At 38.2% G+C, this 72089-nt stretch overlaps 1 protein-coding gene across 1 annotated transcript; it reads left to right on the top strand.

Moving 5' to 3' along the window:
* The first annotated feature begins 6520 nt into the window (after nt 1-6520).
* Nucleotides 6521-58508, top strand: LOC126101275 (uncharacterized). The gene is made up of 13 exons (XM_049911958.1): nt 6521-6603; nt 13278-13412; nt 15511-15667; nt 26578-26830; nt 27092-27202; nt 27337-27442; nt 39461-39612; nt 43329-43434; nt 45884-46040; nt 49688-49940; nt 50218-50328; nt 50455-50560; nt 58051-58508. The coding sequence occupies exons 2-13, from the start codon at nt 13334-13336 to the stop codon at nt 58203-58205; spliced, it is 1746 nt and encodes a 581-aa protein (XP_049767915.1). The 5' UTR covers nt 6521-6603; nt 13278-13333; the 3' UTR covers nt 58206-58508.
* Nucleotides 58509-72089: the final 13581 nt, after the last annotated feature.

The raw sequence follows: 72089 nt of genomic DNA on the forward strand, positions 1-72089 counted from the left end.
GAGCATGCTGGTGAGGCAAGATTCAAGGTTAAGAAATTCTGGAAAGTTAACAGGGAGTGGTTTGGGGGCTGTGGTGGTGATCGTGGTTGGATGGAGGAGTGAACTGAGTTAGGCAAGGTTCAGTATTGGTCTTTGGTTGAGTCTGATTGGTAGGGTTGGTGGCAAAAAAGTGTTCCCACTGTAGGAACCAGGAGAAGGGGAGGTCTTTAACAAATCCTGCATGATTGAATTTGGGAGTGGGGTAGAGGGTGAGGCCTTTGGAAAGGACTGATATTTCTGTGGGACTAAGGCTTCTGGAGGAAAGGTTCATGACTGTGTTGCGGGTCTGTTTAGGCTCTGGATTCTGTGTGGTGGTAGGATGAAGTTTTGGAGGGTGGAGTAGGTGTAATAGGTCTGCGAGATAGGGTTTGTCAGCAGTGAAGGGTTGTGGGGGAGGTTTGGAGGTTGTTGTGGAGGTGGTACTCCAAGGTAGGAGTGGGAAGTGAGCAGGATGGAGAGCTTTTTGAAGTGATGTTGTGCATGTTGCTCAGTTTCCTGCAGGGCAAGAGTTTCAATATGCGTTATGGGTGCCTGGGATCTGGGATTGCACAGCAGGGGAATTTTGCAGATGGAGAGAAGGTAGTGCAAGGAGGTTTGGGCTCAGTTGATGTGGTTTTGCAGGACTATGTTGGTGAGGGCGAAGGATTGGCGGACTCTGAACAGGTGGAGGTCATTGTTGAAGGAGGGGTGGCAGCCAGAGATTGGTAATTTGATGGTAAGGTCATTAGGGGGGGATTCCATGAGGCAAGTAACAGCGCAGGGACAGTATGTGAGACTGGGGTCTGGCTAGGAATAGGGAAACTTTTCTGTATTGATGCAGATGGAAGGAACAAGGACCCATGGTGGTGGAAAAATTTAGAATTACTTACAAAAAATTATGCAAGAATACACCAAAATTGATGAAGCAATTGTTCTATATGCTGCATGAAAAGAACACAATCCAAGACTAAAGATATTTTTGCCATTGTAGGCCATGAGATGTGACATAATTTTTGTTGTTAAGGGGGTAGCAATTGCTCATAAGTATTTCAATTAATCAGTGTGACTGAAGCACCTGTATCTAACTGAAATGATGCAGAATGATCACAATTCTACAAGGGGGGGGGGGGGGGCAATGAGTTTGGTTTTTCCCCTGAATCTGACTATCTGTTCTGACTTGTGTAAGACAATCATTGCCAGATTTATATTTGACAAAGTAGTTAGCTTACATCTGTTAGAGGAGAGCTGGTTAGAATGAGGGAAGTTTTGCACTGAGCATTTTGATGTGTGTTTCTGTCACTTACATCTGTGGTTCCTGTGTGGATCACCAGAAGGAGTCAACAAGAATCAGAATGGGAGATCATATGTACTTCCATTATCTCAGTTTGAGATTTGTGTGGAACAGAATTTACTTTATGGTTCCTTTGCATTCACACTTGATGTGTGTGTCATGATTATGGCAGTTTGGCATTCTGTATGGTGGAGAAAGCAGTTTTTTCAGTCATGCATTACACAACATTTCACACAAGACTTCATAAGGTTCGAATTAGCCAAGGAAGTGGTTGGTGGTTGAGCACCTCATGTTGTGTTTATGTCATTGTTTGTGGCAGCAGTTGTTGTGTGCCCTGCAAAATTGGGGCTGCTGTGAGCTGTCTGAGGTTATCATTGCAACAACAGGCACACTTAAGTCCAGTTCTATAAAGTCTTTAACTTTCTGAGTTTCAGTTACCTTAAGCATGTCATTGAGACCAGGACTGTGGTGCATCAGAGTTTCAGCCTATATCCTGCTGTCAGCAAGGTTTGGAATAATAGCAATGTGAAGCATTTCATCATGAAATGTGGTTCCAGAAGAGCAGATAAATGTACAAATCCTAGTCGTGCTCTTGAGTTCAGTAACCTATTTCTTGTGCAACTGCTTATTGTGATGATGGGTACAAAAAACTTGTAACAAGCAGTAGTTACATGAATCTGATCTTTCAAGAGCTTGTCTAATCTAACAATAAAGGAATTTAGTGCCTAATTTTGCAAAATACATTACACTTTCTTATGAAGAGTTTATTGCAAATCTATCAGAATTGCAGCACATATATTTTGACAACTAGTTTCAAACAAAGTGGTTCATTCTCAAATCTGACCTACTGAAGCTACAATACAAAAATAGATGTAAGCAAACAGTAAAATACAAATATGGAAAGTAATTAACTATTTTATTAAGAAACACCTGCACTGAAAGTGCCTGAACTTAATTGCAACCATTTAAAATTTTCAATACATGCGCCTCACAGAGATGGCAAATAAATGTCACAGTATAGATATGCTCACTATACAATCACTGAAGGCAAGCATAGCCAACAACAGTACTGGGAAATGTTCAATGGCATTAGTGTCGTGTCTCGTATTCAAGTGCAACTCTGTGGCCAGAGAGTGCATTGCCTTTTAAATTACAATGTATCAAAGCATCTTTTTTAATTATTACAGCCAGTATAACAAATGACAATAACAATCATACAATTGTTACACAAATGGCAAGGGTTATGTCATGTAGATTAATGGCTATCATCTAAACATTTACATATTTAGTCATATGAAAAACAATAAATATTGTTCATCTCACCATTAAATTAAAACAAGTGACAGTAACACAATATTAATAAAAATAGCATCCTACAGCTCTGAATTAGTACAAATATTTTGCCATGTGCAACCAAATTAGGCTCACCATGTCTGATATTTATTTTAGGTGCACATCCATTCTGGTCAAACAACTTATGATTTATTACAAAGGACAAAACACAGGAATATGTGTACCTGGGGATTTCATGTAATTATAACAATTTTGCAGTACTGGTCAAATATACTGTGTGATCAAGAAACTTTTCACCATACTGCCTATCAATAAATTATGGCACCTCTCTATATTTTAACACTGTGATCTGACTTAATTTCTAGCTGCGTGTGCTCATCTATTGTAGATCACATTCAAATGATATTATATCCCCTAAAATGCACTCTCATACATCAGGCAATATGCCTGGTTTTGGCATTTGACTTTAAAAAGCATTGGACAAAACTAGCCATTACATCAGGCTTGCGTGTCAGAGCCTTCTACATGCCATCAATATTCTGTTTTTCAAAACTATTTAAATCATAAACATCAGAGCATGCTCTCTCTCTCTCTCTCTCTCTCTCTCTCTCTCTCTCTCTCTCTCTCTCTCTCTCTTCTCTCTCTCTCTCTCATATAATGTTCCATAGACCTCAGTATGTAGGAGACTCATCAGAGATGTGGGAAATACATTTTAAATGTTTCATACAATAGCTGTAGTACACTGTGCTGTCTTGTGGACAGACACTTCAGAAAACATTTATTCAGTAACTCTCTTGCAATTGTATTTCAATAGCAACAGTAGAATAATAACCTTTGATACAGATGAAGATAATGTGGTATTATCATGTAATCTCTGTGACAGAAAAATATAACACTCAAGCACACTTATCTGTAATCAACCAAAGAAATTTAGATAAACAGTTTGTTTCTCAGATAAGATATATTCATGTATAATATATTACACAAACATTACAGCACTGAGTGAAAACCTTTGCTGGGGAAAAACAAAACATGTTCCTGCAATGAGATAATTCAGGAAACAGGAACTCAAAAATAGAGCAGTGACTGCAATTTAATAAAGTATTTTTATTCTAAGTATACTTGTATATATGAAATTTTGAAAAATTATTATTTGAATATTTAGAAATTTTGTGTTAGTTATTTACAAAAACATTCACATTTCTTTGGAATCTTTTTTACTGGTTTTCATCTCAGAAGCTAATACAGAGAAACATATAGTAATGGCCACGGGGTGCAATGTCTCATTGTTTAATATTGGCCAGAGTTTGCAGACTACAGTTCACAAGCAATTTGTGTGTACTGCAAACAGTATTTTTTTATTACTTGTGTATCTATGTAATTTTTATATTCACAGTTGAATAGTTAACCATTAGTTTTATGGACTGCTATAATGGAAAAATATTTCTGAAATTGAGAAACTAAATACAAGATTATCATTTTAAGCAACTACAGAGTGAACACTTTTAGTAGTTCCATATTAATTAAATCTGTAAGCTACCCAAAACTTATAATTTTAAATGTATTTATTTCTAAGGTTAACAGTTCATGGGACATAAAATATTATTATTTAATGCCAGAAAGCAACCTCTTCCTGCTGATACTTCACCCTTTGTTTTGTTGCCTACCCTTGTTTCAGTTTACTTCCCCTAGTAGTCCTTTGTCTATTGCATTCCCCCTTCCCCCACCTCACCCCCTAAGATTTTTCTGCATTTCATTGGGAGGAAGTTTCACAATAAATCTTTAGCCTGGCTCTGAGATGAGTGATATAAAGTTTTCAATGTCTGCTAGGTTGCCTGACATTGAAATACCCCTAATTTGCACCAAGCACGTACACTGTAACACTACTTTTCAACAGAACTTGTGGAATTGGTAACACATGTCTCATATTGGAGCACTAGTTTCCTATAGCAGCTACACACAAAGAGACAATCTGTTGGTTCATCCAGTTCCTCATAGTGCTCTGCAGCAACTCATTTGTTAAGAAATACTGCACTCATAGATGCTACTTCATGTTATAAAACACACAGAAGTCACTCAGTTCAGAGTTCTGTCTGTAAAATCAATTTTCCAGAATCCCATATTCAAAACCGCATATAACGCTTTATATTTACTAAGATGGTATCTGTTCTTTTGGACATGTCCAAAAGAACAGATACCATTGGTGACCATGCAGCTCGTTAGACTGAAATTACAATGAAATGAACACCCTTGGCTGCTTACAGGCATTGACATACGTCAACGGGGACAGATGAAAATGTGCGCCCCGACCAGTGCCCCGACCAATCGAGGCACACATTTTCATCTGTCCCCGTCAAAATATGTCAACACCTGTAAGCAGCTAAGGGTGTTCATTTCATTGTAATTTTATAATGCTTTTCTTTTCTTTTTTAATTTGGTCACTTCTACAAAGCAAGAGCATGTCCCACAGTTCACAAAAGAATATTACATGTAAGAACTTGTTGTGGAATTATTTTTATAACGAAAGAAATCTTTCACAATATGAGACTGCAGTTATGTGCACTGTAGGGTTTGTGACCTCAAATAGTAAATTCATTTTTCTGTCTGAAGACACAGTAGGCATACATTTTCTGCTGATGTGTTTCAACATTTTGGATTGTTTAACTAGTGACAATGTGTCACCTGTTTTGATTGTTCTATACTTTCCTCAATGTTGAAAAACATCCACACCTCATTTAGAATTACAGTGTTGTTCAGGAATTTTTCTCATTCCTTATGCTAGCACCTGAAAAACACCAATGCTTTACATATGCACTATATTTTCTAATGATGACACTACATCTTGTGAACCCACCACACTAATTTTTCAAATTCAAAGTTCTCAGATGGAGTGTGCCATTCGTTTAATCACAGGAAAACTGCTGAATAGCTCAGTAATTGTGATTTGACATAATTCACAAACTATATAGTTTAAACTTATACTGAATTGATATGTCTGCAATTTTAGTGAGGCAGGATGTGAGTCTGATATGTGAACATATTTTTTAAGAAAAGGGGGAAGGTGGTACAGATGCCCTCCCCTGCCCCTTGCTAGCTGAGCCCTTCCTTCTAATAGCACAAGATCCAGTGGCACAACAGATTTGTTCCTGTGGTAAACTAGAAAACAGTTGTTGTTACATTGTACTGAAAATTCCTGCACCATTGCTATTCTTTAATTTTACTCATACTCAACACTGCATGGTCTGCATTTCTTCAAACTGATACCGAACTGATATATCTGTCTTTTTGGTGAGGCAGTATATGAGTTTGATGTGTGAAGATTTTTTCCAAGGGGCAAGAGGGGGGGGTGGGGGGGGGTGACACATGCCCTCGCCTGCTTCTTGCTAGGTAATTGCTAGGTAAGCCCTTCTTCCTGATAGTTTTGTCATGCACTTTACTTGTTTGATGCTGAATTTCAGCTGGATTGTGACACACAACTTGAACAAACTTCACAATGGCACACAACTGACACTTCTTTGAAGATTCAGTTAATTTGGGCAACTCAGACTGAAGGGTGCTGCACATTCTAAGAACAAATTGTGGTGGTGGATGAATTAGTTGTACAAAAGCCTGTCTTTGTGTTAAATCTAGTTTTCTTATTGCACAATTCAAATATAACTGTCTTTTTTACTGAGTGATCAATTTAAATACTGCTTTATTAACCTTTAAGTAGTCTCTCTCTCTCTCTCTCTCTCTCTCTCTCTCTCTCTCTCTCTCTCTCTCTCACACACACACACACACAGATGTATATCTACGTGCAGACTATCAAAGAAAAGGGTACCCTTTAAGTAATGGTTTTATGTAATGACTAGAGGGCAAACTACTAAAGACAAGTTACTGCAGATAATCTAGAGTGGTGGGAGTGTTATCTCCGAGACCCACCAAGGAGTGGACACTGCTTAAGAAGTGTGTCTGTGACTGCAGTTCTGTGTTGTCTGTGCACAAGGAGAAAGCTCTGACAGGTGAGACAAATGTCTGAAGCTGCGACTTTTTCTGTCAAACACAGTCTGGTATACATGTGTCCATCTCTTTACTCTTACTCATAGTTGAATGTAGCTTTTATATAAATTTGTTCTGAAATAATACTAGAACAGTTTTTATAACATGCTAGCAAATCATTGACACAGAGTGACACAGAGAGATAGATGCCACAATGAGGTAGAGCCTTTGACAGTATAGAAGAACACACTTTGATTATGCATTTTGTTATTCACTCACTGTGTTTCAAGGAGCACATTATGAAGGAGAACAGAGTGTGCTGTAGAATTAGTAAAAATATGCATTACCATTTAGGTAGAGCAGTAGTGAACTGCTTTGTACACTATAAAACAGTTAACTCTTTTAATGATGAACTGCTGCTTGTTTTATTTGTCAATGACAATGTCATATTCAATTTGCACTTGGAATGGCAGCAAATTAATATCTTATATAATCACCAGTAAACAAATCACTGCCATAAAACCCTCACATTTAAAATTTACTGTTCAGCTGCATGGTCATATGCTACAAACATACCTAACTATCATATTAGTGAATTGGTCATTCCACAAAAAAACATGCTCACAGACACCCACATCCATGCATGCATGCATGTGCACACACACACATACACACACAGACACACACACACACACACACACACACACACACACACACACACACACACACACACAGAGAGAGAGAGAGAGAGAGAGAGAGAGAGAGAGAGAGAGAGATGAATAGATAAGAACATACACCAACTTCAATCAACATTTCAAAACCTTTTCTTTGGTTAGATTATCAACCTACTATCTGTTTAAGAATATACTCAGCAAAAGCCATAATGAGTTAGTATTAGTTGGAATCAACATATCCAATACAAGCGTACTCATATAAATGTTTCTTGAGTAGAAATGTTTTTAATCCTGCTGTAAATTTCTTTTTCTCTTCCAGGCTTTTCAGGTAAGGCAGCAATGCACTACAAAACAAGTTTACAATGTGGCTCGCATGTCTCTGAGTGCTTTTATTGCCATATTTCTCAGATAAAATTAGTCTGAATTGAATCTTTTGTCAAACCTTAGTTCACAGTCAACTTAGGCTAATGAGAGTCCTTAACCACAGATTGTACTTATTTTTACAGCAAACATAGCATAAATTGTTGGTGGGAATGAGTAATGTTGTATGGACAAGACACTGTTCATTTATGCTGTGCTGTTTCCATGTGGTTTAAATCTTCCCCTCTCCTCAGGACCACATATCAATATCAGTTCTTCAACTTTTGTTGTTTTCTCTCATTTTCCCTCAAGTATTCCTTCATCCTAACACTATGTTTCCTTTTATTTCCCCTCTATCCCTTTTGAGTCTATTTTTTTTCCTCCTGTTTGGCATTTTCCCATTTGTAACACTTTTGATCCAAAATCTCTGTGTTGTCCCTTCTTCTCTAGTGTTGTTCCTTCATAAATCTTTCTTGATCTCTTGAATCCAGCTTGACATTAACTTTTGATGACAAAATTATTTTTAGATCAGTTTGGTTAAACTTTTTCCTTATAACATTTCTTTCCAATATTATGTCGTTGTTGTTGTGGTCTTCAGTCCTGAGACTGGTTTGATGCAGCTCTCCATGCTACTCTATCCTGTGCAAACTTCTTCATCTCCCAGTACCTACTGCAACCTACATCCTTCTGAATCTGCTTAGTGTATTCATCTCTTGGTCTCCCCCTACGATTTTTACCCTCCACGCTGCCCTCAAATACTAAATTGGTGATCCCTTGATGCCTTAGAACATGTCCTACCAACCGATCCCTTCTTCTGGTCAAGTTGTGCCACAAACTTCTCTTCTCCCCAATCCTATTCAATACTTCCTCATTAGTTATGTGATCTACCCATCTAATCTTCAGCATTCTTCTGTAGCACCACATTTCGAAACTTCTATTCTCTTCTTGTCCAAACTATTTACCATCCATGTTTCACTTCCATACATGGCTACACTCCATACAAATACTTTCAGAAATGACTTCCTGACACTTAAATCTATACTTGATGTTAACAAATTTCTCTTCTTCAGAAACGCTTTCCTTGCCATTGCCAGTCTACATTTTATATCCTCTCTACTTCGACCATCATCAGTTATTTTGCTCCCCAAATAGCAAAACTCCTATACTACTTTAAGTGTCTCATTTCCTAATCTAATACCCTCAACATCACCCAACTTAATTCGATTACATTCCATTATCCTCATTTTGCTTTTGTTGATGTTCATCTTATATCCTCCCTTCAAGACACCATCCATTCCGTTCAACTGCTCTTCCAAGTCCTTTGCTGTCTCTGACAGAATTACAATGTCATCGGCGAACCTCAACATTTTTATTTCTTCTCCATGGATTTTAATACCTACTCTGAATTTTTCTTTTGTTTCCTTTACTGCTTGCTCAATATACAGATTGAATAACATCGGGGAGAGGCTACAACCCTGTCTTACTCCCTTCCCAACCACTGCTTCCCTTTCATGTCCCTCGACTCTTATAACTGCCATCTGGTTTCTGTTCAAATTGTAAATAGCCTTTCGCTCCATATATTTTACCCCTGCCACCTTTAGAATTTGAAAGAGAGTATTCCAGTCAACATTGTCAAAAGCTTTCTCTAAGTCTACAAATGCTAGAAACGTAGGTTTGCCTTTCCTTAATCTTTCTTCTAAGATAAGTCGTAAGGTCAGTATTGCCTCACGTGTTCCAGTATTTCTACAGAATCCAAATTGATCTTCCTCGAGGTTGGCTTCTACTAGTTTTTCCATTCGTCTGTGAAGAATTCGTGTTAGTATTTTGCAGCTGTGGCTTATTAAACTGATTGTTCGGTAATTTTCACATCTGTCAACACCTGCTTTCTTTGGGATTGGAATTATTATATTCTTCTTGAAGTCTGAGGGTATTTCGCCTGTTTCATACATCTTGCTCACCAGATGGTAGAGTTTTGTCAGGACTGGCTCTCCCAAGGCCGTCAGTAGTTCCAATGGAATGTTGTCTACTCCGGGGGCCTTGTTTCGACTCAGGACTTTCAGTGCTCTGTCAAACTCTTCACGCAGTATCTTATCTCCCATTTCATCTTCATCTACATCCTCTTCCATTTCCATAATATTGTCCTCAAGTGCATCGCCCTTGTATAGACCCTCTATATACTCCTTGCACCTTTCTGCTTTCCCTTCTGTGCTTAGAACTGGGTTTCCATCTGAGCTCTTGATGTTCATATAAGTGGTTAGCTTTTCTCCAAAGGTCTTTTTAATTTTCCTGTAGGCAGTATCTATCCTACCCCTAGTGATATACACCTCTACATCCTTACATTTGTCCTCTAGCCATCCCTGCTTAGCCATTTTGCACTTCCTGTCGATCTCATTTTTGAGACGTTTGTGTTCATTTTTGCCTGCTTCATTTACTGCATTTTTACATTTTCTCCTTTCATCAATTAAATTCAATATTTCTTCTGTTACCCAAGGATTTCTACTAGCCCTCGTCTTTTTACCTACTTGATCCTCTGCTGCCTTCACTACTTCATCCCTCAAAGCTACCCATTCTTCTTCTACTGTATTTCTTTCCCCCGTTCCTGTCAATTGTTCCCTTATGCTCTCCCTGAAACTCTGTACAACCTCTCGTTCTTTCAGTTTATCCAGGTCCCATCTCTTTAAATTCCCACCTTTTTGCATTTTCTTCAGTTTTAATCTACAGGTCAAAACCAATAGATTGTGGTCAGAGTCCACATCTGCCCCTGGAAATGTCTTACAATTTAAAACCTGGTTCCTAAATCTCTGTCTTACCATTATATAATCTATCTGATACCTTTTAGTATCTCCAGGGTTTGTCCATGTATACAACCTTCTATCATGATTCTTAAACCAAGTGTTAGCTATGATTAAGTTGTGCTCTGTGCAAAATTCCACCAGGCGGCTTCCTCTTTCATTTCTTAGCCCCAATCCATATTCACCTACTACATTTCCTTCTCTCCCTTTTCCTACACTCGAATTCCAGTCACCCATGAATATTAAATTTTCGTCTCCCTTCACTATCTGAATAATTTCTTTTATTTCATCATACATTTCTTCAATTTCTTCGTCATCTGCAGAGCTAGTTGGCATATAAACTTGTACTACTGTAGTAGGTGTGGGCTTTGTATCTATCTTGGCCACAATAATGCATTCACTATGCTGTTTGTAGTAGCTTACCCGCATTCCTATTTTCCTATTCATTATTAAACCTACTCATGCATTACCCATATTTGACTTTGTGTTTATAACCCTGTAGTCACCTGACCAGAAGTCTTGTTCCTCCTGCCACTGAACTTCACTAATTCCCACTATATCTAACTTTAACCTATCCATTTCCCTTTTTAAATTTTCTAACCTACCTGCCCGATTAAGGGATCTGACATTCCACGCTCCGATCCGTAGAACGCCAGTTTTCTTTCTCCTGATAACGACATCCTCTTGAGTAGTCTCCGCCTGGAGATCCGAATGGGGGACTATTTTACCTCAGGAATATTTTACCCAAGAGGACGCCATCATCATTTAATCATACAGTAAAGCTGCATGCCCTCTGTAAAAATTACGGCCGTAGTTTCCCCTTGCTTTCAGCCGTTCGCAGTACCAGCACAGCAAGGCCGTTTTGGTTATTGTTACAATGCCAGATCAGTCAATCATCCAGACTGTTGCCCTTGCAACTACTGAAAAGGCTGCTGCCCCTCTTCAGGAACCACACGTTTGTCTGGCCTCTCAACAGATACCCCTCCGTTGTGGTTGTACCTACAGTACGGCTATCTGTATCGCTGAGGCACGCAAGCCTCCCCACCAACGGCAAGGTCCATGGTTCATGGGGGGGAGGCAATATTATGTATGTGTTGTAAAAATTCCTCATGATGCCACAGAATTTCTCTGTCTTGTGTATCATTCCCTCTAGAGCAGATAATTCTAAATCACAGTCGTGAATTATTTTTACGCATATTTGATTTTTCCTATTACTGAATGTTTTGAAAATTTTTGTGCCACCATGAATCTATTTTTTTCCACAGAGATTCTTAAACCTGTTTTGGCTACCTCCTTCATGAGATTAACTACCACAGTTGCATTTGTTCAGCTTTCAGAAAATATACTAAGAATCATCATCAAATACCACAAATTTAATTTCATACTTTTGTTCTTTCTCCTCAGCATGAATGATGGAATTTAATGATCTGATGATAAATTTGTTTTATGTTTGTAAATTTAGGATTATATTCAAATCATCAATCTAGGTTACCGAAATTTCCCGTTACCAGCAACATTGTCTAAGAGCCAAAAGGCAGAAATGATATTTTTGGTTATCTTTCTTATAGAATGCCGCTTTAGAATTATTGTAGAATGAATTACAGTCCAACTGTCTGAATTATTTAATTGCAGAATAACATAAGAAATAATGCTGTAATTTGTACTATACTGACACTGTCCATGCTTGTAAAAGTACATATTGTGAACGGAAAAAAATGTGAACTTCGATATGGAATCTTCTGTCTTCCAGAGTTTTTCATAAATTGATTGTAAATCCCTTTATAATTTTTAGTTGAGCCATTTTAGAATATTAGCTGTTATGTATTTCTTCCCCTTTAATTTTGGTATTTGTAGGGTTTTTCAGTAATTACATTCTTAATGTAATCAAAAGTATCTGCAGAATTTTTTTCTAGATCTTGATTAATCTCTGGAAATTCTAAATTTAGGGTTTAGCTGTAGACATTTTAGAAGTGGATGACATTTGTCATCACTGCTAAGCCATTTCTGCATTTCATCCCTCAATTTCTTGATTACAAAATTTTTGGGAGTTATTTTTTTATGAAGTTGTCTTGCTTTCCTGTGAACATGACTATTTTGGAATTTTTTTTTCACTCTTCTTAGTGTTCTTTGTGTTGCTCTTTGTAGTTGTTTACTTGTTTAAACTGCTCTCTTTCTGGAGCTTTTCCATGTTTTTGTTATGTTTGTTCTTTCAGTTAATGTTTGCACATGTATTCCATTCCAAAGATATTAGTTTTGTTTCCAAAGTATTTTCTTTTCTATGTCATTGATTTTTTCCAATAATTCTTGCCGCTTACCTTTTTCAATAAATAATTGTGATTACATTACATCACATTGAAGTTATAGTCCTTTTGGAGCAATGCTGCTAAGAAGCACAGATATTTTACTCATCACTAAATGAAAAAATCTGATGTGTATGCTTGTCATCTCAAGTCATTACATGTCTGTTGGTCAGCGTGGTACACTTCACATGAAAGTTTCATTTGTAAGATGTCTATAATTCTCTGAAACACATTACTATACTTAAGCAGTCATATCTCCACTGGGATCTAAGTGGAATATTGAACAGGTAATATTGTTGTGAAGTTATAGTCATAGCAGAATGACCAGTCCACCAATTTTGAACAAAGCTATGCTGAGTGATATCTAATATGTCCTTCTGTATTTTCATAAATACAAGGTTGGAAAGAGAATCCATAGAAAGAAATTTTCCAATTAGAACATTGTGCAAATAATATTATCTCTAGAACTTTCAGAAATCATAAAAAAACAATATTTTGGTCATTGTGTAGCTTTCCTCATTTTCTTTTGATGTGAATAAATACAGAAACACATATATTTTGTTTACTGCAGGAGTGTATTTGGTTGGCTCACCTTAAGACTCTGACAGTAAAAGCAACATAACAAAGATGAGTGAAGTTAAGCAAGAGGATCTGCAAGCAATGCGGGAGTGGCTGAAGAAACAGCCACACCTCCCATCTCTTCCAGGTAAGAGAACCTTGTGTAAATTTTAGTAATACATCTAAATCTTCTTTGATGTTCAACTCAGTTGGTGAGACAGGGAACTATACTGTAGTTGTAGCACCTAAATTTAACACAGTTACATAAAAATACACCATTATGTTAATCATATCAAATCTTTGTGGCTCAGCAATTGCCTAAAAATGTGATACAGCATAAATAAAAACCCATTTCACTAAATTTTATTTGAAAAATAATAACCATACAAATAATTTAAAGCATGGATTGTACCTTTGAGGAATATGGGAATTCATATTTTGATGTCTTAGGCATTGTGCTCTTTGTTTTACAATTATTTCCAGACAATAAATCACAGTTAAAAGAGTTCTATACATATTTTAAATATGTAGCAAGTGTATTAAAGGGAAAGAGTATAAGAATTTACAGACAACAATTAATTAGAGAGGTTCCTGCTCAAAGCTAAACAATTCCATATTCACTTTTGGAATAGGCCAACACTACTCTGCAGAGCACTGTTCTTCTGAGTTGTATCTCACGTACTGCTGTTCGTTTTTATATCTAATGCTTATCCCTATTTTCTTTCAAGGAAGGAATTAAGGGTGAGCAATTGATTGCTGAGCATTGGGATCCTATGAACCAAGCAACCCTCTCCTGGACAGTTACCTGCTTCTCTTAGAGCTTGCTAAAGAGGTAGACTGGAGATATTCTGTATTTACCCTGTCCACTTGCTTGCTCTCTCTGCCTTTGTCTCAAGCCCCCAATCTTTCCTACTATGATTATTGTCTGTAGATTTCTGTCTATTTCTTCTCACAATATATCCAAGGAATTTGAGAATTTTTTGGATGATATGAGAAGAAAGGCACCTGGAGATATTGAGTTGTTCAGTAATTAGTTATTCTTTTGGTTCAGAACAGATAGATAACAAACAGCACAAAAATACAGGCTTGTTGAAACACTCATGTTTTCTGTCTTCTTCTATGACTGTTTAACATGAACCATTAGGGTCAGACACAAGCAGTGTATTGATACATTTGTGCTTTAGTGCTGGTGCAGGATGGAGCGTAAATTGAGCAAAAGTAAAGCTAATAAACTGAACATAGTATTTTACTTGGTTATCAGAGACAATAATGATTTACCAAGTGGACTGCAAATGAATATTTTGATCCCTGTTTACATATGAGAATAACACATAAAACAGTTACTATCTTTTAATCAGCTTAAAAACAAGATGGTAACATTCAGCTGAAACAAAGAAGAAAAATAACCCAGAATTAAATGACAAATACACAAACTAAATTATATTAAACTGACTGCAATAGTGACCATGAAAATTTATTATTTTGGTGTGACGCATCATGGAGGCAGTACCAACAGACATCACTAGGTCATGGGATGAGCAAAAGCTTGATAATTGGACGGAAGCATGATTGTGACCTTTTATTTACTTAATAGCTGATGTTCCTACATATGACCTGCTACATAGAAGATACTGCAGTCCAGGTTTCAAAGTTAATTTTATTATTAAAATGCAGTTCTAAGGTATGTCAAAGAGACAGTACCAACAAAAGTCACCAGATTGCATGGTTCTTGAAAGCTCAAGCAAAACTCAAGATCTTCTGACCTGTGATGTAAACTGCTCAAACCATTCAAGTTGTGCTGAAAAGAACTAATAATTCTGAAAGCTAGAGCATTTTCTTCAAGTTTTATGTACTTCTATTAGCAGAAGTAAGAATTTTATATCCTGAAGGTAATTACTGACCAGAAATGCTGTGTTACAAGTTTACAGGTTTCTCAATAAATTTTCTCTTTTGTACAGTTAACTGTTTGTTTCTGTTTATTTGTGTTGCTGCTGATATTTTGAGAACAGCTGATTATTGTGAGGGCCATGTCATTAGAAATACATGCAAGCTAAAAAAGTGGACATACTTCAAATTAAGAAAACAAAGTGTTAAATTTTCAACATAAACTGCTAAAGCAAAGATACATGTTGGAAAGATAATTTTGGTAACAAAACTGTTTTATCTGGCTTTGAAAACACCGTTTTTATATTACTCTTTAAAATATTGCAATTAAAAAAATTGATATTTTTTTCATTTTGTTGCAGATTATCAACTGATAATGTTCTTGCACAGTTGTTATTACAGTCTGGAACGTGCAAAGCAAGCACTTGATGTTTGTTTCACAGTAAGGACACATGCACCTGAAGTTTTTGAAAACAGAGCTCCAGATTCAGCTGATGTCCAGTCAGCTGTGAATGTAATGTGAGCACTCATTTTCAGTTTCCTCTTTTTTGTATACTTTGACTTTTTTTCTCTATTTTTTGTTCACTCAGACAGTTTACACTGTATGGGCATCAACCAGAATATATGCAATGCATACTTATTCATAACATACAAAGTTAAAAACAAGAACACAGTTCTGAATATGGACACAATATGAACTCTACCAGGTGTGTTGACACTAAGGTGAATTATTTAATGAGAGTTCTATAGAACTGTTATGATGTGCCCTTCCCAATAAAACTGATGCTCTTAATGAACAAATACAAAAATGTTACTAGCCACTGGATAACCCTAAGTGTACATACATTTTGCAAAAATGAGGGGTCACTATACATCAAGGAAAAAACTAACAACAAGATGGAAATGATAGATTACCACTCACCATATAGAGAAGGGATTGAGTCACAGAGTAGAACAATGAAAAAGATTGTTAAAACGTTCAGCTTTTGGACTATGTCCTCCATCAGAAGTAGAAAACTTGTACACATCCACACAAGCAAAACACACACAAATGGCCAATGTTGTTTCTGGGCAGTAGGGTCTGAAATAACAGTGGCTATGTGTGCGTGTGAGCTGTACTCATCACTGCAACCTGCCTACTGGAAACAGCTATACAACTTGCTTTCTTGCACAGGTGTCATGTAGTAGGTATCCTTTCTGACCCTGAGAAGGCCTACAGTACTACCAGAAGGCATAACATCTTCAATTAATTTCATGTGTCTGTTTTCTTAGGGATGATTTCCAGTTTTGCTAAGGCCCTTCATATCCCCTCTTTATGTTAAATACAGTCTCAGTAATGCCTTATCAGAGTGTTTTATGCAAGAGAAAGGTGTCCCACCAGGTAGTGTTTCAATAGTAGCCATCTTTTTAATGGCCTCTATAGAGCTTCTTATTTGTGGTTGATTTATCAGTTTCCTGCTCTTCTTGCAGCCTCCCAGCAAGCACACAACAGTTCAATTAACTGTTAAAGGCTGGAGAAATGAGCAGACAATACAGGTTTTAAGCTTTATGCTGAAAAATCTCTGTGTGCTCATTTTAATTATTATGTAAGTATCTTTAATCTTCCAGAAATTAAAAAGTGGGATATCATTTTAAATTTTGAAAGATTCACAAGGGCCAAATATTTGATGAAAAACTAAATTGTTTGCAGCACCTAAGAGACATGAAAGAAAGTTGTCTCAAAACACTCAGTATTTTAAAACGTGTAAGGCACATGGCTCTGGGAGTGAACAGATCATGCCTACTCCAATTTTATGAACTCTTAGTATGATTCTATGAAGGGAACCAGGCTAGCCGCAGAGCATTTAGGACCAGTCCTATCTCCAGCATTTGTGCTGAGATTGGGGAACCATCCATTAATATCAGGTGGCATCTGCTCACGATGCAGCAGGCATATAATATCTATTCCCTACAACAATTACCTGTACATCATATCATCACTGGCCAGTCTGTGTTAGAGCACTGAGGCCCATGGGATTCATATAAAGAGCAACCTTTTAGATGCTAGTGTGGCAAGTAGCAATATTTTCTGCCAGGGTTGGAGGAAAATCACCAGTTTGTGCTTATTAAGGGGCCCCTAGTTGTTTTAGGTGTGATGAATTTAAGAAAAATATAGCACCTCTAGTTTCCTTTTGCAAATATTTTTTTAGCAATGTTGGAACACATTGACTGGCATGAGGCTGGAGGCACCACAACAGATAGGTCTAGGATCTGCAGTCTGGAACCGCTACGGTCGCAGGTTCGAATCCTGCCTCGGGCATGGATGTGTGTAATGTCCTTAGGTTAGTTAGGTTTAACTAGTTCTAAGTTCTAGGGGACTAATGACCTCAGAAGTTGAGTCCCATAGTGCTCAGAGCCATTTGAACCATTTGAACAGATAGGTCTGATGTGACTGCCACCGGCATCACTGCTGTCAGTGTATTAAAAAGCTCCACAGTTTTATTCCTGTGTAGACTGATGGGACTAAATGGGAGGAGTCTCTTAGTTGCACAAAGGTCTTTCATGGTCATGTAAAGTTTATTATTTTATCCTTAATGATTGTGCATAACGTTTTAGACAGATGTTGTGCTAGTTATGGGTGTGTAAGTTCCAGAGTCTCCTTTATCCATTTTTTTTTTTTTTTTAGTGTTGGTATTATCATGCTACTTTTTGGGCATGTTGGGAGTAAATCTTTCTTTATTACTAGAGTCATCAGAGAGGTCAGGGGTTCTGTAAGGCATTAGCAAATTATTTAACCATTTGTGTTGATATCCCATTCAGTACGTCCGTATTTTTATTTTTTAATGCCTCAATAATCTTCAAAACTTCCAAGCCGATTGTTGCAAATAGAAATAAGCTCTCAGTCATAGTTTTGGCACTTTGTCTGTGGTATTATGTTTTGTTTAAGTAGTTATTCATCTATGTCTATATGGTGCTGAGCTGACTGAAGATATTACACAGTTCTAATGGGTCTGTTACTTCTTTCCCATTCATTATTAATATTATATTGATACATTTTAAGACATGTAATTCCTTTCTTTTGAAATTTACATAATTACATATTATTTGAGAGATTTTTGAAGACATACCGTATTTACTCGAATCTAAGCCGCACTTTTTTTCCGGTTTTTGTAATCCAAAAACCGCCTGCGGCTTAGAATCGAGTGCAAAGCAAGCGGAGGTTCTGAAAAATGTTGGTAGGTGCCGCCACATCTAACTTCTGCCGTCGAATATGTAGCGCTACACAAGCATGCTTTGTGGGCACAAAGATAAATACTGGCGCCAAAACTTTTTTTCTCTGCCCCTTGTTTCGTCCACTGCATTTTCTTACATTATCCAACGAAGTAAATACAAATTCCGTATTGTTCATCTTCGAATGTAGCAGAATTTAAATGTACTACGAAAATCCGACTGGCAAGACTGTTAGGGATGTTTGTCAATATGGCCAACTCTACGTTCCGAGTTTTTTCCTACCTGTGAGAAGAGATGGTTGCTAATAGGAACCTGATGAAATGTGAATCACATGCAGTATTCTCTTCACCATAAGAATAATACGAAAATAAACATTTTGCCATGTATTCTTTCGTGTTTGCTGCTATCTCATTTAAATCCTGCATGCCTAATAAACTACGAAACTAGAGTGAAACAACAGCAAACGCGGAAGAATATATGTATCGTGTCATGTTTATATTCGTATTATTCTTATGCCTAATAGTGATACAGTCAGAAATGAAGCACAGCAACTGACTCGATTTTAAATGTAAGATGACTAATTTCTGTAGAGAATTTGATGTACTAAATAAGCGGCCGCAAAGATTTTCAAATGGAGAAAAATTTGCGCCTAACTCTCGTTCAGAACATGTTCTATCATATGCAGTCTATTATTTGGTTCTTGTTGGTTATCAAATAAAGCAGCAGTGTAAGTAACAACAAATAGCAGTCTCTTGCCATTGTTTCGCTAATGAGACGATTCCTTTTTTTTTTTTTAAAAAAAAAAAAAAGCGGCGGTAGCGCGCATAAAGCAAGTCATGCCGCGAGCGGCGACAGGCCGTAAATACACACTATCAGAATGCGACAAACAATGCATGACACAGTACAGTAATGCATTTTCAGCTTGGAGTGACGTAAACACCTATAACAAAAAAAAGGCACTTATCAGATCAAAGCAAAATAAGCAATCGATTCAAACCAGACGAAGCACATGAAAAAGGAAGGGTACCCGTATAAATACGGACGGAGCGCCTGACGCATAGCAATGGCTACCTGGTAAAGCTTAACTGCTAAGCTTACGACTCGAACCAAACTACTGTAGCTGTATCGTCTTTCATTCGACCTAAATTGTGTCTCATATTACAATGGACCAACTTTGTTTCGATTTGGAGGTGCGGCCTAAAACTTTTCTCTTCCCTTGAATTTCGAGTCTCAAATTTCAGGTGCGGCTTAGATTCGGGAAATATTTTTTTCCTTTATTTCGAGTCTCATTTTTCAGGTGCGGCTTAGATTCGAGTGCGGCTTAGATTCGAGTAAATACGGTATCTATCCTAGTTATTGCTAGTTAGCTTTTGTTTCTCTTATCATTTTAGTATATGCTTCCTTCTTGTTTCTGTAAACCTCATGACTGGTCTGGCCTATCTATATTTCTGGTATTTTGCATACAGGTCTATCAGTTCATTTCAGATGTTTATATTCCATGGTGATCCATTTCATGCTTAATTTACCACTAACAGTTCTGTGAACTTTTGGGCAAACTACACTTATGTGGTACCTTGAAATATATCACAGAAGCTTCCCAGCTCTCTCCTACTCTATCCTCTACAGAAATATTACTCCATATTTATATTTTTAGCAAGAATTCTAGGCTAGGAATGAAGTGTGTTAATGAGGTTCATGTGTCTGTACACATTTTTGCATTTCTTACATGGAACTGGAGATTGTAGGTCCCTACAGCATCATGAAAACTTCTTGTACATCCATTGTCTTCCAGGACATCTATCTAAAGTTCGCCTGATATTATTACAAAAGTGAATTTCTTTTTGATTTATACAACAATACATTAAATTCCAATAACAGGCTTCAAGTACTTGAGCATCACAATTGATACATTCCTATAAGAAGACACTTTTCCCTAATAAACTTTATTTTTACTGCTGTTACATCACAGCAGTATTCTGTGCAATTTGAGGCCTGTTGTGGAGTGTAGTCTCTAACTTTGCTGGTACATATATTGCTACTCCCATACTTTTGTAGTTCTTTCTGGGGTAGTATGCTACATTTTTGTAAGTCACTGGATTAAAAAGCATTAATTCACTTTCCTTCAATGCTCTGTCACCATGAAAGCGCTAAGTACAGCAGCAGATAATAATACTTCTAAAGTTGCTGATATATTAGATGATGGGCAATCCAAGAGGGAATGTAACAATATAGAAAAGGATAGTTGCTACTCACCATATAGTGGTGATGCAGAGTCACAGAAAAGCACAAAAAAAGACTGTCACACAATTAACTTTTGGCCAACAATGTCTTTGTCAAAATTAGACAACATACACACATGCACACCGTCACACAAACACAACTCACACACGCATGACAACACACACATGACCTCTAGCAGCTGGAGCCAGACCATGAGCAGCAGTGCATTATGGGAGAGGCAGCTGGGTGGGGGTAAGGAGGAGGCTGGGGCAGGGAGAGGGAGGGATAGCAGGGTAGGGGTGCGGTATGGTAAAGCAGTAAAGTGCCAGTGGGAGCATGCAGGGCAAGGTGGAGAGTGGGGCAGCTAGGTGCAGTTAGGAGGTTAGACAGAGGGTAGGGGAGAGGGGAGGGTTAATGGAAAAGGAGAGAAGTAGAAAGAGGGAGTCCATTGGTGGAATAGGGACTGCATAATGCTGGAATGGGAACGGGGAAGGACAATGACTAACGGAGGTTGAGACCAGGAGGGTTATGAAAAAAAGAGGATATATTGCAGGGAGAGTTCCCAGCTGTGCTGTTCAGAAAAGCTGGTGTTGGTGGGAAGGATCCAGATGGCACAGGCTGTAAAGCAGTCACTGAAATGAAGGACGTCTTGTTGGGTGGGGTGCTCAGCAACAGGTTGGTCCAGTTGTTTCTTGGCTACAGTTTGCTGGTGGCCATTGATGCAGGCAGACAGCTTGTTGGTCATCATGCCCACATAGAATGCAGTACAGTGGTTGCAGCTTAGCTTGTAGATCATGTGACTAGTTTCACAGGTAGCCCTGCCTTTGATGGGATGGGTGATGTTTGTAACAGGACTGGAGTACGTGATGGTGGGAGGATGTATGGGACAGTTCTTGTATCTAAGTCTATTACAGGGATATGAGATATGAGGCAAGGGGATGGGAGCAGGGTCTTTGTAGTGATGAACGAGGATATTGTGAAGGTTCAGTGAGCGGTGGGATACCACTGTTAGAGGAGTAGGAAGGATAGTGGGCAGGACATTTCTCATTTCAGGGAATGACAAGAGGTAGTCAAAACCCTGGCGGAGAATGTAATTCAGTTGCTCCAGTCCTGGGAGGTAGTGAGTCAGGGGGGGAATCCTCCTCTGTGGACAGACGGAGGAGCTTTGAGAGGTGTTGCATGACTGCAAAATAAGGCACGGAAGATCTGTTTTTGTACAAGGTTGGGAGTGTAATTGCAATCTGTAAAGGCCTCAGTGAAACCCTCAGTATTTTTGGGAGGAGCCATTAGTCACTAAGGGTGTGACAGCCTTGGGTGTATTGAAGGGGCGTCTTAGTGTGGAAGGGATAGCAGATGTTGAAGTGGAGGTATTGCTGGTGGATAGGTTTGATATGGGCAGAAGTACTGATATAACTATCTTTGAGGTGCAGGGCAACTTCGAGGAAGGTGGCTTGATGGGTTGAGTAGGACCAGGTGAAGCAAATGGGGGAGAAGGTGTTGAGGTTATAGAGTACTATAGATAGGGTATCCTCACCATTGATCCAGATCATGGATATGTCATGAATGAATCTGAACCAGGTGAGGGGTTTGCAATTCTGGGTGTTTAGGAAGGATTCCTCTAGATGGTCCATGAATAAGTTGGCATAGGATGGTGCCATGCAGGTATCCATAGCCGTACCCTGGATTTGCTTGTAGGTAATACAGCTGCCACCGATTCCATACTAAGAAGTCCCTTCGATATGGCCTAGCCATCCATGACTATCGCATCTGTAGTGTCAATTATTCGCTCTTGAAATATACCATGGTCTCACTGAGGCCTTTACAGATTGTAATTATACTCCAAATCTTATGCAAAAACAGATCTACCACACCTTATCTTTCCACTCACCTGACACCTATCAAAGCTTCACCATGTGGCCACAGAGTATCATTCCACCACCCAGAATTCTTCGCCAAGGTTTCAACTACCTCTCTTCATGCCCTGTAATGAGAGGTGTTCTGCCCCCTATCCTTCCTACTCCCTCAATGGTATCCTGCCGCCCACCGAACCTATACAATATCCTCATCCATCTCTACACAACCCCTGCTCCCAACACCTTGCCTCATGGCTTATATCCTTGTAATAGAACTAAATGCAAGACATGTCCCCTACATCCTCCCACCACCACATACTCCAATCCTGTCACAAACATCACCCATCCCATCAAATGCAGGGCTACCTGTGAAACCAGTCATGTGATCTACAAGATAAACTGCAACCACTGTGCTGCATTCTATGTGGGTATGAGACCAACAAGCTGTATGTCTGCAGGCCACCGACAAACTGTGGCCAACAAACAACTGGACCACCCTGCTGCTGAGCACACCACCCAACACAATGTGCTTCATTTCGATGACTGCTTCACAGCCTGTGCCATCTGGATCCTTCCCGCCAACACCAGCTTTTCTGAATTGTGCAGTCAAAACTCTCCCTGCAATATATACTATGTTCCCTTAACTCTCTTGGTCTCAGCCTTCATTAGTCATTGTCCTTACCCATGTAGCCCCTTCCCTGTACCCATTCCAACATTACACAGCCCTCTGTTTCACCAACACACCCAGTTTTTTTACTTCCCTCCTGTTCCGCTAAACCCCTCCTCTCTTCCCCTCCTTCCATCTAACTTGCCGACTGCACCTAGCTGCCCCACTCTCCACCTTGTCCCTGCATGCTCTAAGCAGCACTCTACCGTCACCCACTCCTACCCTGCTATCCCGCCCTCTCCCAAAGGCCTTGTTGGCTGAAAGCCTATTGTGTAACAGACTCTTTGTGACTCAGTGTCTCTATATGGTCAGAAGCAACTATCCTTTTCATTATATCGATGTATTAGATGTATATTGCACATTTTGGTGCAGTGTTTTTAATTTGAAATCATTAGAAACTTTTGTTCTGTTTGTTATATTGATTTTTCTCTTCAATCTGGATATGAAAGGATTTGATCTTCTTGTGTAGACTTCTCATTCCTGGCATTTCTTCCCATGGGTCCTGGTGTTGTCTCAACAGCTATTCTGCTGTTTCTGATTCCAATGAATGCTCAGCCATTTTTTTTTTTTTTTCCCCGGTACTGATTCTGGTGACAAGTACTGAACTGAAAGAGTTTTTTCAATAACCTGTTTGCCTTTTATGTTTCAATATTTACACATGAGGACAGTATGAGATTATGACTACGTGGTATGCCCGTAATTCTCATTTTTTGATCCATTATTTTGGGGTGAGGATGTAGCTTAGAATGTGGGTTACCTCAATGAGTTTGTTTCTGTACACATTGTATGCTCTGCCAAATATCACAATATATTGCATTTTTGACACAGTATGACAATTTTCTATGATGTTCTATATACAGGTTCCAGGGTTCTCAAAACTTGAAATACTTGCTTTTATCAATGTTTCTTCAGTTCCTCTGCTGACTATTGCATTTATCTATTTTAAATACTTTAACATGAGATGACATTTTGTTCATGTTTTCACTGTCTTACGGTCTTTTCCCAAACTTTCCATGCTCATGTGGAGTTGTAAATATTCTGTCTTCTGGCAATGGGTGTTGCCCTTGTTATGTTTAATGTTTGTAATATCACTTTCCACCAGGAAGTCTAAAAGTCCATTGATTAATGGCACTGTGTATTTGTCTCTACCGTGATTCGAATGTGAATATTTTTTTGAGCTGCTGAATTTAGTGCTGTTTGACTACAAATTAGACAACAACTATTGTTTCTAGGAAATATTAAACCTAGCCAAATAATATTCACTGATTAAATTGTTAATGCTGGATACAACAATTTTAGCTGACTAAATGGGTGGCAAAATTCTGAGGAAACTGCCAACTTATTGAAAATGAAAATCTTTCTGTACGTCCATTACAGATTTTATATGTGTATTATAAAAGATTTTATTCATAGAGAGAGTCCAGTAATGTTATCATCATGAATTATGAATTGTGAAGAAAAATTTTCCACATTTTAAGATTAATTGATTTTGAAAGACAATGTTAACAAACATGAATTATAAATTGTAAAGATTAAATTTTCCACATTTTATGATTGATTAATTTCGAATAACAGCCTTGAGGAACCTTTTGCATCTTAATAGAATTGTGGATATCAGTTCAGTCACTACAAAACAATAAAAATAATAAATTTTTGATAGCGTAATGTAATTGGCAAGATAAAAAATTACTCACAAAGTGGTGGCAGGAGTACACACATATAAAAAGGGTTCTACATATGCAAGCTTTCAGGGCCAGTGGCTCCTTCTTCTCATAGAAGGGAGAAGGGAAAGGAAGACAGATAAAGGAAAAGGACTGGAGAGGTTCAGTAAAAGGGGTGGAGTTCAGAAAAGTCATCCAGAACAGGGGGTCAGGGGAGATTTACCAATGGGATGAAATAGCCACTATGATATTTTGTCATTCTCATTACAATGCATGAAAATGTTTTGTTTCTTATTGTATTTCCTGATTTAATTGTGTTATTTCTATGTGGTGTCAATCCAACCATTAGTAGCTTTTAAAAGATATCACATTTGTGGTTATGACTTTTCCTTTCCATAACAAAGTGCATTTAATAATAAATAATTGAAGAAGTAAAGATAACAGCTCACAGCATAACTCAGGCATTGAGAGATACATAATCAAGGCTGATAATGTTGCTAAGCTTTCTGGTTAACCTGTTTCAGAGTTAACAAAATAAGCATTCATAGACATACAGGGTGACAGTTATTGAACTATATGGAAGAAAGTAAATTAGTTGCAAACTACAGCATGCAGACACTTTATTCAACATGCAAACATCACTACAGATATTTGGATTTAGGTTATGACATGTTCAATATGCCTGCCATCATTGGCGATGATGTGACAGATGCATAGTGAAATTCTGCATGATCTGTTGAAGTGTCAGAATGTCAAAGATGTCGATGACCTCCTGAATGGCTGTTTTCAGCTCAGCAAAGGTGTAGGGGGTTATTGATGTACACCTTGTCTTTAATATAGCCCCACAAACAGGAGTAGCATGTGTTCAGATCCAGAGAATATGGTCGCTAATCGAGGCTCATGCCAGTGGCCTCTGGGTATCCTCAAGCCATGCAGTCCTCAAAGGGCTCCTCCAGGGCCAAACATTCTCCTGCTTTGATGGGGTTTATCTCCATCTTGCATGGACCACATCTTGACTTTGGATAATGGGGATAAAATCATCTTCCAAAATCTTCCCGTAGAGTTTGGTAGTCACCAACCACCAAGGAATATCACACCGATTATTCCGTGACTGGACATTGCACACCACACAGTCACCTGTTGAGGGTGTAGAGGCTTCTTGATCACAAAATGTGGATTCTCAGTCCCCCAAATGCGCCAATTTTGCTTATTGATGAACCCATCTAAATGAAAGTGGGCTTCATCGCTAAACCACACCATGTGCATACTAATTCCCATCATGCCCTGCAGCCAATCATGCAGTTTGAATGCCCTAACACAAACCATTCAGAAATTATGATGATTTTATTTCATATAATTCAATAATTGTTACCCTGTACATAAAAATACAAACCTTAATGGCAACATTGTGCCAAATGACTAAATGTACTGACATTGCTGTTAAAATTAAAGCTCTCAGTTTTAGTTTTATTATCATCTGTCTGTTAAGTATTTATAACATGATTTGTCCCATAACTTCATTGGAATAAAAGGCTACTACTTTCTCATATTTTTCAAATCTATAAAATTTTGGTATTGATATATTGCAATAATGTGAAATTTAAACAGAAAATGATCATGCATATCACAGTCTCATTAGATTAAAATGTAGATATGAAAATTAGCACTTACATTTTTCTTATGTCTATAGTCATTGTACGTTAATGATTTATTGATACTGGCAATATATTAAATTTCTTAGAATAAAATGATTAAAATTTTGATAACTACAATAAGTTGCAACAATTATTTATGATATAATTTGTGGTTATTTTACAGAGAAGCTTGTACACTGCCACACAAAGATGATAAGGGAAATACTGTTATTTTTACTCGTTTGAAGGATACTGATCCATCAAAATTTAACTGTGATAATATTATAAAGGCAGCTCTGTTAGGTCTTGAAGTTCTTTTGAAAGAGAATCCTACAGCTCCAGGCTACGTCTTTGTGTTTGATCCAACAGGCTTTGGTCTTCAACATATTTCCAAAGTAACTATAAGCACTATCAGGAAGTTTATGGTGTATGTTCAGGTACGTTCATACATCAACCCTTTTTTTTATTTGTATTCTATTGAAGAAACATGACATCAAAAATCTCAAAACTGTAGAATGTGATCGTCATTGCAGGTGTATTTACAATTCAGTACATTTTCTTGGTTGAATTAGAATTAATTGCCCTCTGAACAAATTTCTTTATGAACTATGGTAGTATCTATGTATACAAAGAATTTTGTTAACCTGTTTCTTACACGGACTGCTCTTGCATTTTACTTGTATTTTTTTGATAAACAGGAAGGTTTTCCTCTTAGAATGAAGGCTGTGCATGTGCTCAACACAAACGCTATCATTGACAAGGTCATGATGCTTCTCAAACCTTTCCTTGATAAGGAGTTGGCTAGCATTGTAAGTAAATAAAATACACATTTTTCCATATATGTGTTATAAGTACTGTGTGTCTCTTTTGAGAAATGTATTACATTTTGTACATAAACAATAGTGTTCTATAAGACTATTTGTAATTGATATTTGTTTTACAGCTCTTCTTCCACACACCACCAAATGATGAATTTTACAAGTTGTATAATAAGGAATGGATGCCAAGCGAGTATGGTGGCAAGGAAAAAACTTTTGCTGAACTAACTGGTATGAACGACAACCATTTTAAAATTTTTTCAGCTGTTAGGTATCAAATGAGGTATAATATATCTTAGATTACTAATTAATGACATGAGGAATTATACAATGAGTAATTAGCATTCAGAACTGGCCAGAAGTGGCTTTACTAATTTACCATCAAAGAAAGTTCAATCTTTTACATTCATGATCATCCTGTTCTCTGTGAGAAAGTAATATTTAGTTAGAGCACTAGGGATGAATCTCTGGATTTTCTCCCATCACTCTAATCTGTGGGTAACAATATAAAGAAAATATGAAACAGAATGAAAATATAAAATCATCTGTGCAGAGGGCAACTGAACGACTTGCATTTCTCCCTAAAATTCAAGGAATGTACCATCCATCAGCAAAATGAATCATATACAGAAATTATACATGACTTAATCTTGAGTAATGCTTACTCATTTGGGAACCTTATATTGATTTCTAGAGGAAAAGGCTGTTTTGTGACTGATAATGTAGCATATACACGAATTCAGTCTACATAATATATATATCAGAAGTAACGACTATAGCCTCAGTACTACCAGTCAAGTGTTAATTGTATATGGGAATCAAATGTACTTGACATTCTGACTGCATGATGACTGGTTTGCTAGTTGAAGGTATATGCTGGGGAGTGGATACATCCATGCTCTTGTGGGCTAACATGCAGGTGATGTCTTACACTGTGTGTGTGTGTGTGTGTGTGTGTGTGTGTGTGTGTGTTGGGGCGTACGGGCACTCAACGTCGAGGTAATCAGTGCTTGACACACATTAAAAAAAACAAATGTGGACAAATTTAGTAAAATGGAAGCATACATGCAAAGCAAGTGGGAAAAGATGAAAAATGCTGTATAATAAAATAAAACGTGAGGAAAATGAGAAAGGAGCATCAAGGATGCCACAGGAAATTGTCACTGGCTGGCCACTTATGTAAAATATGGGCGGTCCAGTCACCCTGTGAACAATGAGTCTTCCCATGCTTAAGGGTTTGAGTGTCTTTTGAGACAAAGGCTGGTTTAAACTTGACACATGGACTGTAGTTGAAATGCTGTTTATGTTGCTTCAACTATCACATTGTATTATTCATCATAAAGTGATTCTGGAGGTTTCTCGACAACATTATCTGCTTATGTGACTGGATGTTAAGAAAAATGAATGAGCATTGAGTATTGTGTTGTTTCCATGCAAGAAGACTTTGCTTTAAGTTATGTGATGACAAGTATTGCACAAAACCTAACATGATGGTGTCATTTCTTGCATCAGGGAAGATTACACCAAGAAACAGAAGTGTCTGACCAGAAACTATTTCAGGTTTTATTACAGTGAAGCCTTCTTTAAAAACTTTTTGTAAGCCCAGTAAGGTTATGTGAAGAGTCTGAGTCAAGTGTTCATAGACATGGCATATGAGTGAGACCTCTACCAATCTACTTGATTCTGGCCATAGGCAAGTATTTTAAGCAGGCATAACTGATAAATGAAGCAGATCATTCATTCATGGAAGGCAGTCTTAGGAATAGGGTAGGCTGTTGCATTCTCCTAGAAGAATGCTTCAGGGCATTGTGAGATGTGCTCAGTTGCTGTCAAAGAATAATCATGCCCTTTGAATTGTGCTAATGGTCACAATATGGTAGTATTCACAATGTTTCAATCATTGATTTGGAGCAACAAAAGTGCAAAATAGAGTTGCAATGTGATGAGTCACCTGATTACATCAGCAGGTATCACCCTGATCTATTAAGTAATTGCAGTCTTTCTCTGTATTCAGGGAGATTAATGCTTTCTTGACTGACTACAGAGTGTGACATTGAGACACTGCAATAAAGCTCAGTGTTACAATGTGACATCTGTACACACCAAAGCAACACATCTGCTGGATCTATAAGGAATACCTAAGATTATTGTCTCCCTCCTGTATATGAATGACACATTCAAGTTAATTGATGAGCAAGTCAGTATGGGAGTGTCAGCCACTTGTGTGTTCCACTAACTGTCAACATAGTTCAGAGCTGTTGTGAACAGTGCATCATACTCTAAATATCACAATAGTCACAGTTATGCTTTATCTGGCCACTCGAAGGGAATGTTTTGTTATCCATGATAAATATAAGTTGTTGACCTTGGAGAACACTCCACAATTACTTTATCTAAGTGTAGGCTGTATATAACTCATTATCACATGCAGACCAATTATTTTAACAGTGATAGCTTTTGGCTAGAGAATAACAAAGGCTGCCATTATTGGTTGATGCAATGTCACAGCACAGCTCCTACAATTATGAGAGTGAGTGATGCTGTAGGAGGAGTGTAAGCCAGTAGAATGATCACTAAGATAGTTGGTGATAGTGGTGTTTGCTTGACTTATAAACAGCAATAAGTCTTCTTGTCAATCTCTCAGGAGCATACTGAGAGGTGTGGCCAAAAGTACATGGTAGGAGAAAAAAAATCTATGATAGAACTTCATTGAGCTCAAGAACCACCACAAGTGACATGTACCACGATGGGTTGTGTGAATTTGTACATACCCCTTGCACTTTCCAGAAGTAAGTATGTTCTACAGTGAAAGACTTTTTTCCAAATGCTCATGTGGGTGCTTAATCACTAATCCACTGCCTCAGAATGTGTTGGATACTTCTTGCAGATGTGCAAGATCTTCAGCTTCAGCAGATCACATAATTCTTACCGCACCTCATTGATTTATATGTAGCAGATGCTGAGATCCTAAGTGATCTCACCTGTGAAATGCAGAGGTATTTTCCATAGCGTTGTGTACTCAGGATGGTATTAATTTAAAATGAAATGCAGTGCAAACAGCAGACTTAGGAATGAGCTTTGTGGCAATTAGATTTTTATGGAAAACACAGATGATCTGTTCCTAGACTAACACAACTGGAAGAGAGGATATTGTGGAGAAATGCCAAAGCTACAGCCTAGCAGAATGTTTCCAGAATGAACGTTTCACTCTGCATTGAAGTGTGCACTACTTCTGTGTGTGTTTTTCTTTTCTTCTTTTTCAGTGGACACCACAACACCACAAAGGTGCAGTCCATCATTATTTTTAGACTCTGCGCATAGTTAGTTGAATTAGATTCACTGAAATTAAGTGAATAAATTCATGGGAATAAAAGCAATAAAGATACAGTGATAGAAGATACCAGTGATTACTAGGCAGCTAAAATGTACTTTCATTGTAATGAATATGCCACAACTAAACAAAAAGATGTGTCAGGCCAATTCTCAGATGCAGATTACTTCCTTTTCTATCTGAGTAAACCTCCAGGCCTCATTCAGTGCTTCATTGTCATTCATGTTTCCAAGTATCATTTCCAAACACTGCAACTGGCAGTTCTTCTATGCATAATATGGGAAATATGCCACAGGAGGGGGAGGGGGGGGGGGAGGGAGATTTGCTGTAGGGTTACTCAGCCATGCCAGATGTGTATCAGTTGAATAAGGTTCAGAGAAATTCTTAAATGAAATGACTGCTTTGATGTGGGTAAAAAAAGCATGATTGGTTCAGAGTCTCTTAAGAGAGGTGTTCAGTCACCTGGTGCACATTTTTCAAGGGGTTGCCGCTTTGGAGACTTGTATGTCACTACCCTACCCAAGTAATACCGGGAGCAAAAAGAGACTTACAGTTTAGCACAGAAGTTGAACTAAATATTGTTCCTGGCATATATTCACATCGCAGAGAGGTGAAAACTTAGGGACAAAGGCAGACTGAAAAATTTCAAGATTTCAGTGGGATTCTGTTGCACACCCTTTTGGTTTCCAGGTATGAACTTTACCAAGACACCACAAAGCCCACTGATGGGGGTGAAACCAATGTCAGAAATGCTGAACCCACAATGTAACGAAAGCACAAAAAAGCAGGGAATCTAGTGCAAGTCCACATTTGGCAACAATTTTCACTAAACACATATTCAGGACAATGTGGAATGACAAAGCCCAAATTATATCTGAAGGTCAGCAGATCCCAAGCATAAGGTAAAGAAGAATCCTTGTCTCTTCATTTGAGACCTGAGGCATCTCTTGGGGCAACAGGCGTAGCAACGCATTGACCAGTGGCCCTGGTTTCCTAGCAGTATGGTGCTTGGTTGAAAGTTTCTTTGATGCTGTGTTAGGCATTGGGTCAGTAACCTCTGGACACTGCAGAAGCAGCTCACTGTATGGAAAATCACCAGCACTCATTCTCAAAAGCAGCATTGTCAATAAGGTGCAAATGCTCATGATTAGCCAACTGGACTATAGAATCAGTCTGACATTGATGCTAGAGGGATGGCTGCAGCCATAGAACAATAAGGAGAATCATCTCCAGTGATGGAGTAGAGCATGCTGATAACAATGAAGTTCTTCACAAATTCACATCATAGACAAATATTGGTTGATAGTGAGATGTGACTGTAGGTTTAAATTTTCAACTAATTCATGGGTTACAGGTAATTTCATCACTACTGTGCTTGTGTGATGGCAGAATGTGTATGCAGTTTACAGTCAATGGTTGTTGCTTATAAAATTGCCACCAATACTATGATAAATTTTTCTTATGACATGTGGGGGTAGCTTCATACTTTTTAACATACTGGCACATATTGCCTGAAGATGATCAATGATGATTTTCAGCAGTGGAATGCTACAGTTGTGACGACTGACAAGGACATCACATCTGGAGAACCACTTCTTTAGACACTCAACAATATATTTTTAATCCAGTTCAAGAGTGTGGTCTATCTTTGTAGTCACAGTAGTGATGCTCATAAGTAGATAAATTTTCATGATACAATCTGCTTTATGTGGTAAAGTGCTGAGGTTGCTGGCCAGAATGTTAGTAATTTTTTGTACATTTGGGCAGTGTGATAGCAAAGTAAGGCTACAGTATGTAAATATTTATGTTGCTGAAAAGCAGTGTTTTAAAAATCAATATCATAGCCCATAATAAAAAGGAAAATGCAGGAATCATGGCAGAAGATTTCAACAAGCTCTTGAACTGTGTTGAACATGGAAAGCTTTTAACAATAGATGCAAGTGTCCCTGTAGAAACCAAGCCAGAAAATATAAACCCACCTATAGTACAAGAAATAGAAATTACACTTAAAGAGATAAGAAACTACAAAGCATGTGGGGAAAATCAAGTGTTTGTGGAAATGTGGAAGTATGATGGTAAAACAAATCAGATGTCTTTGCATATTATTTTACAAAAAATTTGGGCAACAGAAAAATTCCCAGAAGAATGGTGCAGAGCTATAATTAATCCACTTTATAAGAAAGGAGACAAAAGTGATCTAGATAACTATAGAGGAATCTCGCACTTGGACTGTATCTGCAAAATTGTTTCCAAGATTTTACACATTAGGATCAAAGAACAGCTGGATAATGAGCAAAGGGAATACAAAGGAGGCTTCAGACCTTGGAGCAGCTGTGCCAAACAAATAATTACTCTGAAATTAATCACGAATTATTACCAAAAATGTAACAAGCCTCTCTGAATAACATTTATATATTTTAAGAAAGCATATGATTCTGCCCATAGACCCTCACTGTTAAAAATTTTGACACACTTCAGACTCCACCAAAAATTAATTAAACTGATGCAGCTTATCTTAACAAATACAAATTCGACAATTAAGTTCAGAGGGGAATTTCCTGAAACATTCTTGGTAAAAACAGGTTTAAGTCAGGGAGATGGCCTGCCACCACTTCGTTTTAATTGTGCTCTTGAATACATAATGAAGGAATGCTACAAGTACAATCCAAAGAACATTAAGATTGGAACACAAAAAGATAACATAAAGTTGAACTGTTTAGGATTTGCAGATAACCTCCCTCTTCTCACCAGCAACATTCAAGAAACAAACAACAAATACAAACATTACAGGAAATAGCCCACAATATTGGCCTTAAAATACATTTTGAAACAACAGTAATTATGCTAAAAGGTCCGCCACTGGCATACAAAATTGGAATTGGAGAACATAACATCAAGATTGTTGAAAAGTGTAAACACTTGGGAGAAATAATAACACACAATCTGAATGAGAAACCATTGTGGCAGAGTGGAAGAAAAACTGATTAAAACACATCATGTTACCAAGAACACATGTAACAAAAAGTGCCTCTCAATAGCCACAAAATTGAAACACTACAAAATAGTCACACAGCCACAAATAACATATGCTAGCAAAACTATATTTAAAACAACCAATACTGTAGCAATAGACAAATTACTTTAAATAGAAAGAAGGATAGTCAGAACATGTATATATAAAAAAATACAGAAAAGACAGTTTGGAGAATAGCTTCAAATGAAACAGTTTGTAAAGAAATAGAAACAGTGACAAGTACAATGAAATAGAAAGGGATCTCTTTCGTAGGACATCTGATGAGAACAACAGAAAATAGAATTAGCAGGAAAATAATTGAGAAATTATGGAATAGTAAGAGTCGCATTAGATGGATCACAGAAATCAAGGAGGACATGATAAAATAACAGGTTATGATGGAGGATTTGAATGGCAAGACAAATGAACTCAAGGCATGTCAGCACAAGTATATCACACTACCAATATATATTAACAAACAGAGAATGAGAAGGGTGATTTCAGATGAGGAGAGAAGGGCACAATCTGAAAGAATGAAATAGTATTGGATCAACAAGAAGCAGAAGAACCTAGTTCATATTACTGACTAAAGTGGTCCAATGTAGACCATATAATAAATTTAAAAAATCAATATCAAAACAATATTCAATTTTATTTGTCACAGTATGGTACTACATTGCACATATCACCATATGGATAAAGTACATTGAGAAGCTGTTCAGACAAAGAAATGTCACTCACAGCATGCAACATGCTCTTTTGTTCTAATGATGGTGCTCACTTATGCAGGTGTGAATTCCACAGGACACAACAAGTGTTCAAAAGTGATGATGGTGTGACAATGATAGTTGCAAGTTAAAACTGTGTGCTGGACCGAGACTCGAACTCGGGACCTTTGCCTTTCGCAGGCATGTGCTCTTCCGACTGAGCTACCCAAGCACGACTCATGCCCCGTCCTCACAGCTTTAATTCCGCCAGTACCTCGTCTCCTACCTTCCATTCTAGAAACATCCCCCATGCTGTGGCTAAGCAAAGTCTCCACAATATCCTTTCTTCCAGGAGTGCTAGTTCTGCAAGGTTCGCAGGAGAGCTTCTGTGAAGTTTGGAAGGTAGAAGACGAGGTACTGGCGGAATTAAAGCTGTGAGGATGGGGCGTGAGTCGTGCTTGGGTAGCTCAGTTGGTAGAGCACTTGCCCGCGAAAGGCAAAGGTCCCGAGTTCGAGTCTCGGTCCGGCACACAGTTTTAATCTGCCAGGAAGTGTCATATCAGCGCACACTCCACTGTAGAGTGAAAATTTCATTCTAGAAACATCCCCCAGGCTGTGGCTAAGCCATGTCTCCGCAATATCCTTTCCTCCAGGAGTGCTAGTACTGCAAAGTTCGCAGGAGAGCTTCTGTGAAGTTTGGAAGGTAGGAGACAAGGTACTGGCAGAATTAAAGCTGTGAGGACGTGGCATGAGTTGTGCTTGGGTAGCTCAGTCAGTAGAGCACTTGCCCGCAAAAGGCAAAGGTCCCGAGTTTGAGTCTCAGTCTGGCACACAGTTTTAATCTGCCAGGAAGTTTCATATCAGTGCACACTCCATTGTAGAGTGAAAATTTCATTCTAGTTGCAAGTTAGTCAGATAGAACTCTAAAGTAGGCATACTGCTTTTGATAGCATCTTAGACATCATTAATAGGACAGAGAACAGACAATATCAGAGACGAGGCAAATAATTTTGTATCCATGAAGTGTTTGTGGAACCACTTAAACACTGTTTAGATCGAATGTGACAGTGCACTATGTCATTATAGTAATGTGTTTCTAAGTACATGCTGTGAGGGGTTCAAACGATATCTCAGTAAGTATCTTCTCCTGTGAGGAATAAGACAGGCCTTTGAGTATTTCACATCACTCCACATAAACATTCCCCAAATGAGGATATCATCATTCACCTGATGCATACTCTAATAGCAAGTGAGGACAACTGTCTAATGTGGTGTTTGAATTACCAAAATTCACCAACACTGCAACTCATTAAAGGTGACCATTTTCCAACCTTTGAATGTCCAGTGGTGTTCAGTAACCCATATAATCTTTTTGTTGGGTGATACATTGTTAAAAGGTTTACTTCTGTGTGGCAGACAAGCTACACTGAATGGAGAAAATGGTAATCATTTTTGCATGTGTCTGTCAGTGAATTGGCCAATAGATTCTTATGCTATGAACTGTATATGCATTGTAGCAATTTCAGTTTGTTGTTACCAATATCATTGAGTCATACATTTTTTACTATTGCAATTTAACTTGTTACTTGCATCTTACTTACGGTTCTAAAAATTCAAGAAACTGACTAAGATATAGCATTTTAAATGCACTTTCCACTGATGATACACCCATGATCACTCACCATTTGACATTTCTCTGCACCATTTCTGTGTTTCCATATTATTCAGGGTTGTACAGTGGTTAAACACAAACTTCTCTTCCCTATCTAGTCAAGCTTACAAAAAAATTACATTTATGACTTATCCTGTACATGTAGAAGCTACATTCTTGTTCTGTTTTCTTTGTGTTCATGTACATACAATGTATTGATTTGTTCTTGTTTTCATTTTACAAAATGGTCTGTGACATGTAAATTTATAATGAAAACATGATTCTACCTACAGTGACATTATAATTTTATTCTGTTTTTGTCTCTATATCTGAACTTATACATGTTTACAATCTCCATTCAGAATTTACTCACATAATTTTTATCAATCTTTCTTTTTTATTCTTCCCTGATAAGGCTCACATCAGTATCCTCCTGTGCATCTGAAGAGGGAAAAAATATAATGCTGTAATCACAGTATATACACTCCTGGAAATGGAAAAAAGAACACATTGACACCGGTGTGTCAGACCCACCATACTTGCTCCGGACACTGCGAGAGGGCTGTACAAGCAATGATCACACGCACGGCACAGCGGACACACCAGGAACCGTGGTGTTGGCCGTCGAATGGCGCTAGCTGCGCAGCATTTGTGCACCGCCGCCGTCAGTGTCAGCCAGTTTGCCGTGGCATACGGAGCTCCATCGCAGTCTTTAACACTGGTAGCATGCCGCGACAGCGTGGACGTGAACCGTATGTGCAGTTGACGGACTTTGAGCGAGGGCGTATAGTGGGCATGCGGGAGGCCGGGTGGACGTACCGCCGAATTGCTCAACACGTGGGGCGTGAGGTCTCCACAGTACATCGATGTTGTCGCCAGTGGTCGGCGGAAGGTGCACGTGCCCGTCGACCTAGGACCGGACCGCAGCGACGCACGGATGCACGCCAAGACCGTAGGATCCTACGCAGTGCCGTAGGGGACCGCACCGCCACTTCCCAGCAAATTAGGGACACTGTTGCTCCTGGGGTATCGGCGAGGACCATTCGCAACCGTCTCCCGCACACCGTTAGGCCGTCTTCCGCTCACGCCCCAACATCGTGCAGCCCGCCTCCAGTGGTGTCGCGACAGGCGTGAATGGAGGGACGAATGGAGACGTGTTGTCTTCAGCGATGAGAGTCGCTTCTGCCTTGGTGCCAATGATGGTCGTATGCGTGTTTGGTGCCGTGCAGGTGAGCGCCACAATCAGGACTGCATACGACCGAGGCACACAGGGCCAACACCCGGCATCATGGTGTGGGGAGCGATCTCCTACACTGGCCGTACACCACTGGTGATCGTCGAGGGGACACTGAATAGTGCACGGTACATCCAAACCGTCATCGAACCCATCGTTCTACCATTCCTAGACCGGCAAGGGAACTTGCTGTTCCAACAGGACAATGCACGTCCGCATGTATCCCGTGCCACCCAACGTGCTCTAGAAGGTGTAAGTCAACTACCCTGGCCGGCAAGATCTCCGGATCTGTCCCCCATTGAGCATGTTTGGGACTGGATGAAGCGTCGTCTCACGCGGTCTGCACGTCCAGCACGAACGCTGGTCCAACTGAGGCGCCAGGTGGAAATGGCATGGCAAGCCGTTCCACAGGACTACATCCAGCATCTCTACGATCGTCTCCATGGGAGAATAGCAGCCTGCATTGCTACGAAAGGTGGATATACACTGTACTAGTGCCGACATTGTGCATGCTCTGTTGCCTGTGTCTATGTGCCTGTGGTTCTGTCAGTGTGATCATGTGATGTATCTGACCCCAGGAATGTGTCAATAAAGTTTCCCCTTCCTGGGACAATGAATTCACGGTGTTCTTATTTCAATTTCCAGGAGTGTATTTGGTCTATGTATGAGTACATGCTTCGACATGATGACTACTTTCTAAACACTTTTTTACAGTGCCTAGCCAAACAGAGATGGCTAGATTATTTTTCTGAGTACGGCAGTTATTTATATGTTTTAATTTTTAATAACTGAGGAGCAACTTTTCAAAATGCATTATGTCCACTGGTGGACAAAATTGAATTTGATATGAAATCATGTATTTTCTGACCCATGCCTTAGACTTCTACAAGCAGGTCCCATGAAAATGTGTTTTAAAACCTTCAAGGAGAGCTTTGAAAAGTAGAAAATGCAATATATAGCAAGTATGAATGAATGAAACTGTATGAAGTCCATCAGTTGATTTAATTATTTTCTTATTAAGCAATGTTGCCTACAATGTAAGACTGGTGGATTGATTTGAAACTGTTTAAATGACCAAAATGACCAATTAGTATTTGTTTTCAATATTACAGCAGTGTTGTGTATGTTTCTTTTTCAAGAAACAGATGTAAAAACTTGTTCTGTTAAAATCAGGTATATGATAGAGAGTGGGTGCATATTTGTCATTGATTTCCACCTTTTTTAGTTAGAAGAGTATCTCCAGTGCATGTTACTGATGCACTTTTCTGCTTTCCAATTCAAGAACACTACTTTTTACCTGCTGACTGAGGTTTTGACTGAATTTTTGACTGAGAATAAACAAAAAATTATAAAATTTCAGAAATATTGAATCTGAAAATACCAGGAAGTTTACAGAGAGGTGGGTGAAACAAAGATTTTGGGGAAAGATTGGGAAATATTTGACTACAAAGAACTAAGTAAAAATTTGAAACCTGAATGGGACCAGTAATCTGAAAAGCTTTCATCTGAAGAAATGCATGACACACAAAAAGGTAATTGATGTGATGATGAAAACTCACCTGAACTACTTTTCTGATAATCCTTCAAAGTGATTTTTGCCATTAGGCGAACATGGATACAGCTTTAGAAACATAGCATATAGATCTAAAGTGACATCTCTAAACAGGATTAAACAAGAAAAGAAAGATGATGTAATAAACTACTAAGCCTTAGCTTTAGAAGAGATTGGAGAGAAAATGAAGTGTTTAAAATTTTCACCAAAATCATCAGCCTTATATGTAATGAACCTATTGTCCAAGACACTGTTTGGATTGTATAGAAGAGGAGCCTGTTTTGGAAAAACGATGTGGACACTGTAACTGGAAATGAAGTACATTTATGTTTTCATTTATGCTTTACTGAATATTACTGAATATTAAAATGTGGTAAATTTCCCAAAAATATTTTTATGTTATTGAAAACTAATCAAAATGCACGATGTCCAAATTAGCTTACATCAAAAGTCATATTGTCCAATAGAAGACAACAAAAACCATTTCGTCTGTCAAAAAAAGTACTTATATCTTGAAAGGAAAAAAATATCCTTGTAATAAATGAATTTTTATCAGCAGCCCTACTTAAGTATTTTGTGTAAAATTAATAAAATACTTTTTGTGGTATAAGTAGTTCACTTCTTCTGAAAATTTTACTTTTTGTGTCATTATACATTTGAAAAAATTGCTACTCATTGAATTAAGTTCATAAAATATTTGTGGGATCCTTTTCAGTCAGTAACTTGATTACAATTACACAAAAGTGTGCTTTATGTTGCAGATGATATGCGGCAGTTGGTTCTCAAGGAAGGGAGTAGTTACGTGGCAGAAGAGGCTAAATGGAGAGTGGATGAGAGTAAGAGACAAGGCAAGCTGAAGACGAAGGTAGACTTGTTTGGAGCTGACGGGTCCTTCAAGAAGTTGTCCATTGACTGAAAAAGCTGCCTGAGATGGAGCACAAGTCTGCAGCCAGTGACATCTTTTGCATGGAGTTAAGCAGATACATGTACTCTCGCAAAACCACAGAAACAACAGGATCCTGTAGTCCATATTCAGAAATGTGTTGTTTTCTTTTGCAGAAAATAAAATAGAAAGCATTTACACTGTTAAACATGCAGTAAAATACATTTTGAATGATACAGTGAGCTATTAATTCTTGTTCAAATAACTAATAGTAGCATAAAGAGTACAATACTATCTGTATAATAAGATAAAAAATGTAAGGAATGGTATCGTGTTTTTGCAATAAACGTTATCTGAAAAAATTCACATTGTCTTAAATGCAACCACAAAATTCAACTTGAGTCTTCCTTCTTTTCCTGTAAACAGTCATGATTATTACCAAGAAAAAGTAACAACTGCTTGATTCAATTGACAATATAAGGAACATGAAAACTTCCTACATGAGGTCACAAGATATTATTTATTTCTTTACAGAGTGTTTCAAGAACTAAATTACTTGTCTTCAGTCAATAAAGTAAAAATATTATTTTTCAGGACTGTTATAACTTTGCTTTTACATTTGTGAATCGCAAATATTGAAATCAAAAAATAAAACCTACTTATTTAAATTGATTGATTATAATGTTTATTCATTAAATGACATTGTCTACCAATGTTGTGGGGTTTTAAAAACATTCAGTGTGGAAATAAACATAATGCATATATTAAATTATTTCATTAATTTGTTGTGGTTATGCAGATACATTCTGAGGTGTGGAATGAGTTAGTAAGTTCATTAATTGCGGTATTTAAATAATTGATAGTAAAAGTCGGTAGTATAAAACTCTAGTAGGTGACATGTAAAACACACAGTTGCTATCCAAGTAGTAATTTCTGTTGTACTGTTAAAGTGACAATAATCATTTATAGACTCTTGAATAACTCAACTATATAAAAAAACAAATCTTGGTAGTTCCCAGATTCTGGAAATATTTCTAGTGTGTGTGTGGGGGGGGGGGGGGGGGGGGGGGGGGGGATATGGCACCGATGGCACCCAAATGTTAAATAATTATTCTGAACTGCATATAACATCACATACAAACTATAATTACATTTGATAAGAAAAACAAAGCACTACACATGTTTCTTTTTAATTTCATTATATACAGATTGGCCCATGTTAAAGATCCATCTGGGATGTAGGAGATGCATTTAACATATTATATATTATTGCTCCTGTAGATATTGCTGGACTGGTGATAAGAATTTTAGAACATTTTGATCTCTTGTTTCTGTCTTGTAACTGTGCTTCAAACAACAGCAAAATAACAACTACTGCTGTGGATGAACATAACATATTTATCATGTAATCTCTGGAACAGAAAAATATAACACTCAAGCACAGTTATCTGTAATCAAGAAAGATAAACCTAGATAAAGAATGTTATTTCACAGACAGGTTGGGTTCATGTAGAGGGCTAATCTACATCCTGCTTCTTATGTGCGCATTATAGTGTACCGTACAGTTAGAAAAACCTAAGTATAAACTCCTGAACCATCCCAACAAAAAGAAACGGAGAATTCCAATAATTATCAGAACCACACAAAGAAATAAGTGATTTGAGTAATCAGAAATTAGTGAAAGGAAGAAAGAATACAAAATGGGTGAAAAGGATTATAGAGTACACTTTAATAAAGCAAAGTTTCATTCCAGTTATATTTGTATGAGTAGATATCTTTTCTTATTTCTAGCTTTCATAATGGCATTCAAAAATTCTTTTAAAAATCTTATCAGTGGTTTTTAAGCCAATAAGCAATACAGAAACTAGGAAGTAAAATCTAAAAAATTATGATAACAATCACAGGAGGAAGTAACTTCCTTTTGTGTTTTACATGTAAAAAGTAATGAGTGTTGATTAGCAAGCAACTTGTATGCACTTATACAATATGTTTTGTTACTTATGTGGCTTTTGAAAGTAACTTAGTTTAATACTGAATGGCTGATTAATCATAAACTGGCCTGAGTTGCTGCAATGTAAAAATATTTGTGTCAGTCAAAAACTGACCTGAAAATTATCTTTTCCAGCAAATGTAAGTAAACACTATCTATACCAATAAGAAAAAAGAAATAGATTGCAGTAGCTTTCTAAACATTACAAATGTTTTCAAATACATTTCTCTTTAAATCACTAGTAACCAGTAGGAATTAAAGAGCAAAATATTTTACTTCTTTTTCCAAATTTTATCCACATTTCAACTTAAAGAATTTTGTGAAGTTCTAAGATTAATAATATATGGATATAGGAAGTTCCAAATATCTTACTCAGATATCACTTAACATTCATAAATTCAAGTACCATAATTTAAATCCCCTTCTAATGCAGGTTAGGTTGAATAGCCATTAATTTATATCAGAAAGCATTACACATTCTCTCTCTCTGTCTGTCTCTTTTTCTCTCACTTTCTCTTACCTGAATGAAGCTTAACAAGGACAAGTGTACCCATGAAATAGTTGTTTTACTCAATGACCTGGAGGCAAAGTATTAAAGAGCAGCTAAGCTTACAATCTTGAGAGGTGTGAATCTTATCTCTTGCACCAAGTGAAGAGTGGACTCTGCTTAGCAGGTGAGCCTGTGGCTGCAGTCCTGTTTCAGCTGCGTACGAAGAAGGAGCTCTGACAGGTTAGATAAATAATTGTATCTAATAGCTGCAGGTACATTTACTGATATACATTAAGCAAGTTGATTAGTATATGTCTATCTTTTATAATTATTGGGATATGGTTTTTCGTATATTATTTTGGATTTATTCCTAGGACATAAATTTTACATCATTTTTCACTATGGTCTGCAAATACCTTTATCAGGAAATGAACCTCTTGTAATGGTAGCAAGTTAAACTATACACCCTCACAGAGATTCAGCTATGTTGATTTGCTTTTGCAAATGGTATAAATGTTAGGCAGCTTATGTGACTTGAAATAATACAATAAAAAAGATTGCAAGCCAGTTTTTCAATAGTCAGTAGAAAGATCTAAGAAGCCTTTTCTAATTGTGCAATTCAGTTTCTGCTTGTCTAGAGTGATGTACAATATTTAATAAATATTTGAGTGCACTGATTATTCCTGAACAGTGACAATAACTATGTGTATGAAAAAAATCTTTATTTAAGAGAGGAACAGAAAATTTGCCCATACTCAGGGCAGACTCAATGAAGTTTAATGGCATCCTTAATGAAAAAGTATGCCTATTTTCACAGTAAGTTTAATACATTTAACTAGCTGAACTGATTAGTGTTGTAAAAAAAAAAGAAGTATTTCATGCATCAAAAGATGGTACATTCAATTTTATTCACCACCAGCTCATGTACTTTACAGTACACTTTAGATGGAAATACATATTACTGATTACTTTTATAGTTTTGTAAAACAGTGTATAATATATGTATATAGTACTAAACTCATTGGTAGCAATTCCCACATTGTAAAGAACTGACAAACTTTCATTGGGTGATAACCATGCTTGAATATATAAGGGCATACAGGTACTAACATTGGTAAACTACTGTTAATACAGTTGGACATTAGCACTCTAGTACTCATCACAATGGCAATAAAGCAGTTATAATTATTTCTTCATAATTTATTATTATGTGGGCAATGAAATATTTTTGTTGCAGGTGCACTTCTGGCAAACTTTTTGTAACAGTTACACAGTAAAATCAATAAAACCAAGATGAGTGGAGTTAAAAAAGAGGATATGGAAGCACTTCGGGAATGGCTGAAGAAGCAGCCACACCTTCCATCTCTTCCAGGTGAGCAACATGCTGAACTAGTATATATTTCATAGACAGCAAATTATTTAAACATATTTATCTGTGTATAACTGGTCTGATGAATCTATAATTTATGCCATTGAATAAAGAATATAAATATTTTTATTCTTAATGCTTTAGCTATGTGTGTAAATGAAAGAGAAAAGGTGAGCTTAAAAAAATTCGAATTGGGTAGTTCCTGAAAGATGAAAACATGGAAAACTGAGGAGAACATGATGGCAAGAAATGTAGGATATCGCAGAAAAGAGACAGTTGAAGGGTGACAGTGTTCATTATAGAGACTTTGGTGATAATGGATGTAGGTAACAGAAAATACTGTGAATCACACATAAAAAAAATTACAAGGACAATGCTACAAACTTAATATTTCACTGGATTGTAACAAAAAAACTGTGATCTCTCAAATGATATAACTAACAGCCAAATGTGAACAAAAGAAAACAGGAAGAATGTGATGAATCTGTTTAATGCATCAGGCTTGTCACGCGGTGTCACTAAGGATCTTGGAATATGAACATCTGTTGAACTGCAAAGCTAACAGATTCATCAGGCATATAAGGAAGAAAGTCATCTAAGGCCAGTAGTTGTGTAGCACTGACACAATCATGTACTAGCTGGAAAAATACCTTAAAAGCCTTTGCAGTGAACATTGGAGAACAGCAGACACCTCATTCACATCCTGTTGCATTTGTTCAGCGCCTCATTTAATTATGGCTCTAGAATGTTAATGTTATTGTTATTTTTGATACTACTTCCTTCTGTACAAAATTACCACCTTTGAAATCAATGGAATTGTTAGGACCAAGTGAGAGGTGCAACAGCACAATATTCGACTCACATCTAGTAGAATGGTAGCTCAAATTGCAATCCATCCATAAATCCATCTATATTCGAGTTTTCCATGGTTTCTGGAAATTGCATAAGGCAGACATTGGAAGCTGTCCAGTTTCCTTTCCCATTCCTCCTTAATTCAAGCTAGTGCTCCACCTCTAATGACCTCATCATTGATGGCACTTTATAACTAATAGGTGAAAAGTTCAATTATCATTTGCCAAACTCTTCAGGAACACCACATCCCGGCTAACAGACAACCTTATGCACAAATTAATGAGAGGGCTATCAAGTTATAGCAAACTTATATATGGAACAGTATGAGCGAAGGCACTAGAACCTTAAAGGCAATGTATTTCTCAAATTACCTTCCATTAGAAAAGTGGAATGCACTCATTGACTGTGATATGACTTTCAAAATGACAGAGACCAGCAATCAGTCATCATTTCATTTTTAGCTTTATTAAGCAGAGCCAGATTTTGGGTAGTAACTGCCCATTATCAATGCAGTATTTTAGAGTTTTAACACATGGCCTAGCACACCTTCCCCCATATTTTGGGCTCCTGTCACATTTCATTCAAGTCTTGAATGAACTCTAAGAAATACGGCTCTGCTTTAATAAAGCTAGAAAGGAAATGACAGCTGATTGCTGCTCTCTGTCATTTTTAAAGTAATTTATTTCTATCAACATGTAGAAAATATTTGAATGTTGTGAGCAAATGGAATGGAAAAACTTTATGATTTCTCAGAATATCTAAAATATATCTATCCTGATATAAAATTTATGATATAACTTAAAAAAGAGGCAGCTACCTTTTCTTCATGTTTTAGTTAAGGGAAGAGTAAATGGATCCTTTGGCCACAGCATATCCAGAAAATGAACATACACCAACTTCTGTCACCATGTCTCAAGCCATCATAATCATCCATCAAAAAGAAATGCCATGCTGAACGTTCTGATCCAGATTTGCAAGAGTAGTAGAGCTCTTTTGAAGGACTGTGACATATATGAATAATATTTGGGGGAAATGGTACTCAGCTCGACAAATGGTGGTACATTGTGAGTGAATTCAACACCTATGGAAGAGATCAAGTCTGAGAAAGAAAACATACAACAATGTCATTTATCTGCATTATGTTGGTCTAGTCTACAAAATCAGCAATTTTTTTACAAACACAGTGTTCACATTTGATGCTCACCACAAGAGATAAAAAAGTCTACATTTTAATGCTAAAAATAACCAAATGGTGGAATGAATGCTGGGTGTCAAATTTGGCTTTCAAGTGGATGTGTGGTACCATCCATACCTCAAAATCTTGAAGTCCAAGTAGATTAACTTCGTAAATAACATACAGTTACAAAGGTTATGCCACAGAGAATGAGAAACATACATACAATTAATTCAGGATTAATATTCAAAAATATAAAATTTTAAATTAAAACATTCAGTGTACACCTCTCCAACAAAAGTAACATTTGCAAATATCACGTGTACAGCAAAAAGGTCTGGTTGAAACTGATGTTGCAAACATCACCTTTATATCAATAATTAAAAAGTTTACTGTTTGAAAACTGATTTGTACTCTCTATTGCAGATGATCAACTGGTGCTTTTCCTGCACAGCTGTTATTACAGCATTGAACGTGCGAAGCAAGCACTTGATGTCTGCTACACAGTAAGGACACATGCACCTGAAGTTTTTTCAGACAGAGACCCAAAGTTGCCCAAGGTTCAGGCAGCTATGAATGTCATGTAAGCATTGATTTTTTTGTTTTCAGATGTGATAGAACTATTCAAATTGATGAAGTTTTCCACCAACTATTGCCATGAATGCAACTGTTACAAATATGAGCCATTTACTTCAGAATATGTCTCAAAATGCGCCACAGATTGCCAATAATAATCCTATGCTTTACAATTTGTGAAGAATATACATGTGAATTTTAAAGTTACAGGTGAAATAAGTGTCATCTCCTCATGATTATTTATCATATGTGATATTATGTGGAATATCAACGATGTAGGAAAAAACAAATTGCTACTTACAGTTAAGAAGACACATCAAGTTGCAAACAGGAACAATTAAAAGACACTTGCATAAAGCTTTTGGCCACTGCCTTCATCATTAAAAGAGAGACACACACCATTCACAGATACAAGCAAGCACATGCACACATGACCACCAGCTCCAGCATCTGACCTGAGATGCTGGAGTTGGGAGTAATGTGTGCGTGAGGTGTGCTTGCTTGAATGTGTGTGAATGGAGTGTCTCTTTTACTGATGAAGACTGTGATCGATAGCTTTATGTCTTTTAATTGTGCCTGTCTGCTATGTGATGTGTCTTCTTTATGGTAAGTAGCAATCTGCATTTTCCATTGTTTGATGTTATGGGGAGTACACCAATAAGAGGCATACACTCAACAATACTTGGACAGCTAAGACAAGTGTTTTATGTGAATCCTAGCAAAAAACTTCTCTCTCAGTGTCACTATATAATACAAATTAAAACTTATGAGAGTTATTTATTTCTCCTATAAACAGTAAGCCTACCTTTCTTTGCTTACTAGATGAACATGCTAACATTTTTTGCATAATTTCTGTCTTTGCTTTCTTATGTGGCAATTTCTGAGATTATGAGTCTGACAGTCAGTTCAGTAAAAATGTTTATTGTACAAATGAGAATATTGTGTATATTTGTACAATACAACTCAAGGGCTTTTTATTTGTTTTATTTATTATTTTTCTTACTTTTGTATGAAGAGTAATTTGACAGTGCTGTTCATTTCAAATATTAGAGCAGTTTGAAGTAAACAACGATAAACTTTACTGCAAGACAGGATATAGACATTAAATACATATGGATTCATAGGTTCTGCATCCTTGTTGATGATGCAAATTTGCACTTTTATTTCTGATGCCAATAGTTTTTAGTTTGTCCACAGGCCCTACAGGAGACTTATAAATGACAGAATTTTTAAACTAAAATATAACCTGGAATTAATAGACTCTCCTTTCACAATTATCGTAACATTTTGATTCTGAGTTCAAAAACCCCATTTTACTGTAGAAAAGACTGTAATTAAGCATATACCCATACAACAGACATAACTAAATTTTCTACATTAATAAGTTTTTTTGTGTATGCTATATACTGGAATGCTTTTGAAGCCCATTGTTGTTCATTCCTAAGACACCAGTAATGTAACTAACACAGTATACAAGGTTCTTTTGCTACTATCATGATGTTTAATCTTCAGCTTTCAATTAAGTTATGACACACTGATGGTGGAATTTATTTTCATTCTTCCCATTGATATAGTGAATAGATGTTATTGGGTTCTTAGATGAATTAATGGAGTATTACATACATACATACATAAGCTTCTGAGTTCATAACAAAGATGTTCAACTGGAATCATGTAGAAGCTTTGAACAGAATTATCCAGCAGAGCTACCTGGTTTTATGCAAATGATACTGCAAAGGAACATTTTTAGTGGTTTGAATGGAAACTAATACTTCAGTCTTGGAAGCATGCTATTACCTAAAACTCTTTCATATACACCAGTTTAGTTATTAACACTAAAACTAATATTCGAAGTCTAAAATATTTCATGTTACTATCACATTTCAGTTTCTTTTTTTTTTTTTCAACTATGCTGGCAAAGTTTTCTATTACCTTTGCTTGCCTTAACCATAAGAAATAAAAGATAATGATGATATCAGATCATCAGGCTTACTGTTCTGGAACATGTATGTCTGCTTTCTTGGAACAGAACTTGCCTCTTTGTGATCTACACAATTATCAAAATTAGTGAATTTTATAATAAATTCACCACATTTTATCCTAATTAACTACATTGAAAGGTTAAAGTCAGTGTTTACGAGATTCGTATTAGATAATTATTACTGCCTAGCAACTGTTTTCACTGCATAATATTTATCATATTTGATGGCTTGCTTTTGTCAGTTAAATTTCCTTCATCAAAATTTTGAAATAAGAGGTATTAGCTGTTTTATATACACCTGTGAACATGGTTCAAATCACTGGATATACAGGCCTGCTACACATTATAAGACTGTTGCATTTCTTGTCTTAATTTTGTATGGAAATAACGGCTAAAGTCAAACTTTTTGCGATAAATAAAGAGTGGTTTATACAGCTCAGTGTTTTTTATTTTTTCAAATGTTTTTTCTTTCTTGTAGCATTGCGCATTGTTTGCTACATTGAAATCAGATATCACAACTATTTCATCATTTGTTTTCACAATACTGAGTTTCTGTTCTAAAACCTGTTCTTTTCTTTAATAGTCAGTAGTTCCTAGTGCCTACAATTTACAATGTCTGGTGAGTGCTATAAACAATTGACTGAAGAATTATAATGCTAAAATTATGTTACTGTAACTATATAGATAAAAAATCTACTCACCAAGAGCTGGCAGGGGAACATACATATAAGAAGTAGTACAGTTTGCAAGCTTTCGAAGACAGTGGGTCCTTCTTCTGGTAGAAGGGTTAAAGGGGAAGAGAGAGGGGTGATGGAAAAGGACTGGTGAGGTCTAGAAAAAGGGAGAGAATTTGGAAAAGTTACTCAGAATGCCGGGTCAGGGAAGACCTACCAGATGGGATAAGAATGAAAAGGACAGTTTACTTTTTCTTGTCTCATAGTAGTCATTTCAGATTTATTACATATTGAAAACATTAGATAAAGTTTATACAGCCCCTTCTAAAATGGTAATCCACCAACCACCCAACAAACATAATATCCTGGTCTATCGCTATGCCACTTATACTTCAAACCTATTGCCACAGGGGTCAAATCCCTGCAGAAGAATCAGGTGCAAGATCTGCCCAGTTCATTCAGCTAGCATGTAACAAATTTATCCTATCTCATCAGAGGTAGGACCACCTGTGGTAGCAGCTGAGTCATATACGAGCTCTGTTGCAATTTCTGCACAGCATTTTTACATTGGTGTGACCACCAATCAGTTGCCCACCAGAATGAATGCCACAGTCACACTGTGGACAAGAGGAGAGTTGAACATCCAGTGGTGGAACATGCTGTTGATCATAACATGCTCAAGTTCAATGGCTGTTTGGTGACACATGCCATCTGGATCCTTCCCACCTGTATCATGTTTTCTGAACTATGTAGATGACAGTTATCCTTGTTACATATCCTTCATTCCTGTAATTCTCCTGGCCTAACTATCCACTATCCCACTGCACCCACATCCTCTAGCCAACAGCCCAGCTTCCCAACCACTCAGCATTAAGGGACTATATACTATATTAATGGAATTTTTTTCCCAAAATTAAATGCTAACATTATTGAACATAAATTTTTTATTTCTAAAGTAAGCTACAATAATGATTTGTGGTGTAATTTGACTTTTTACAGTGAGGCCTGCAAACTGCCACACAAAGATGAGAAGGGAAACACAGTGATTTTGACACGTCTCAAGGATAATGATCCCTCAAAATTTGATTTCGATGAAATTGTAAAGGCAGCTCTGTTGGGTCTTGAAATAATAATAAGGGATGAGCCTACAGCTGAAGGTTATGTCTTCCTGTTTGACCAGACTGGGTTTTCTCTTCAACATATTGCCAGAATATCTGTGAACACAATCAGGAAATTTTTTGTATATGTTCAGGTATATGTTAATATCAATACACTTTACTAACATATCACTTTACAGGTAAATATTAAATTCTAGGAGTTAGCACTTTCTTAATACTAAATCAATGAAACAGTTCCTAATTAAACTGTGAGGAACGTTTTATACTCCACAATAATTGTAATAGTCATGTGCAGTGATTGGCTGGGAGTACCTCCCACAAAATTCCATACAAGCTTTAGGTTATGGTTAAGAATTTAGTTATTTCCTATGGTATATGGCTTTCTTTCAAATGTTCTTTTTCTGTGAATAGGAAGGCTTTCCACTTAGAATGAAAGCTGTACATGTCATCAACACAACATCTGTCATTGACAAGATCATGATGCTTATCAAACCATTCCTTAGTAAGGAACTGGCCGCAATAGTAAGTGAAATAAATTTTTTTGCCTTTGCTTTTGATTTTTCAACACTAAGTCACTGTAGGAAATATTTTTCACTTTATAAGTACAAAAAAGAGATGGGTTGCATTAAGATTAATCTTGTTTTACAGCTTTACTTCCATAAGGCAGATAATGCAGACTTCTACAAGGTGTATAACAAGGAGTGGATGCCAAAGGATTATGGTGGCAAAGAGAAATCTGTTGCTGAATTAAGTGGTATGAGTAACAGTAATTCTGTGACTTCAGTTGCTGAATTAAGTGATGTGAATAACTGTAGTTTTGCATTTTTCTGTTATGGAATTGAACCAAGGTTGACAGCTGCAGGACACTGCTTAAACATTTTCATTTGTAAAAAGCTGTAGATGGAGACCATGTTCTGACTACAGTAAGCAGATTCAAATGTATGTAGGTGCACCACTCATGCAGATGTGGAAAGACATGCACAAGGCAGAGTAGCATAGAAAGCTGTATCAGACCAATGTTTGAAGTGAAGAATACAAAAACTACACCATAGAATGGTACCTGTGTGGCTTACAACCTAGCTTTAGGAATTTTAAAGTTTTTCTTGATGAAGTCAGGGAGTTGGGATCATAGTGAATGAATTTGATTGTGAGTCAGCTCTTTTGATTTATAGTTCCTGTGCTCTTTAGATTGATGGTTCACCTAAACTGTCACTAATGCATTTGATCAGAGTATATTTGCTATGACACACATGATTGTGCTTTAGTGTTGCTACAATATTTGGAAAAACTAGTGTGCTGTGACAGATCACATCTCAGATCAATATCTGCATTTAAATCTGTGCCTACATACATACTTTGTAAGTCATCATATGATGCATTGTGAAGGGTACCTTTTACTGCTACTAGTCATTCCATTTTCTGTTCCACTCAAAAATGGAGTGAGGGAAACAAACTGTCTACATGCATCCATACAAGTCCTAATTTCTCATACCTTGTCTTTATGCTCCTTACATGAAATGTTTATTGGTGGCAGTAAAATCATTCTGCAGTCAGTCACAAATTCTAGTTCTCTAAATTTGCTAATACTCTCTTCCATGCAGGAATTCCTATCTGAGTTCATGAAGCACCTCCATAACACTCATGCACTGGTAACAAATCTAGCAGCACACCTCTGAATTGATTTAGTGTCTTCCTTTAACCTGAACTGGTCTGAATCCCAAAAGCTTATGTGCTCATTCTATCTCATATCACTTTGCAATGTTATGTCTAGATATTTAATCAATGTGACTCTGTCAAGCAGCACATGACTAATACTGTATTAAAATATTACTGGATTCTTTTTCAAACTCATCTACATTAACTTACATTTTTCTACATTTAGAGTAAGCTGCCATTCACCACACCAAACAGAAATTCTATCTAAGTCATCTCTATCCTCCTACAGTCACACAATGACAAAAATTTCCGTTACACTACATCATCATTAGTTAACAGTCACATTTCATAAAGGACTAGAGTGGTCCTATCACACATACTTAATGAAATTGGTGACAGTATCATCTGTCTGCACACATGTAATGAAATTGTTAGTGACAGCACCATTTCTCCTTTCTTCTATTGGATATAAGTTGCAAATAAATCAGCTAGAAGATAGTGATAACTTAACAGTGAATGTCTTGCCAGTATGGCACAAACTTGTCTCCTCATATTGGAGTCATTGGTGGTGTATATTCAACTTCAGGAAGATGTCACTGCAAAACATTAAAACTGACAAAGGCTGTGGCCTGCTGCTGACAAATAAGGTGCAGTATTACATGTATCCCACCTTAGAGATTGCAAACCAGATGGCCAAGCTGCACTAAAGACAAATTTGTTGTTTTTATTAATGAGGTTGCCATCAGGTATGAACGACAGTGTGTTTCCACCTCCTAATACAGCCTGTAAGATTGGTTAGCAGTAGCTCCTTCTGGGATCAAATGTAATTTACTAAAGGCTTTAACAGAGCTTCGTATGTCATTCTCAGTGAGTAGAAACTGATAGACGTGAAAGTATGTGCATATATGCCACAAGGAAGTGTGATACAATTATTATTGTTCTTTACATGACTTAGTGGTATGGCAGATATCAGCAGTTCTTCGAGACTAGTTGAGGATATTGCAGTTATAAGCAGGAAAGGAGGGATGGGGAGGGGGTGGAAGGGGGGTTTTCATTAGAAAACTGTTGTGAAATATGGAAAGACCTGCAATATTTGCAGCAAACAACAGTGTCTACTGTTGTTTGCTGCAAATATTGCAAGGCCAACATCATCAGCGACATCCATTTGACATCTGTTGCTGCATATACCCAGGTCTCTTTCAGAATTTTGCATTTTTTTTTGCATTCTTCAACTACACATGTCCACATTGCCCCCCAGATGTTTTGTAACGCCATCCACTCAGTTCCACTAAGTTGTCATTATATCATTTTCTAATTTCTTGAATTCAAGAAAAGTATTTCCATTTACTACCTATTTGCATGGCTACATAAAGAGCTCACCACCATTTCATGTTCATAATTGCCTCTTGCACTCCCTGGCCCATTTGATTGTTTTCCTTCCTCTCCCAGTTATCCTTGACATACGTATCTCCACTACTGATAATGCAGACCAAAAACAATTTCTGATGTCTGTCTCGTCTTCAGTAGCACTAAGGAAAAGAAAATCATTTTCAGTTTGTTCACTACCCAGTACAGGGTATTGCAGGTTTCTAGAGGTTGGAGAGGGGACTTTGCAGATGAAGTTTTGGTAAGGAATCCTTGCCTGGAAATGTACCATTTGGATGTAAAATAAATTTGAAGTCTGGATTTCTTTCAAATCTCAAACTTCATTGTATACACATAAGCTGAGAAGAGGGCACTGTAGTTCCTGTTGTAATTATGACATCACACAACAGCTTCATCCAGCTACAACAACAGCTGTGAGAAATTGGTACTTTTGAAACTAGGAAGGCTGGCTGTGGTGTTCCACACATGTGCTGCACTCTTGACTTTGGAGAGGACATCCTTTGTCACATAGAAGAAATCATGAGGACAAGTACTCAAAATGTTGCCTATCGCACATGCTCCTACAGCACATAGATTGGGGTCCATTGTCTCCACTGTGTGTGTGCTGTGAAGAGGGAGATTTGAAGTGTCTCAATCTTCAAACTTACTTTATATCCAAGTGGCACATTTGTGGACATGGCTTCCATATCAAAACTTCATCTATCAAGTCCCCTCTCCAACCCTTAGAAACCTGCAATAGAAATTTTGAGTCACCCTGTATAATTTTTATCATGTTCTAACTCATTTCCAAGCCTATTTTCAAGCTTTGCCTAGTATGTCCTTTCACAAGTGGTTAAATATTATCTATAGTATCAGCAAACAGCAGAATGTCTTCAGCAAAATGAATGTGATTTAATATGTGTATTTAGCATGCTTTCTTTCTTCAATTTCTCAGCTTAAGGAACTGCTGATATGAACTCGTAACATAAGTAATTGGAATGTCATGCATGTTAACAGGCTAATAGGCCCCATTATTGTTCGATTGAACTTCCCTTAAGTAAAAAGGCCTGAAAAATTACCAGTTCATGACACTGATATGGGTGCGCCAACTGTAAGAATTGTTAGTACACCTAAACAGGTAATTCCAAAGGATTTAAATATGCTAAATCTCATGTTACTGAACTGTCAAAATGTCTGTAGCAAGATCCCCAAGTTACTCTCCGAAATAAACAGTAGTAATGCCAATATTGTATTAGGTTCTGAAAGCTGGTTGAAACCAGACATAAATAGCAGTGAAATTTTTAACTAGGATTGGACAATGTTTACGAAGGATAGGACTGATGCTATGGGAGGTGGTGTGTTCATTGCAGTTAAAAGCTGTTTAAATGCAATTGAGATCGATACTGGGTGACACTGTGAAAAAGTCTGGATAAATTTATCAATCAGACAAGGAGTGACCATTGTATTAGCATGTTTTCATAGACCAGCAGCATCTGCAACAAACATCGCAGAACGTTTCAGGGAAAGTCTTGAGTACTGTTACATAGGAAATAAATATCCAAATTTTCCATTAGGTAGTTATAGTTGGAGGCTTTAATCCGGCATCCATTGACTGGGAAAATTACACGGTTATCACAGGGGGCAGAAGCAAAGACTCGTGTGAAGTTATTCTAGGAGGCCTGTCAACATACAACCTTAAGCAATTGGTTAGAAAACCAACTCGAGACGGGAACATATTAGATATATTGGTGACACACAGACATGATCTTTTTGAGGAAGTTAATCTAGAAGGTATTAGCGACCATAATGTCGTTGTGGCTTCTATGTCAGTGGAAGCGTACAGTTTTCTTGTTTGGCAAAGAAAATAAAAGTGTCATTAATGAATATCTTCATTGTCAGCTCCAAGCATGCACCGCGGGAACGCAAAGATATTGAGCATCTTTGGTCGGAATTTAAAGGTATTGTCCACAACGTGCTAGAGAAATATGTGCCTAGCAAAAATGTAGGGAAGGGGAAGGATCCACCTTGGTTCAACAAATGTATTAGAAAGTTGCTGAGAAAGCACAGAATTTTGCACAGTCGTTTTAAACGTAGTCACTGCCCCGCTGACAAACAGAAATTATGCGAAATGAAAGCAGCTGTCAAAAGGTCAATGAGAGATTGTTTTAACGAATTTGAAAGCAATATTTTATCAGATTCTAAAAATAACCCCAATAAATTTTGGTCGTACGTAAAATCTATGAACGCTACAAATAATTCAATACCTTCTTTTGCTGACAGTACGGGTAAGGTAACGGATGATGATAAACAGAAGGCCGAAATTATAAACCTAGCTTTCAAAAACTCGTTTACGGTAGAGGACTGCAGCACCATTCCCCCTTTCAAATATCGAACAAACGGATGAATGACATAGTGTTTAGTGTATCTGGGATTGTAAAACAGTTAAAATCCTTAGACGCCAGGAAAGCATCTGGTCCAGACGGTATCCCCTTAAGATTTTATAGTGGCTATGCTACAAATATTGCACCATTCTTATCCATCGTCTATCAGAGATCACTGGAACAGCGGAAAGTTCCTCGGGACTGGAAGAAGTCCCAGGTCATAGCAGTCTATAAAAAGGGTAGAAAATCGGATGCACATAATTACCGGCCTATTTCACTGACATCGATTTGTTGTAGAGACGTAGAACATATTTAGTGTTCAGACATAATGACCTTTCTAGACTCTGAGAAGCTCATCTGCAGAAACCAGCACGGTTTTAGGAAACAGCGGTCATGCGAGACACAGCTGGCCCTGTTTGTGCATGATTTACAACAAGCTCTGGATATCGGCTCCCAGGTTGATGCCAATTCCTCGACTTTCGAATGACGTTCGAATCAGTTCCGCACCGTAGCTTACTCGAAAAAGTGCGCGCTTACGGTCTATCCGATGACATATGCAGTTGGATAGAAAGTTTTCTAACAGACAGAGAGCAGTATGTCGTCCTGAATGGGGAGACTTCAACAGAAATAAGCGTAACATCAGGTGTGCCCCAGGGCAGCGTAATAGGTCCGCTGCTTTTTACGATTTATATAAATGATCTGGTTGATGGCATTAACAGCGGCATTAGACTGTTTGCCGATGATGCTGTAGTCTACAGGAAAGTAGTATGACACGAAAGTTGTGAACAAATCAATGACGATTTGCAGACAATAAATGAGTGGTGCAATGACTGGCAGTTATCGCTTAATATTAGCAAGTGTAACCTACTGCGTATAACAAAGCGAAAATCCCCATTAATGTACGAGTACAAAATAAATGCCCAGTCTATGGAAGTGATAACATCTGTCAAGTATCTGGGTATGATTATTCGAAATGATCTCAAATGGAATGAACAGATTGCACAAGTAACGGGTAAGGCGAACTCTGGACTGCGGTTTATTGGTAGCATCCTGAAGCGATGCAGCCCTTCAACAAAGGAAATTGCTTGCAACATTCTAGTTCGTTCAGTCTTAGAGCACTGTTCGTTTGTATGGGACCCTTACCAGTTGGGCCTGACTCAAGATATTGAGAGGGTCCAAAGAAGAGCGGCAAGATTCGTGACTGGTACATTTAGCCATCGCGAGAGCGTTACAAATCTCATGGAAAGTTTGCAGATTGACGGCGCGCTAAACGGAAGGGGCTACTGACTAAATTCCAAAATCCGACCTTCGTCGAGGATGTAGAGCATATATTATTTCCACCAACTTTAAAATCGCGCAATGATCACCATTCAAAGATAAGGGAAATTAGAGCTCGTACTGAGGCGTTCAGACAGTCGGTTTTCCCTCGCGCGATCCGCGAGTGGAACAGAGGGAGGGAAATATGACTTTGGCGCGAATAATGCCCTCCTCCACACACCGCTTGGTGGCTAGCGGAGTATACATTGTACGTGGTCTGGGTTTTCTGTGGATATAATTCTACTGTGGTATGGATAACAGGTGTGTCACAGTGTGGGAGTGAAACTGGAAACTTGCTCCATAGTTGAATATGACGGACAAAGCGATTCTTGTGGGCAAAACTTCTAAATTGCACACAGATTCACCATGGCATTCTGGTGGGGTATGAACCAAATGCGTCCAACTGTAATGAAATGGTGCCAACAATTTGATCAAGGCCACACCGGAGGTTGATGCTTATCAACAAACAGTGTAGGCTGGTCACTGAAACAATCGCACAACCAGAATACTCACAAAGTAAGAAGCTGTGCCTTGAATTAAGGTTAATGCTAATCTAGCTCATGTGGTGTTGTTTTTGCGATAGTATTTTTACGGTTCTTTCACTAATTTTACCTTCACATGCGGTGAATTTTTGCAGTATGTTTGTCTGCCATGCATTGGTAAAGTTTTCATGCGTGTTCAAATTTTTAAATTATTACGATACGCCAATATTCTCACTTTCATCCACCAAATGTTGCAGTGTAGGATTTACAAATTCCACCATTCAATCTGTAGAAAATTCAGGTTTCCCAGCTGATGTAACAAAAGATTTTTTCCTAGCTGATGTAAAAAAAAAAAAAAAAAAAAAAAAAAAAAAAAAAAAAAAATTACTGTCTTCTGTGTGGCACAGAATTATTGTGTGCCTGTTGCAGTTTTTTATATCCTGAAGTTGAAACTCTTTACGTTTATAATAAGCTGCAATTTACTTTTTCATGTGAGCTGTAAATGATAATTTATGATCAATTTTGAGAGAGTCTGCAATGCCGGGCAACAGTCACTTGTACTTGCTGGTCATTCGAGCAATGATAAAAATATGTGACTGTAGTTTCCTTGCTCTCCCGGGTTAGTAAAAGTGAGAGCACTCTGATCACTTGATCAGTTTCAGTACGTGCATGGCCTAAGTGAATTGTGATCCAAAGTTTATATTTCAGTTTTACGATTTTTTCTTGGAAACCGTTAAGAGTCAAGTGTGACGGATAGTTTCACAATCTTAAGTCATACCGATTATGTTGCTTGGATGATGGTTAAAAAATCATGATGTATTACATATTAGTAATTAAATTAGTCATAAAACATTTCATTAGACGTTACCTTCGTACGGAAGAAATATAAGGAAGTAAAATAATATCTAAAAAATGAGTAAGCTGCATATCGCTGAATAGTTGTGTAGCTGATCACGAGTCTGTTCTGTTGCACGTGTTCTCCTCACTTGCAAAATCATTCAGAAACATGTAGCAAGAATATGTAAATGTAAAATTTGTTGCAGGCGAAATGCGAGAGCTGGTGACTAAGACAGGAGGAAGCTATGTGGAGGCAGAGTCGAAATGGAGAGTGGACGAGAGCAAGAGGCAAGGCAAGCTGAAGACGCAAGGAGACCTTTTCGGTGCAGAAGGCTCCTTCAAGAAGCTGTCCATCGACTGAGAAGTCTGCGGGTGCAGAGAATGAGTCAGCAGCCAGTGAGCTCCTGTCCAGACATCCCAAGATACGTGCACTCTTTTTATACAACAGGAGCAAGAAAATCTTGCAGGCTGTATTCAGAGATGGGACTGGTATGACCTATTTACAATAAAAAATGGGATAACATCTACGATATTCACTATGCAGTCTACAATCACTGTTCAGTCAACTGATAGTAGTGTAAATGAAGTTGCGACACTCTCTGTTTGTAAAGATTACCATGTAAAAGAGCTACCATGATATTAAAATATATAACATATACCTGAATCATGCTGTGTTGACTTCAAAACGACTAGTCAAATTCACCTTAAGATTTCCTTCTCTCTCACAAACGAAAATGTTTCTCATCGCAATGATAACGATCATTTGGTTTCAGTTTCAATAATTAACAGAATTCTGCACTCTCGTCACAAATTTACATTTAATTCGCTATGAAGCCCCTTCATCATAAGGGGTAACAGTTTCTGTTAGCCTAGATTGTTGGCTAGGGGATGTACAGTAAGCTTCGACTATCCGTGTGTGGATTATCTAGTTGGCAGATTATCCATGCATTTTTGGAAAATTAGATTTAATATTTTCGTTTAGAACACATTGTTCTGTATGTGACTTACGTTTTACAGCAAAAAGAGGATGCTTGTCCCGTTGTAATCATCAAATACACTTTGTGTCAAACGTAAATAGGTGGCAGGAAGAGAACCCTTTACCACCGAAAGTAGTTGCTGTTGCCTTGTGGCCTACTTGCACGTGGTAACTATACAGCCTCGTCACGGGGTTAGGCAAACAAGAAAAACAAAAACAAAAAAGAGAGAACAATGCCTCCGAATTTTTATATGTGAATACTCTTAAGGCTTTTTAAATAACACAACGTTATTAACATTCTACATCTTCATTCTTCTTGACTATATATTTTTAGCTCTCTGTCGCTAGAGGGCTCCGAATTGTAGCACACGTTACACACCAGTGTGGAACGTAACTACACTAAGGTGACAAAAGTCATAGGATAGCTATAAGCTCATATATAGATGGCGATAGTATCGCGTACAGGCAATGCACTGGCGGTGCAGTTAATTGTACTCAGATGCAGTGGCATAGCGTGATTGTAATGGTTGGGGAGACTCTGAAGTTATTATAGGGAGACAAAATAGTAGAATAAACAATAATTTAAACAAATGAAACAAAATGCATCAAATGAAACAACAACTACTACTACCACTACCATTACCACCACCACTAATAATAATAATAATAATAATAACTAACTTGTTCAAGAAACGATGACAAATTTGTAGAACTCCAGCAGCAAGAGAAGAAGCACTTATATTTCCTTGTAATGCTTTTTTCACTGCTTGCTCTAGTTGCGGGTAGGGTCAAAACCAAACGCAGGAACTTCGTTGTTTCTTCATAAACGGAGTCTAAATCATTGTTGATAACGTACTTTAAGAGGATTCTTGGAGATAAGTGTATTTTCTGACCAGCGTATATGTAACACAGTTCATTTTCAAGTTGTTCTTGTTTGAAAAAAGGGTACTGTTCTAATAATTGAAGCAGTTTCAACTTTGGGAATTCTTTTTGTTAGTTTGGGAAACACTTTTCGTTCAGAAGTTCAACAAACTGAATTTGGGGGAAGTCTTCAAACCTTTCCACCTGAACAATTTGCAAATCCAGTATCCCTTAAGTTAGTGCCCTGAGAGATGTCTTTTGACTGTCACAGAATGATAAGTTGCCATTCAAACAGAAGGTGCATTTAACGCATTCATCAACGAATGTTTCCGTTCTTAATTGTCGTAAGTTTCTCAAAACAGTTCTTATTTCGTCGTGGCAAGCAGTTATACTGACAGATTTTGACTGAAGAACGTTAAAGAGATTATCAACACAAACAAAGCACCCTCGGTAGAAGCAAAGCAACTAGACAAACGTAGAATCATCCATCCGTCGTTTCATTCCCACAGCACAGCTTAAAGATTCTGGGTCCCACTGAGAATCCGTATCATCAAATATACAATTAAAAACACTATATAGCCCTAAGAAATGACTAGATGTTGTTGAAACTGCACTGGAACGGAAGTTCCAGCGAGTGTTGCTTTCATGTGGCAGTTTAAATTCTTTCTCAGTTAGCAATACAGTTCGTTTTGATGACTTGCTGAAAAAAGAATGGAATACAGTAAGCTCACTTACAAACATGCGTACTTGTATGATTTTGGAGGCATGTAACAGTACCAAATTCAGTTGGTGTGCGCAACAATGAACAAACAGCGCATAGGGACAGAACTGCTTCACCAATTGTTGTAGTCCTCTATCTTTGCCCGCCATTACTGAAGCGCCATCATATGTTTGACTAACCACTTCTCCTTCCACATTCCATTCTTTCGATATTGCATTAATAATGTTTGACAAACCTTCAGCAGTTTTATCTCCAGAAACATCGTAAAATCCAACGAATCTTTCCTCAATTTTGTCTGCAATACAATACCTGCATGTTATACTCATTTGACTCTTGCATGACACGTCTAATGTTCCATCAGCCTGAATCGAAATGAAATTGCAGTTCTGAATTTCAGATTTTACTTTCTCATTAACTTCCAGAGTTATCATTTCTATTACATCATTCAGTATATCTGGAGAAGTTCCTTTAAAGGTTGAAGATGATGACAGATGGTCTCGGATTAAGTGCTCTCCTTAAGCTAGTAAATCCAACAATTCCAGATAGTTACCTTTGTTTCTGGAGAATTCGTCTTCTCGATGGCCGCGAAAGGGTGGTTCTTGTTTACAAAGAAATACAATTGCCTGAATAAGACGAGCCAATACTCTCCTGCTGGTTGCAACTTGTTCGTTGTATTTTATTGCTGTCAGACGAGCGGCTTCAGAAAGGGCGTCCTCATTCTACTTTTGCCCAGTAACTGAAATGATTCTTTGTTCTGCAGGTGACGTTTTGATACCTGATGCTTTTATGCTTTCCTGTCAAAGTTCTTTGGCTGGTTCAAATGGCTCTGAGCACTATGGGACTCAACTTCTGAGGTCATTAGTCCCCTAGAACTTAGAACTAGTTAAACCTAACTAACCTAAGGTCATCACACACATCCATGCCCGAGGCAGGATTCGAACCTGCGACCGTAGCGGTCTCGCTGTTCCAGACTGCAGCGCCTAGAACCGCACGGCCACTTCGGCCGGCTCAAAGTTCTTTATTGTACAAATCCCCTCATTGCATAATTCCTCTTCACCACCAAACAGAAGACATATATAACAATATAATCTGTTACTAACTGCATTCGTAGTCAGCCAAGCATACTTTGCGTATCAGGCTGTCTGAAAAGTGCTTTTCTGTTTGGCTTCACTTAAAACTACACTGACAAGGGAACCTCCCCATCGCACCTCCCTCAGATTTAGTTATAAGTTGGCACAGTGGATAGGCCTTGAAAAACTGAACACAGGTCAATCGAGAAAACAGGAAGAAGTTGTGTGGAACTATGAAAAAAATTAATAAAATATACAAACTGAGTAGTCCATGCGAAGATATGCAACATCAAGGAGAATGGAAGTCAAGGAGCGCCGTGGTCCCGTGGTTAGCGAGAGCAGCTACGGAACAAGAGGTCCTAGGTTCAAGTCTTCCCTCGAGTGAAAAGTTCAAGTCTTCCCTCGAGTGAAAAGATTAATTTTTTATTTTCAGTTTATGTGACAAACCCTTATGTTTTCATCACTTTTTTGGGAGTGATTATCACATCCACAAGAAAACCTAAATCGGGCAAGGTAGAAGAATCTTTTTACCTATTCGCTAAGTGCACGAGTTAGGTGGGTCTACAACATATTCCTGTCATGTGACGCACATGCCGTCACCAGTGTCGTATAGAATATATCAGATGTGTTTTCCTGTGGAGGAGTCGGTTGACCTATGACCTTGCGATCAAATGTTTTCGGTTCCCATTGGAGAGGCACGTCCTTTCGTCTACTAATCGCACGGTTTTGCGGTGCGGTCGCAAAGCACAGACACTAAACTTAGTGCAGTGAACAGAGACGTCAATTAAAGATCGGACAGATCATAACTTTGCGAAAATAAAGAAAGTAAAATTTTCAGTCGAGGGAAGACTTGAACCACGGACCTCTCGTTCCGCAGCTACTCACACTAACCACGGGACCACGGCGCTGTTGAGCTCACATTCTCCTTGACGTTGCCGATCTTGCACATGGACTACTCAGTTTATATATTTTACTAATTTTTTTCATAGTTCCACACAACTTCTTCCTGTTTTCTCGATTGATCTGTGTTCAGTTTTTCAAGGCCTATCCACTGTGCCAACTTATAACTAAATCTGAGGGGGGTGCGATGGGGAGGCTCCCTTGTGAGTATAGGAGTAGGTCGTTTGTCCTTCAACTCGCACTTTTTTTGTACGATAATGTGGAAAAGGGCATTTTTATAAAAATTCTGGCTCACTCATGTTGGCGACACAACGAAAATATGCACTAAAATCAAACAAGAATGACTATGAACACAAACAGCGCGACTGTTCACTTCCGTGTTAAAAGCCAGCATAGAAGCGGCAGAGACTAGTCTCGATACCTGCTAGCAAGCGCAGCGCACCGGCCTCCGTGGAAGAGGGGAGCCGAGAATGAATGCCGGACATTTGCCACGCCGGACATTTGCCACACTTGCCCCTTCGCCAGGTAGCTTGAGTAGCGATCCCTCAGGTAAGGGACGCCCTTCCTTGTACTTCTTCTGTCCGCTTTCAAACCGCCGTCTCCACATCTTACTCGATACGACCAGTACGTAAGGGACCTTCTTCATCTTGGTGAAATATTGAGCTTCTTTTCCGAAATCGAAATATTTATAACTTTTGGGAAACGAAATCAATACCGACGATTTTGTCAGTATGTAATTAGTACTGGCAAGTATAAATATAGATCCCTCTGTCTGTACGGTAGCTTCCTTTCACGCTTACTGATTGCGATAGAAACAGTCCATCGCCATGGAAGCAACAAGAAAGGAACGATGTAACTAGAATGCGAATGTATACTAATCATTTCTTTTTGATCACTGTATTTGTGCCTACTTTAATTACTACAACTGCATACCCAAAAGACAATAAGGAAAGAATAAATGGGTATGTGAATGTTTCAAAAGAAGAACGACATACTCCATATTAATTTACTCTCTAAAAACATTAGTTAATAAAGTGTAGCGGGACAATGTTCAAAACATAACTGAAAACATGTTCACTAAATATAGATAAGAACATCTATGATTGACATGTTATCTGAAGTGAACGTACAATTTTAAAATGTTTGAAATAAGGCTCTGAGGCTCTGAGCACTATGGGACTCAACTGCTGAGGTCACCAGTCCCCTAGAACTTAGAACTAGTTAAACCTAACTAACCTAAGGACATCACAAACATCCATGCCCGAGGCAGGATTCGAACCTGCGACCGTAGAGGTCTTGCGGTTCCAGACTGCAGCGCCTTTAACCGCACGGTCACTTCGGCCGGCTTTGAAATAAGGAAATGAAGTAATACAGAATGCTACGCTTGAACGTACGTTGTTGTTCTACATTGTTTAGCTCTGGTGTTGACAGGGTCACAGAGAAAGCATCCTAGGTTCTGGAGGGAAAAGCCGTAATTGTAATTATCTGCACTACGAGATGCATTCAAGTTCTAAGGGCTCCGATTTTTTTCTCTGGACTGGAAAGAGATAGAAACATGCACATTGTTTTAAAATGAGGCCGTGTTCATTGTAAATACGTCCCAGAGATGGCAGCACCGTACGGCAGATGGAATTTTACCGCCAGCGGCGAGAATGAGAACTGTTTTAAATACTTAAAATGGCGACGTTTTCCTTACTTGAACAGCATGCAATCATTCGTTTTCTGAATTTGCGTGGTGTAAAACCAATTGAAATTCATCGACAGTTGAAGGAGACATGTGGTGACGGAGTTATGGATGTGTTGAAAGTGCGTTCATGGGTGCGACGGTTTAATGAAGGCAGAACATCGTGTGACAACAAACCGGAACAACCCTGGGCTCGCACAAGCCGGTCTGACGACATGATCGAGAAAGTGGAGAGAATTGTTTCGGGGGATCACCGAATGACTGTTCATCTACATCTACATCTACATCCATACTCCGCAAGCCACCTGACGGTGTGTGGCGGAGGGTACCTTGAGTACCTCTATCGGTTCTCCCTTCTATTCCAGTCTCGTATTGTTCGTGGAAAGAAGGATTGTCGGTATGCCTCTGTCTGGGCTCTAATCTCTTTGATTTTATCCTCATGGTGTCTTCGCAAGATATATGTAGGAGGGAGCAATATACTGCTTGACTCTTCGGTGAAGGTATGTTCTCGAAACTTTGACAAAAGCCCGTACCGAGCTACTGAGCATCTCTCCTGCAGAGTCTTCCACTGGAGTTTATCTATCATCTCCGTAACGCTTTCGCGATTACTAAATGATCCTGTAACGAAGCGCGCTGCTCTCCATTGGATCTTCTCTATATCTTCTATCAACCCTATCTGGTACGGATCCCATACTGCTGAGCAGTATTCAAGCAGTGGGCGAACAAGTGTACTGTAACCTACGTCCTTTGTTTTCGGATTGCATTTCCTTAGGATTCTTCCAATGAATCTCAGTCTGGCATCTGCTTTACCGACGATCAACATTATATGATCATTCCATTTTAAATGGTTCAAAAAAATGGTTCAAATGGCTCTGAGCACTATGGGACTCAACTGCTGTGGTCATAAGTCCCCTAGAACTTAGAACTACTTAAACCTAACTAACCTAAGGACAGCACACAACACCCAGCCATCACGAGGCAGAGAAAATCCCTGACCCCGCCGGGAATCGAACCCGGGAACCCGGGCGTGGGAAGCGAGAACGCTACCGCACGACCACGAGATGCGGGCATTCCATTTTAAATCACTCCTAATGTGTACTCCCAGATAATTTATGGTATTAACTGCTTCCAGTTGCTGACCTGCTATTTTGTAGCTAAATGATAAAGGATCTATCTTTCTGTGTATTCTCAGCACATTACACTTGTCTACATTGAGATTCAATTGCCATTGCCTGCACCATACGTCAATTCGCTGCAGATCCTCCTGCATTTCAGTACAATTTTCCATTGTTACAACCTCTCGATACACCACAGCATCATCTGCAAAAAGCCTCAGTGAACTTCCGATGTCATCCACCATGTCATTTATGTATATTGTGAATAGCAACGGTCCTATGACACTCCCCTGCGGCACACCTGAAATCACTTTTACTTCGGAAGACTTCTCTCCATTGATAATGACATGCTGCGTCCTGTTATCTAGGAACTCCTCAATCCAATCACACAATTGGTCTGATAGTCCATATGCTCTTACTTTGTTCATTAAACGACTGTGGGGAACAGATAGCCTCCAGAGTTGGCATTTCTGTGGGTTCTGTGCACACAATCCTGCATGACGACCTGAAAATGCGAAAAGTGTCATCCAGGTTGGTGCCACGAATGCTGACGGACGACCACATGGCTGCCCGTGTGGCATGTTGCCAAGCAATGTTGACGCACAATGACAGCATGAATGGGACTTTCTTTTCGTCGGTTGTGACAATGGATGAGACGTGGATGCCATTTTTCAATCCAGAAACAAAGCGCCAGTCAGCTCAATGGAAGCACACAGATTCACTGCCACCAAAAAAATTTCGGGTGACCGCCAGTGCTGAAAAAATGATGGTGTCCACGTTCTGGGACAGCGAGGGCGTAATCCTTACCCATTGCGTTCCAAAGGGCACTACGGTAACAGGTGCATCCTACGAAAATGTTTTGAAGAACGAATTCCTTCCTGCACTGCAACAAAAACGTCCGGGAAGGGCTGCGCGTGTGCTGTTTCACCAAGACAACGCACCCGCACATCGAGCTAACGTTATGCAACAGTTTCTTCGTGATAACAACTTTGAAGTGATTCCTCATGCTCCCTACTCACCTGACCTGGCTCCTAGTGACTTTTGGCTTTTTTCAACATTGAAAGACACTCTCCGTGGCCGCACATTCACCAGCCGTGCTGCTATTGCCTCAGCGATTTTCCAGTGGTCAAAACAGACTCCTAAAGGAGCCTTCGCCGCTGCCATGGAATCATGGCGTCAGCGTTGTGAAAAATGTGTACGTCTGTAGGGCGATTACGTCGAGAAGTAACGCCAGTTTCATCGATTTCGGGTGAGTAGTTAATTAGAAAAAAATCGGAGGCCTTAGACTTGAATGCACCTCGTACAACAGAACCAAGAAGGACAACTTAAGGAAAAATAATGTAATGTGTGTTTAAGCTCACAATCGACATTGAAGCAGATAGTTCCTGTGACTTAACATGGGAAGAGGTTATATTCGACAACCGGAATAAATTATTAACTGGCTCCTTTTACCGACACCCTGTCTCAGATGAAACAGTTGCTGAAAAGTTCAAAGAAAACTTGAGTCTCATCACAAATAGGTACCTACTCATACAATAATGGCAGTGACTTCAATCTACTTTCCGTATGTTGACAAAAATACATTTTCATACCCTATTGTAAATAGAACAAAACTTCCGTAATTGTTCTAAATGCTTTTCTTAAAATTATTTTTAACAATTAGTTGACGAGGGCATTCAAATTGTAAATGGTTACGAAAACATACTTGACCTCTTAGCCACAAATAATCCTGAGCATCACGACGGATACAAGGATTAGTGAACACTAAGTCGTAGCGAGGCTCACTTCCGTAACAAAGAAATTAAAAAAAACTGATCGCGAAATATATCTATTAATAAAAGCAGCTGAGATAGTCTCCAATCCTTCCAAACCATGTAAATGAAGACCATATGTGGCTTAAGTTCAAAGAAATAGTATCAATAGCACTCGAGATATTTATACCAAATAAATTATTAAGAGATGGAACTGTTGCCCCCATGTACACAAAACACGACAGAAAGCTGCTGCAGGAGCATCGCAAAAGGCGCGTATAATTTAGATGAACGCAAAATCTCCAAGATTGGTGAAATTTTTCTGAGGCTCGAAATTTGGTGCGGATTTCAATGCGAGATGCATTTAATAGTTTCCACCACGAAACTCGCTCTAGAAATGTGGCGGAAAATTCAAAGAGATTCTGGTCCCACGTTAAGTAAACCAGCGGAAAGGCTCAGTAAGTACCTTTACTGCGCGACAGCGACGGTAATGTTACTGATGACAGTGCCACTAAAGTGGATGAAGTAAATATTCCAGAATTCGAAATGAGAACAGCTGCAAACATAATTTAGAAGTAGATATCCCTGGTGTTGCAAAGCAACTCAAATTACACTGTCAGTGACAGAGGAAATGGTCAAATATCTTTTCAAAAAGTCTCTAATGTATAAGAAAAGTAGGTCTAATACATTTATTTGTGATGTTCTTTAGTAACAATTAATTTTCAGTAGTAAGCTCCTTGCTTTTACTGGTCTGTTTAATGATAATGAATAATTTAGTAAGAAATTTTAATTTTTAAAGGAATATATCTAAATGTACTTAAGTAGATTGACATCTTCTATAAATGTTTGCAGCTAAACTTAAATAAAGAATATTAGAGGTGCCAAAATTGTCAACCTTAGTATCAGATCAGTTTTGGGATGACAATTTTAGGTGCAATTCAAAGGTTCAGTTCCGATTTCCTTTTACAAAAGTGTATACTATCAGTTTAACAAACCATGATATTTTAGGTGATAGTTGCGACTGTGAAGCTTCAGAAAATAATTTTAGAGCTCACAATTATTTAATAATATGGCCACAATATTGGAAGGTAGAAAAAGGTTATCTTAACGTGACAACAATAGGGATACTTTTGTGAGGCTTGAAACACTTTTTAATTTTTACATTAAAGGCTGATTCCCATCGCACTTTGCACAGGCTTTGGACCGTCAAAATGATAGATGACCATTTACCATTCCGGCGTGTGTAAAATCAGCCTAAACACGCTGAGCTAATGTACACTCTATTTACAATTAAAACTTAATATTAGCTCCGATAAAGCTGCTTCAGTGTTTTAATAATTTTAACTCAGTAATCTGAGAGGACTCAGTGGTCTTCATAGTTTGTTAATACATTATTTTTAACGTATTTTAGTCCAGTTTATGAATGTGGGCAGTGCACACAGCCTGGTAAGGGAGGGGAAGGGAGGCACAGACTGGGAGCAGTTCAGTCTCAAACAGGCTGTAAGTAGGCTGTTTATGTTTTCTTATTGCCAACGTTACGTAGCGCTCTGTATGAAAATCACTGGCTGTGCTGTGTGCAGTCTGTGGCTAGTTTGCATTGTTGTCTGCCATTGTAGTGTTGGGCAGCGGCAGTTGGCTGTGAACAGCGCGTAGCGTTGCGCAGTTGGAGGTGAGCCGCCAGCAGTGGTGGATGTGGGGAGAGAGATGGCGGAGTTCTGAAATTTGTAAAAATGGATGTCATGAACTGCTGTATATATTATGACTTTTGATGAATATTAAGGTAAATACATTGTTTGCTCTCTATTAAAATCTTTCATTTGCTGACTATGCCTATCAGTAGTTAGTGCCTTCCGTAGTTTGAATCTTTTATTTAGCTGGCAGTAGTGGCGCTCGCCGTATTGCAGTAGTTCGAGTAACGAAGATTTTTGTGAGGTAAGTGATTTGTGAAAGGTATAGGTTAATGTTAGTCAGGGCCATTCCTTTGTAGGGATTTCTGAAAGTCAGATTGCGTTGCGCTAAAAAATATTGTGTGTCAGTTTAAGCACAGTCTCGTATACAATTTTTCTAAGGGGACGTTTCAAGGCAAATACACTAATACTCAGGATGCGGCGGCGCGGTCTACAAAACTGATGTCTTCGCACATTTAGTGCTCTTAGTAGAAAGTTGTTTATAGTTTTGTTATGAAATACTATTGCATCTTTTTTAAGCACGAATACAGGAGAGACTAAGTTTCAAAGTCTCCCCTCACGCTACGCCACTGCAGATGATTCGACACTGAACGCGGAATGGTAGCTGGAGCTAGACGCTTGGAACAGTCCATTTCGGAAATCATTAGGGAATTCAGTATCCCACAGTGTCAAGAGTGTGTCCAGAATACCATATTTCAGGCATTACCTCTCACAACGGACAACGCAGTGGCTGACGGCCTGGCCTTCCCGTACGACAGAAGCAGCGACGTTTGTGTAGAGCTGTCATTGCTAACAGACAAGCAACACTGCGTGAAATAAACGAAGAAATCACTGTGGGACGTACGAAGAAAGTGGCGAAATCTAGGGTTAATGGACTATGGCAGCAGGTGACCGACGCGAGTGCCTTTGCTAACAGCACGACATCGCCTGCAGTGCCTCTTTGATTTGATTTGATTTTTATTGTCGTAGAGACCTCAGAGACCACCTGAGGCATTACGAAAGTCAATATTACACAGTACAAATATTACAAAAATAATTACAAAAACAAGAAAAATATTACACAATATAAATATTACACAAATAATTATAGTACCTTCACACAAATACAAAACAGAGAAACTTCTGGTACAAATTGATATTGCATAGTAAATTTAGCCAATTACAGGCTTACTCAGATATAGAAGCATATACAAACTGATCACATGAAGTGTAGTCATACCATATTCTTTGCCACTCTTAAAAATTCATCAGTTTCATTAATCCTGAGCTCAAGAAGAACTTCTTTTACTTTTTTTTTGAATTGTTGAATTGGAAGATCCCTGATATGTTGGGGTATGGCATTAAAATATTTATGGACTTGTATAAGAAGCACTTTTGTGTATTTTTATAGTTATATTGGGAAAGAAGCTATGTTCTACTTGCTTCTTTTGTTGTAATTATGTCGCACGTCATACTGTTGATAACTGGAATAATTTCCCTTAATATGCATTACACACTGTAGTATAAATAGTAGTGGATTGCCGAGCTACTTACAGCGATGGACTAGTGGGTGTGAGTGAGTGACTGTTGGGGGAGCTTGTAGAAGCGACAGACGAGCTGCATGTTAAAAAAGCGCGACTATGTAGCATGCAAAAAGTTTTGAAGGTGCTGAGGGAGGTAGAATTGCGCAGCTGGTACCCCACTTTTCAGTTAGAGTCTTTTAATAAACAAGAGCATATTCTTCTCTTTTGTCCTCCGATAAGTGCATTTTTCCACCGATACAGAATAGGGATGATAATATGGGCAACTACTTGACCATCCTATAAAATACGACTTGGTTTCAACATGCAACCACATAAAGTTTATTCCTGTTACAAGCGCGGGATTTTGGTCCACTTATTTTGTAGATTTTAAGGAAGCAAATTGCGTTACCAGGTTAATTTTTTTTACATACAAATCACTGTTTATAAGGAGTGCTGCTGTCTTAATGGCAAACGTATCGATATTGTACTGCTTAGTTAATCGCTGGCTTCTGGAACTTTCGCAGCTGAGGGCGCCTTTTATCAGTGAAAGCATTGTCTTGCGTATAATAACAACAATGCCCCAGCGCAGCCCCGGATCTTCGATATTTCCGAATCGGAGCAAAAACTTGATCGTCTCCCCACCCCCCTTCGAGTGTTTGAGACAGAACGTAAAAATTAAAAAAAAAAATGATTTTCAAAAATATGTTCATTTTGTAGTCCACATCTTCCTGAGAAGGTTCAAATGGCTCTGAGCACTATGGGACTTAACATCTGAGGTCATCGGTCTCCTAGAACGTAGAACTACTTAAACCTAACTAACCTAAGGACATCACACACATCCATGCCCGATGCAAGATTCGAACCTGCGGTCGCGCGGTTCCGGACTGAAGTGCCTAGAACCGCTCGGCCACACCCGCCGGCATCTTCCTGAGAGTTTGATGTATAAAACACATATGTTGGAGGAAATGTAAGACATGTTATTCGGTCTTAGGTGTGCCAAAGTGCAGTGCCAAGTATCTTCACAGAGTATTCTTCTAACGCACGTCGCTGTATTTCGCTCCGTTCAATTCAAACGCGTGTATTTTGTAATGGAAGCTATGAAACCTATATTCAGTTCAGTGGACATTAAAATGTCCTGTGGTGCCTCACCTGCTCCAAGTCGGCCGGTCTGACATCCTACAACCCTTAAAAAAACTCACAATTAATAGTGGGTGGGATTTTTTGTGACCGGGAGGATAAGAACTCTTCAAAACATTTTCACTCTTTATTGCCTATTAGCTAATAACTCCCTCTTTTGTATAACAAAATCAAATATAGCAAACATAAAACCAGTAAAGACAACAGACAAGCAAGACAGTACCCATTTCTTCAATACTTAGCTCTCCGTCTTCTTTTCTCTCTAATCTCGTTATAGTTTTACACGCCGTGCTTTCCTTTCTGCGAAAGAATCGGTTACGTCATCAAAGTTCGTCAAACGTTTCGTTCCATGAAAAATCAAACAGTCGCTGTCTAATAGTGAAAAAGCTGTTGATACGAAAAGTACCCAAGAGTGAAGCAGTTTCTCAATTTTATTATGTCCATTTTGTCACTGTCTGCTAGATAAAACGAAATAGACCTCTCTAATATTGCAGCAATTGTTGATACATGCCTAATAAGCGAGTATGTACCTCATTTACATAAATAACACGACAGAACATAATTCACGAGGTATCAATATCAAATGCCTAATAGGCCTACTACAAGCAAAAAGTTTTACGTTAGGAAATAGTTTGACATTTCACTCATACGCTGCAGTTTCTCAAGCTTGAGATCGAAAAGTAGTAGTACGAAAGTTTTATACAAATTTGGAATCGTCATATTCTTCCTTATAATTTGTGTGATGTCCGTTTCTTCTCCTTCCTCGTTCTAACAAATAACCTTGTCATCACTAACTCTCTAACTATTCCTGCCATTGTCACAACTTATTCTCCAATTAAC

The sequence above is a fragment of the Schistocerca cancellata genome, chromosome 9 (genome assembly GCF_023864275.1).
Source record: "Schistocerca cancellata isolate TAMUIC-IGC-003103 chromosome 9, iqSchCanc2.1, whole genome shotgun sequence".
NCBI lineage: Eukaryota > Metazoa > Arthropoda > Insecta > Orthoptera > Acrididae > Schistocerca > Schistocerca cancellata.

What these genes read in the sequence shown, in the direction of transcription:
- LOC126101275 (XM_049911958.1), top strand. Translation starts at nt 13,334, where the DNA reads ATGAGTGAAGTTAAGCAAGAGGATCTGCAAGCAATGCGGGAGTGGCTG. An exon ending in ACACCTCCCATCTCTTCCAG is followed by an intron (nt 13,413 to 15,510) that starts GTAAGAGAACCT and finishes ATTTTGTTGCAG; the next exon opens with ATTATCAACTGATAATGTTC. An exon ending in AATTTTTTGTATATGTTCAG is followed by an intron (nt 49,941 to 50,217) that starts GTATATGTTAAT and finishes TTCTGTGAATAG; the next exon opens with GAAGGCTTTCCACTTAGAAT.